Below are 72,089 nucleotides of genomic sequence, written 5' to 3'. Positions count from 1 at the left end.
TGAGTAAGTCTGACTAAAGAGTAAAGACTAAACAGTAAGTCTAACTCTCCTAAGAAAGTAAGAAGACTTCATTCTCACAAAAAGAAAAAAAAAGACCATTGTTGAACAAAATCAAGAACGCTAGAACTTGTATTGTATTAGCTATATCTTTGGTATTTTTTTTTTTTGCCTATTAGAACTTGTGCAATATATTAGAACCTGCTCCTAAGTTTGCTTCAGTTCAGGGCTCTCTTTTGTATAGAAATGATGTTGTTTGGTCTATTTTATTTCTGATTTTTACTATCAGTTAGGCCTTTGTGGGGTGTCAAGAATGCTAATTTTCCCCTGATTGTTTTATGTCCGCTTTTCTCTTTTTTTTTGTCCAAACAATGTTTTTCAAGGCTGACTATTGTGGCTGCAATTCTCGCTGATATGGAGAAAATGCTCAAGGGATGTTGTACGCTGCTATAGCCTTATGGTTCAGGACTGGTGAATGGGTTTTATTAGTTGCTTGTGACATGATTTGTTCATATATAAACTCTAATTTGATGTCAAGTTGCAATTTGCTAACATTATGTAATATACTAGTAACTAATAAGGGATGCTTTGAAATTCATACATGTAGTGCTGTCAAATTTCAAACCGAAACCGTTTAACTGCCCGAAACAAACCGACCCAAATGAGAACCGAACCGATTAAAAACCGTTTTTTTGAAACCGAAAACCGACCCAAACCGTGTGTGAATGAACCCGAAACCGAACCGATCCGAATAACGTTACACCGTATAAGAACCGAACCTGTTAATGAACCGAACCAGTTCTAAACCGAATTGAAATCAAACCGAACCGAAAAAGAACCGAACTGTTTCTAACCCAAAACCGTTTGAACTGGGATAAAAACCGTTTACACCGAACCGTTAACAACCCGTGACCCGTTTGCACCGAACTGTATATAAACCGAACCGCTTGCAAACTGAATCGTTTATGAACCGGACCGCTTATAAACGAATCGGCTACAAACTGCTTACTATAAAGAGAATATTAAAATCAAGTTAAAAGGTGTTTTAAATGAAATTTAATTATCATAGTACAAAAATTCTTCCTGCCAAATTAATATTTATTGAAAATTTATTATCATAGTATAAAATATCTTCCTGCCAAATTATTATCATAGTATAAAATATCTTCCTGCCACTAAAAATCCTCCTACCATAAAATAAACCAAAAAAGAACCGAACTAGTTAGAAACTGAACCGAAAAAGAACTGAACCAATTATAAACTGAACCGAAAAAGAACCGAACTAGTTATAAACTGAACCGAAAAAGAACCGAACTGTTTCTAACCCGAAACCGTTTCCAACCCGAAACTGTTTGAACCGGGATAAAAACCGTTTACACCGAACAGTTAACAAACTGCAACCTGTCTGCACCGAACCGTTTACTACCCGGACTGTTTACAACCCGAACCGAATTAAAACCGCTCAAGAATAAACCGAAACCGAATTGAACCGATAACTATTTAAACCGAACTGGAACCGACCCGCGAGACACTTAAACCGATTTCAAACCGACCCGATTTAATACCGAACCGATTTCAAACCGAACCGAAACCGAACTGTCAAACCGTTTTGACAGTGCTTTATACATGTGCTTTAGTAGTTTAGTAGTTGTATTGTTGCAGGTGCACTAATTTTTATTTTTTAAAGCTGAAAGTTGAAAATACATTAGTGCATTGAAGAACTATCGGTTTACTTTTGGGTTTTGTACTGATGTACTCTACCTTTCTACCAGTCTACTCCTTAGAAGATTTTATTGAGAATTTTAATCTTTTCCCCTAAGAAAATTATTCATTTTTGGAAAGCAGTGGTAATATAAATAATTATAATGTAATCCATTACACCATTTTAGAGAGAAATTAAAAAAAAAAAAAAAAACTAATCAGTCCTAAATTAATTAGATCATTTTAATTATCAATTATTTTTGGTTTGAGTCATTTCACGTATAATGGTAATTATATTTCGGGTCAATCACTTCGGGTTAATTCGAGTCGGGTCATTTCGGGTTTCGAGTCGATTTGGGTCAATAACTTCGAGTCGGGTTATTTCGGGTTTCGGGTCAACCAATTCGGGTTACCATCGAGTCGGGTCACTTCTGGTTTCGTCTCATTTCGGGCTGGGTCGACTTCGTGTTTCGGGTCAATTTTGGGTTGCGTCATTCGGGTCGGGTCACTTTGGGCATCGGGTCACGTTCGAGTCAACTCCACTTCGGGTCGGGTTCGTGTCGGGTCGGGTTCGTTCGGGTTTGGGTCATTTTCGGGTTAATGAGTTCGGGTCAATTTTCGGGTTGCGGGTCGGGTCATTCGAGTCGGGTCATTCGGGTCAGGTCAGGATTGCCAGGTCTAGCCCAGTTTAATATTTTGGCCATAACTTCCTCGTTATAACTCAGAATTGGGCTTATAATATATCGTTGGAAAGTTCTTTTCAAGCCCCATCCAACTATACCATTACTGGATCCATATTATGGACAAAATAACTGGATGATACATTTTCTATAAATAGGATATGAAATGAATGATTTTCGGAATAAAAAATAAATTATTTTATTAAAACTTTTTAGAAAACAGGGGAATTCACGAGACTATTCAACATTTCACTTTACTTGATAATCAATGACATGAAAACTACACATCACTGGGTTTGGTTTTTGGGGATACACAATCATGACATGAAAAAAATACTCATCACTGGTTTGGTTTTTAGAGATACACAATCAGGTGTTTACAACTGGTAAGAAGACGGAACATGTAAGACCTTGATCTCACCAAGAGCGACCTTATCTCGTATAAAATGAATTTCCATCTCAATGTGTTTGGTACGTTGGTGTTGTACCGGATTGCAGGATAAGTATATGGCAGGGATATTATCACAATAAACCAAGGATGCCCGTCGAATAGGGCAATGTAACTCGAGAAATAGATTCCGGAGCCAACATAATTCAGCAACAACATTAGCGACACCTTTGTATTATGCTTCGGCACTTGATTTGGACAAAGTATCCTGTCGATTTGCAGACCACGAGAAAAGATTATCACCACAATAAACACAATACCCGGAAGTGGAGCGCCGTGTGGGCGGGCAGCCGCCCCAATCGGCATCTATGTAAGAAATAAGTCTCGTAGGAGAAAAATGGTATAGATGTAATCCATGATCGGAGGTGCCTTTGATATATCTGATAGGAATGGTGTCCTTCGAACAAGTGTATTATTCTGATAGAGGGTTCATAATTATTATAAAGCTAATTATTCAGTGAGGTCAAGTGATCGGAATGCCTACCTGGAGGCCACTTCCGATCAGTAATATTAATGTACAATTAATATTACAGCTGTAATACCTCGTATTTTATATGTATTTTATTTTAATAAGTATTTTGTGGGGTATTTAAATAATTTGAAATGAATTATTTATGGCATTTTAAATATTTATTTTAAATAAGTTTGGAAATATTTTATAAAGGAAAGTTTTATTTAATTAATTAGTTTATTAAGTTGGGATTTAATTTAGGAAAGTTTTATTTTCGTAAAATTTTATTAGAAAAGGGTTTAGGAAAGATTAAAAAGGGAAAGTTTACGTAAGAAGAGTTTCTAGAGAACGGGGTATAAATATTCAACACTTGGGCAAATTAAACTTTGTCCAGAGTGGAGAATACCCAAGGTAACTTTCTCTTCCTTCTCCTTTATTATCTTTTCTTTTTCTTCCTTTTCCCCTTCCCCTTTTTGCACGGCCAGCCACCACCACACACACCACCGGCCGCCACCATAGCCACTGGCACAACGGCCAGCAGCCGCGGCGGCACTGGCAGGGCACGGCAGCAGCCCAGCCGTGCCGTGGTGGCTGCTGTTCCTGTTCGGCCTCCTTTAAAAAAAATTTGTTTTTTTTATTTTTCTTTGGTTTAATCCTAGATGTTATTATAAATTATGAGTTTTGTGATGGTTTTTTTTATGATGATTGATTTTAAGTATGATGTGAATTAATTTTCAGATTTTAAATTTAATTAAAAGGCCCCAATTTTTAAAATCCTAGATTTATAAATAATTGATTATTGAAGAAATATGATTTAGGGTGGTTTAAACCTTTAATTTAAGGGTTTAAAGTTTAATTACAGCAAGTTTTCATGAATTAATATTGCTGGAATTTTTGTTAATATGCTAAAAATTAAGTTTCTTGAAGTAATTTGACTATCCATTAATTGGGATTAAAGTATGAGGTTTTAAATTAATTTTCAGCTTGCTTTAATTAAATTATGAGTGGTTTAATAAGAGTATATATTGCTGGAATTTGTGTGGAGTAGATTTTAATGCCATACACTACCACAAAAAGTTGAAAAAGTAACACTTAATACAAAACTGTGAAGCTGGATAGGCGTTCTTAAGAATTATACAGAACGCCTAGGATAGATGAATGTTCTATATCTTAAATCATATAGAACGCATGTCCTACCTAACTGCTCTATTTAATTATTTTACTATTTTTATAAAAATATGACTTATTAATATAGAATGCCTTCTATAGTTAACTGTTCTATTTGAAGTTAACATAATAAAATAAAAAAATAAACAGCTAAACCCTACCCAGTACCCACCTCCGTTTCTTCCTCCTCTCTATGTCAGTTACACACCTCTTATTATTCAATTCCTTTATCTCTTCGTAAAAAAAAAAAAAAAACAAAATTCTCTATCTTTTTCACACTTTCACCAATTCATCTCCAAAATGAAAAATAAAATCTAATGCCCTCAACAATTCTATCAGATTTTCCATCACTGCCGCTTCTCCTTAATCGCACCCATAGTTCTTACCGCTCCTCGTTCATGAACCCAGGTACAAAATCATTAGCTTAAATTTTCAAGTCTTTAATCTCCCCCATAATTTTTCATTCTTATTTCTGCAATTTTTGACATTTTTGTTTTGATTCGGTCAATCAAAAAATTTTCATAGTGGGGGTAATTTCAATTATATAATTTGGTTTGTGTTTACCCATCACTTTAGTTTCAAATTTTTAATTTTTTGGGTGTGATGGTTAAAAAAATTTAGGTAGTTATCAAAAATTTCTAAATGACGAAATCGAGAAATTGGTTTTTCACATCTAACATCCATGGTTATCCCATTAACAATGTTACTCTCTTGTTTTTCCCCCTTTTGAATTACTTTCCCCCCTTTTGCATTACTGATGTATATATGCTTTATTCATAAAGGTTAAATTTTGATCTATTTTTTGACAAAATTTAATGGTTTAGATGAATATAATTTTCTTAAATTCCTGCTTTGTTGTACATGATGCGTAGGACCTCTCAGACTCGCAGCAAAACACCATTGATGATTGTACGATGGAGCTTTCTTCCTTAATTTAATTTAGTACTCGTAGTTTTTTTTTTTTGTTTTTTTTTTTATTTCTTGAAACAGATGTAAATTTTAAACTTTTAATCTAATTGTTCTTTCGTTGTTGGCTTGTTGCAGATTTCATAATTGATACTCCAATTATCAACGTGTTGGAGACTTGAAGTCAAAGGACCTCACCAATTTAATTGAAGAAATTGTAGTTATTTAAGATATTAGAGTTGGGTTTAGGATTATAAACTGTAGTAGCTATGAAGTTAGGTTGGTTTTTAATTTATCATTATGTAAATTGTAGTACTCTTATTAATTAAGTTAGTTTGAAATGATTTGTTATTCATCAATTTGTAACTTCCATTTCTAATGAATTATTTGGATTTAGGGTTTATTGGATTCCTTTTAGCAATTTATGGTAAATGTATTTGGGTTTCTTTAAAAAAAATTTTTTAATAAAAAAAGTTAAGACAAGAGGACTGTCAACAAATATAGGCGTCCTCTTTTTATATGAATATAGAACGCTTTTCTTTTGATAATCGTCCCCTTTCCCTTGCTTTTTATTGATTTAACACAATGAAAAGGAAACGTTCACCATAGATGGGTGATTTATATTAGAGAGAATACAAAACGCCTCCAAGAGGTGACTTGTATACCTTATAAGGCACCCTAGTTGAAGAACGCCTCTAAGGCGATCTATATTGTGTATTTTAGGCGTTCTATATCGTCTATTTTGTAGTAGTGATATTATGATTTTGGTTTGTAGGAGACTTTGAAGTAAGCGATTTCTATTCGTTGTGGCGATTTTAAGATCATATACGAGGTACGTTCTCGTACTTAGCATATTTTTGATGATGTAGTAACATGTTAGGCTTGATTATTTAATCCCAAGTAGTATCATGCTAGATTATGATTGGGAATTGTTAATTGGTTGATATTGGTGATTGAATTATGAAGCATGATTTATTTGTGATGGATTAATGATTGGAAAATAATCGTTTAGCATGTTGAATATGAACCACACTTTTATTTATAGCATGATAGAAAGCAAGTTTAATTAAGTTACATGTTTAATTTGGTTTGGAATATTAAAAAGGAATTTTATTATGGTTCATATAATTTTTATTGATGCTATAAGCATGAGAAAGGAGCTATGTAAGTGTCTACGTACACGAGGAATAAAATACATGTTGGTGCCTTAGTGCACTTAAGGGGTTCCTAACACTGAGGGATAGGAATTTTGGCGCATTACGCGTTTAAGGTGTCTTTGACACCGAGATAGATTTAAAAAAGGTTCAACATTAAATATTATGTGGTGACTAAATATTCAAGAATTAAATTGGAATGTTTAATTGTTTGGATAATTATGATGTTTTATTATGTTATGGTTTGAGAGTCGTCACCAAGTTTAATAATATGTAAATAACGTAACGTGAAAGAAATTACGCATCAAAACTCTTGGAACGTATACACCTTGAGTATGAACATATTGGGGGAGTTATGGGGTTTAATATTTAACTATAACTTCTACTGGGAGTACAGGACGCTGTATTTTCCTTTTATTATTATGCGCAGGAATTCCGCCACTTACAAGTGGTTATTTTATACTGGCACGGTTAGCTCCCATGTTAGTACCCCTTTATTGGGGCAGGTTAGGGGGGAAATCCGTTCGATGCGTAATCAATACTAAATAAATTATTTAGTTACTTAGTTGAGAAGTTTTGTTGTATGTTGTGTGCTTGAAAACAGGTGCAACGAGGTAAGTTGTGTGTTGATAGGTGAAAGCATGTTAAATTAGTGTGTTTAAATACGATTATGTACTCAGCTTGCTAATTGTGTGCTTGTGTGTTTGTTGGTGTAGGGAATATTTCAAGCATCCCACACTTGAGCCCACTGTGATCATACACTTAAGCATGGTGGCGTCCAAAGGGAAGGAAGCTAGAGTAAAAGAGTCGCCAACAAGTTTTAGGAACTTGTAAACCGTTCACAGGGTGAAGGTTACACCCCTTAACGATCCAGGAGATCGCTAACTCCAACAGGTCTGGAACCATGACTGGAAGTTCGGGGATGAAGGTACAAATCCAACCTAAAAGAGATTGAATCTGCCCTAAAAATAGGCCTCTACTTTATTCTTCTCGTATTCATGTGCGCTTTCTGACTAACATGCAGTCAGTAGGTTAACCCTAAACCTGCTTATCTATGTTGGTTAAATATTAATACACAAACAAGACTATTATTGGCGATCACTAGAATTATAATCATATTAGCCTAAACAAGATTATTAATTATCTTATTAAGCGTGATTACAAGTACAAATTCCCTTTAAACCTGCAAGAGAGGGCGTGATCAAGTAATAACAACAACAATAAATATAATATCAAGCAACATAATAACAATCATCATCATCATATTAATAAAGCATAATAATATTAGCAAGATCCTAGACATGTTACTAACAAGATTAATAACAAACCCTAGCATGTCACTAAACATTAAAGATCAAATCTTTATCCCTAGCATGATACTAACATGATTTAGGAAAGAAATAGGAAGCATCATAAACATTCATAATATCAGAAATATTAGTTAACCCTAAACATGATACTAGGAAGCAATAAAACATCCTAACATAATACTAGAAATTAACAAAATAATCTGAGCATGATTTCTATATCAAAAGATCAATAAAGCAATTAAATTACTTACTTCGATGCCTCGTACCTCTTTCTAATAACAAAATACACACGTTAGTAACTTCAAGGAAAATAATAAATAAAACAATTAAATCAAATAATTGAAATAGAGATTTGGGACCAAACCCTCAGAAATTATCAACCTTTCACGTCTAGGGTGAAGGCAACTTCTAACTTGGCTAGGTGTGTCTAGAACTTGTGTATGAGGAATTTTGTAAAAGGGAAAGTTTAGAAAAAGAATAGAGAGAAAGCTTCTAGCTTTTAGAGAGAAAGAATAGAATTAGATGATTGTTGATTGTGAATGAATAAAAATAGGGAGATACGACCCCTATTTATAGGAAAAATAGCACGGGATCAAAGCAATTCATATTCGGAATAAAATACCTCATGTCGCCAACGACAGGAGTCAGCGCCTAGCGACGACGCTATCGTCTCGCGCTGGTTTAAAAGTCAACGCGCTTTTACACGCATAATTACCTTTAAAACCGGTTACAAGTAATTCTGCGTCCAAGCAGATTTAAAATCAGATTTAATATATTTTATTCAAAATAAAACATCTTTTTCTAAAAAAATATAATTATCAATCCTAATCTTATTAAAATTAAAAAGAACCTTCTAGATATTCCTAGAAGACTAAAATCAATCCTAATTACTTTAGGAATAATAATTAATAGGCCCTCCTCTAGATCATTGGGCCACATTTAAAATCATTGAGCCTAATTTAATTTAATCCATAACTTCCTCATAATTCATCGGAATTGGGCTTATAATATATCATTGGAAAGCTATATTCAAGCCCAAACCAACTACACCATTATTGGACCCTTATCATGGACCAAACTAAATTGGACTGGCTATTTTTCATAAAATAGAGTAAGAAAAGAAATATTTTAGAAAACAGAAAGAGAAATATTTTAGAAAACAGAAAGAGAAATATTTTAATAAAAACATCCTCATCACTAGACTTTCCACACCTTCACCTCGTTCGATAAATGACGTGAAAGGTACTCGTCACTGGGTTTGGTTTTAGGGAGACACATTTGGGTGTCTACAGAAGCCCCCACTTTGACTGAGTTTGGAGAAACGCAAGTTTTGAAAACGAAAGTCAAAGTAGCGATAGGGACGGAGAATGATTCAGAACGTTCTGCGATCCTAAATCATTCTTGTAATGCCGATACCTGCAAACTAGTGTTAGTTAAACAGATAAAAGAGTTAAGAAACGCGTATTTTGCACCGTCGAGCACACGTCTCTGGAGTAACCAATCTTGTTTGACGATCTTCCTTAAGCTAGGGGATACTGCCTGATGACTACCACGCTTGCTGCTGCCTTCATTTTCCGTTATTTTATGACCATCTTCCACATCCTAGGGAATATGATTGAAGATAACTCCGCTTGAAGTCACCTCCTATTTCTGACAACCTTCCACATCCTAGGGAACGTCGTTGAAGATAACTTCACTTGAAGCCATCCTCAATTTTCTGACAACCTTCCACATCCTAGGGAACGCCGTCAAAGATAACTCCGCATGCAGCCATCTTCAGTTCTGCGATAATATTTCGAAGAAAATTACCGAAGACCAACGCTTGTCGATCCTTAAAGCTCACTTGAACTTTGTTGCTGTGTTATTTGCTGAAATTTCCGCGGTGCCAGTATGTCGGCACATTTTGCTGCTTTTGATGCCTTGGGGGTGATGACAATCCTCTCTTCTTTAGGAATAGTTGCCAACACAACTCTTTAATGATGTACGACAATCCGATTTAGGAAAAGTTGTCAATGCCACGTAACAATCCATCCTAGGAAATGTTGCCACGATGAAGCGACAATCCGTATCTCGGAAATTATGCCAAAGTCCAATTTTGGGAAGAGTTGCCAATGCTTCGTAAGAATCTTTCATAAGAACCTTGCTACGGTCGACAATCTACATCTTGGAACATAACTCTTGAAAGCAATCCACCTTGGAAATTTGCCAATGCTATGCGACAATCCTTTTGGGAAAATATTGCCACAATTGACAATCCGCGTCTTGGAATATTTGCTAAAAAGAGAGTCGACTCGACAATCCTTTTTGGAAAATTTACCACTACTGAAATGAATGACAATCCACGTTGGGGAACCTTTGCCGAAATGTTAAGATGAATAGAGATCTACAACAATCCTTTGGGAATTTTTGCCATAGGGAACTTGATGCATGACAATCCAATCTCAGAAATATTGCCAAGGATTTGATGAACGTATGACAACCCGAACTTGGAAAAACTTGCCACATAGAGAAGGAGCACGACAATCCATGCTTGGAGACATTGCCAGTTTGAGATGACAATCCAATCTTCCTCAAAATTGTCGAAGATTTGATGCTCGACAATTCACTCTTGGAAATATTGTCGTTTTGGTGATGTGCTTCTTTGTGAACCATTACTTCGGTGCTTGTGATGAGCCAATACTTAGGCACTTTAAGTTAAGTGAGACGATCATTTGTCAGGTCGATCACTTACTACGATTGTAATCGAGCCGACTACTAATCATGTCAATTTGCTTATAGGGGCTAACTGGCGTACCAAGGAACCCAATTAATCTATATGACCATTTGACTCTAGTTGATTTGCTAAGTTGTTTGCGTCCTTTTGCTTCAAATTTTTGTAAAGATCACCTGTCCGTTTGGGACCTAGTGTGCCTGCATTTATATTTTGGACTATAGGACCTTGCTCATGTTTTTAAGGTTGACTTTGTTCTACTTAATGCTATTGCCTGACTCGACGTGTAACTCGATATACTCAAGTCGATTCATGTGCGTAGACTTAACTTAATGTGATAACACGACATGACTCAATGTGTACATGACTCGTGTGTGCATTGTGTTATAATGTGTTTGACTCAAAATGCAGAAAAGCAAAAATTTTCCGTCATTTTTGTGGAGGGTACTGACTTTCTTCCGAAAAAGAAAGACGCGAAAAGAAGAAGTGAAGTTTTTGAAGGTGCATGTTGAATGGGCTTAGTTGAGTGTATGCATCAATGTTGTATCTCATAGTGCAAGGATTAATTCACCCTAGGCTATTTCGATTGTTGACTTAACGATGAAAGTATTTGGGCAACTTAGGCACGGAGGCTAAGTACTTCATACTTTGTAATGCAATAAGAATTATGATAATGAGTGATCTTGATATGACACGGCGTGCTTCAACATACATCATGTTAAGATTTCATGACAAAGGGTTCCTAAAAGTAGGATTATTTGTCTATGTATCTGTGATGTGTGTGAAAGTGACACTAAGTCTAAGCTGCAAAGGCTAAGTGTATGGAAAAATATTTTGAGAAGAGTCAAATAGTAGTGACTCTTAGGCTAAGTAAGCTAATAATGTAGGGATCAAGTCCCCAAATCTAGCTCTAAATGGATAGGGATGAGCATAGGAGATCCCTTAATATGATCATGCATGAATAGTTGCCTTAGTCGTATTCACGGTGGTGGTAATGTCTTAGATTTTCCTATTTTGAGTTTTAAATGGAGTAAAACAGGTATTTTTAAAGAAAGGAATTTCTAGGGTGTCACAAAGTGGTATTTGGGAGTTTTGGTTGAGATTTTATTACCACTAAAGCCAAAAATGTGTTTTAAAGTGTTTTATTTTGAAACTTGGCCAAGTACTTATTTAATTGTGGATTTCCAAAGAGAGTTATTTTATTTAATTTTGTTTTGAGAAGATCAATTGATGCGTATCCAAGACATCAATATCATCATTTTAGTATTTTTATTTATTTTTATTGAGTCGTCTATTAATCATGAGGTTGAATGGCGTCAATCCAAAAGTTACGCGTGATTAATCGAATTAGAGTTGGAGTAGAATTAGTAGATTGATAAGATATTATTTTCTAATATTATTAGAAGAACTATATTGCTATTTGGGATAGGTTATTTGATAATCTTATATATTTTATTTATCTTTTAGTTATCCTAACGACATGGGATGTTTGCCTATAAATATTCTTTATTTTCATCATTAAAGGTAGAGAAGTTTTGAGTTATGATCAATTCGTATGAATTATTTTAGCAAGAGAATTGCATATGATATTTTGCTGAGAAAGCTACCAATTTAGTTGTTATTTAGTCTTGGCTAGATTAAATAGCTTCATATCTCCAAAATTCTTGAAGAGTCCATAAAAATACGCATCAAATTGGTGTGGCTGCTGCTACTGCTGTTAGGCGAGGGTAACGGTGCACTTCTTGAAGTTCATGCAAAATTTTGTTGAAATCGGGCCTAATAAAAATCAGTTTTGTAGGTCAGATTGTTTGGGTTTGTTCTCCTCGTTTCTAAAGCTTTTGGGGTGATTCTTTTTTTCAAATTGGTTTACTTTTTGTCTATTTTTCACCTGCGAAATTTGAGAATTTTATGAGTAGCGTAGATATTAAACTGGGTTCGTTTTTGGAAACTGGTCAAAAATCGAATTAGTCAGACAGTGTTGAGAAGAAATTAAACTGCAACCATTTGGCTGGGTATTTTTGCTGAAATCCCGTCTTGTAGACATATAGGCCTATGCGTAGAATGACATTCTTAAGTACCCTTGGCTCATATAACGCTGTCCTATGCAGCCTCATTTCTACGTATTTACTTTGAGTAAGTTTTTCAATTTGCAATTAGCTGCCTAATATATCTCGCAAATGATTTTTTTTAATTTTTTTTAATAAAAAAAGGAGGAATAAAGAACTATTGGCATACCAAACCGTTCTCTTTGGTATAGCAAAACAAAACGGTTAAGTATTATGACCGTTGTTTAATCCTTCATTATTTTCTAATTTTAGGCAAGGAATAGAGGACGGTGATCACACACAACCGTTCTCTATAATTGAGTATACAAAACGCCTATTCGAACCGTTCTTTATGCTTTATACATCGCTTAGCAGAAGAACGGTCCTGAGACGTTCTATAAAGCCTATTTAAACCGTTCTCTAAACCATTTTTTGTAGTAGTGAGGGATAGCATCATACAAAATTTCAGAATTTTTCAAGGTGTTTTGATTGGGTTTTTGTCCTCGAACTTTCGATCAATTTTCGGGACTGGTTTTGTGTGTTTTCTTATTCACTTCAACATGGTGAATCAAGCTGAATTTGTGGCATTGTTGGATGAGCTCAAGAAAATTAATGCTCGATTGGATAAGATGGAAGAATTTAATGTGACACTCCAGCAAGAACTACATAACCATGACTCAACTCCGCACACACGCAATCACACAGTTGAAGAGATCAAACTTGCTGATTTGCCCACTTTTGAAGGTGATGGAGACCCGAAAACTTATCTTGATTGGGAATGAAGGTTAGACCATCTCTTTAGGTACAAGAACCTAGATGACACTAAGACGTTTCACTATGCTATCCTTAAACTGGCCAAATATGCATCTCTTTGGTTTGAATCCTTTCAAAACCAATGAGAACGAGATGGGAAAGCACAACTTGCTACTTGGACTGAATTAAAACAAAAGATGAAGAAGAAATTTGTGCCACGATCGCATAAACAAGACTTTTTTTTGAGGCTAAACTCTTTGCAACAAGGATACATGATAATAGATAACTATATCAAGGAATTTGAGAGGTTATATATAGCATGTGATTGTAAGGATGAGGAGGAACAAAAAATTGCTAAGTTTGTTCTTGGCCTCAACTCAAGCCTGCGTTTTAAGGTCGAATTGCAGCCCCTTACTTCCTTCGATGACGTTTGCTCGTTGGCTATGAAGCTGGAAAAACATAATAAGGGGAAGAGTTCCTTTTTGGGCAATTTTCGGCACCAAAAGCTGAGCATATTGCCGCCCACGAAACTGAACAACAAGCTGCCACCAAAGACGACACCATGGATTCCTTAAAAAGAAAACTTGAAAAGGCTCCACTCTCGCAGCAACCAACGAAGAAGACAGTATGTTTTCGGTGCCAAGGTTTGGGTCATGTTGCCAAACAATGCCCCAATCGTTCCATGGTTACACGGGAGGAATTTTATACGTTTATGTTGCATAATATGGATGATGTTACAATAGATGAGCAACAACAACCTTTGAACGATATTACGTCGTCGGATTTTTGGGAAGCTCAACCACGATGCACTCCGGAAGATGAGGGACATGCTTTGGTTTTCGGCGTTCTTTGATTTCCGCTTTGGAGGATATTTTGACACTCAAAGGTGTAATCTCTTCCACTCAAATTGTCTTGTTAAGGATAAAGTGTGCTCTTTTATCATTGATAGTGGAAGTTGCACTAATGTGTGTGCTCCAAAATTTAGCTGAATCATTGCAATTACCTATGCGTAAACACCCTCATGCTTACAAATTAAATTGGTTGAATGACGATGGAGGTGTTTGGGTTCGAAAGCAAGCATTTGTTAATTTTAAAGTGGGAAGTTATACGGATGAAATATGGTTCGACGCAATTCCTATGACTGCTTGTGCTCTGCTTTTAGGTCGTCCATGGCAAACCGATCGTCATGTCATCCACAATGGCAAGACAAATGAGTATTCTGTGCTTATGGGCGATAAACGGTTGCTCCTCCAACCTTTACCACCAAGAAGGCAGTCACCTACAACTAAACAAGAGAGTTCTAATAATCATGTATGCTTGAGTTCTTGCCGTGACGAGGTGCTTGATACTACCACTACTAAGAAAGATCGACGCAACCAAGTACTGCAATTGAGGAAGGGTACAACATTGGATGTTGGTGATCGAGTTTGGTTGTCACTCACAGCTCAAAGGCTTCATGTGAGTCACAAGGATGGTGAACCTATGGATGAGGGTCCATTCCAAATCATTGACAAGGTGGGGGTATGAAACCTTCAAGGTCCTATTGGGTAATGGAGTGTGTGCTACCTTGTCTTCGTGCGACCTAGTTCCTTGTTTTCCCGATGAAACTTGAGGACAAGTTTTTTTTCAAGAGGGGGAGTATGATGCGTATCCAAGACATCAATATCATCATTTTATTATTTTTATTTATTTTTATTGAGTCATCTATTAATCATGAGGTTGAGTGGCGTCAATCCAAAAGTTACGCGTGATTAATCGAATTAGAATTGGAGTAGAATTAGTAGATTGATAAGATATTATGTTCTAATATTATTAGAAGATATATATTGCTATTTAGGATAGGTTATTTGATATCATATCTTATATATTTTATTTATATTTTAGTTATCCTAACGCATGGGATGTTTGCCTATTAATATTCTTTATTTTCATTATTAAAGGTAGAGAATTTTTGAGTTATGATCAATTCGTATGAATTATTTTAGCAAGAGAATTGCATATGATATTTTGCTGAGAAAGCTACCAATTTAGTTGTTATTTAGTATTGGCTAGATTAAATAACTTCATATCCCTAAAATTCTTGAAGAGTCCATAAAAATACACATCATCAATTATTTTATTTGACTAAATTAAGAATCCGAATTATTTTTTTTAATGAGAGAGGTCCGAATTTTTTTTTAGGGGATATCCGAAATTTTTATTTTATTTCAGGGTGTCCGAATTTTTTTCAAAAGGGGGCCGAAATTTTTTTGGTCTTTTTTATTCTTATTTTCGAAATTTTTTTTAAAAAAAGGAATTGAAAATAATTTTTTTAGTTTGTTCATTTTGCAGGAAAGCAAGGATTGAGGTAAGTGTTATGTGTTAAAAGTTTTTTAAAGCATGTTGGTGAGATTGGGTAGGAAAGAATTTGGGCATATAAGTTAGAAATAATCATGTTCTTGTGTGCATTAATATTTAGGTTGTGATGTTTAATTATGTGAATGGATTACTTGTGAGCATGTAATTATGTGATTAGGAATAAGAAAATTGTTTGATTGAACATTGAACCTAATTCATGCAAGAACTGTATTATTTTGTTTTCTTTGGTTAAGGGAATTCTTTTCTAAGTCTTTTTCTTCACAGGATGTCGAACCTTCCTTCCAAAATCACCCAAATTGGTACTCTAGTCAAGAAAAACAATGAACACCCCTACGATTATGTGGAGAAAATTCGTTACTATTGTTACTATCTGAGTGACGTTCTTGGAAACAAACTTTATGACCCCCTGATCGTATATCTGCTATGATCGTTCATTTCCTTCCGGATGAACCTCCATATCCTGCTGTTAAGGCAAAGTTCTCTGATTACTACTTTCCAGGGAACATTCCAAACTATTCTAACATAAGGATTTCTTTGGTCAATGGTATCCGGATTATCGATTCTTCATCACTTATCTTATTAGGGTCGAGAAAACCCATTGTCAACGTATGCACATTCCTTATCCAGGCTACTACTATGTCAACCTAGTGGGGAATAATCCCCCTTCTTCTAGCCATCAGTCAGGTAATTCTTTTTCCTGGGGAAATCAATTAGGGGCAAATGGAGAGCAAGAATAGGGAGAAGCGATGGAAGAGAGTAATAACATTGTTGACAGTTCCCTTATGGAGATTTCTGATCCAAATCCACCTCCAACCCCAATAATAATTGATATTTCATCTGTTGGGGTTTGGTGAATCCGACTCACCGCGGAAACAAACCCAAAACTAAGACTGCACTTGCAATAAATAAAATCATAAACATAATTAACTTAATGACAAGATTAAGATAATAAATATACATTTAACGGGTGCTTCGCCCGACCTCGAGGGCTCTTACTTCGAAATCTAGCCTCGAAATTACAACGACCTCCAACGGAAGTCCACCCACAACTCGAACACCAACTAGTTCCAATGCCTTGGAGTTAGCAAGGCCCGACCGAAACCCGAGTAATTGAGTTCAAAGGTTTTCACAATGGTGACGACTTTTTCAACTCTTGAGTTCAAAGGTTTTCACTACTAGTGATGCCTTTTTCAACTCTTACTCAAGTGCTTTTCCCAATACCCCAAGTTGAGTATTTATAGGGAAATGCAAGAGTGTGAAAAGCTCTCCCATCAATGTGAGAGAATTTGATTTTCTCATTTTATTTTAAAGTTAAAATAAAATTAATAATCAAACTAGTAATAAATCAATAAGTGGCAAGATCATAAGGAACATTAGGTTAGGACCATTTGGAGGAGGGGGGGACCAAACTTGCCCCCCACTCTTACTCCCATAACCGGCCACCACTATTCCTAGCCCTCCCATTAGCTTCGGCCATATGGCAGCTCACTTGGGCACCAATGGCACCCTTGTGGGCTGCCACGGTACGGTTGTGAAGCTTCGGCCCACCTCACTTGCGCCCAAAATCGTGGGCTGCTAGCTGCCACGGCCTAGCAAGCCACGCACCAAGTGTGCGGGCTGCTAGCTGCCGTATGCTAGCACAGCCACGCACACTAGTGCGGGCTGCTAGCTGCGGTATGCTAGCCTAGCCCCGCATTTGGTACGGGCTGCTAGCATTTGCCGCGCCCCTAGCACTCTGTTTTCCGATGCTATGGGTATTTTGGTCATTGTTGATTTATTATTATTTTCACGTCTCGTCTTTTACTATTTTCGACTTGACTTTCGACGCTCTTAGCTCGAATTTCCGACGTCTAAATATTAATTATTCGGTCGACTTATTAATTAATTCGTCGCTTCGGCTCGTTAGTTGCTTGGGTGTGACTCGAAGGGTGCAGTCAAGATTAAGCTGTAATATTAATTATGCATTAATATTACTGATCGGAAGCAGCCTCCACCCAGGCATTCCGATCACTTAACCTCACTGAAAAATTAGCTTTCTAATAATTTCGAACCCCCTATTGGAATAATACACTTGTTCGAAGGACACTATTCCTTTCAATCTCCCACTTGTCCTTTTGGACAAGTGTGCTTTTAGTGTATAGCCCTTTTTCCTATGTCACTTAATGCCTATTCATGAACTATAAGGTACGATTTATTTGTCATCCTTATTACGTCCAAAAGTGTTTCTTGATTCCGAGTCCGAATGTCAATAAATAGATGATTTCTAAAATCCATTCGAGCACGGCCATGCATTTTACAGTCTCGCTCTACGAGAGGCCTTGTAAACAACAAAGACATCTTTCCTACTTTAGTAGGGGGACATTTCCAGTCTTGTAATGTAGCTTCTCTTACTGAGAGGACCTAGCCGCCTGAGTGATGCCGTTATAATCCCCTATTACGGCAGACGTTTTACAATCATCAAAGCGGACTAGTACTCAAACAAGAAAGCTCACAATACTCATGCTCGAGGAAAAAGGTTCCGATAGCAATAATGAGAAGTATACTTATGACGATTTTTAATCTCTTAAAGTATTCTCATAGGTCGATCCAGTATGGTTCTAAACCAATGCCTGTGTAAATGATTTATGACGATCATGTCCTTGTAGCACAAGAAACGGTGCTATAAATCAAACTACGCACTAATCTCAAATGGTCATTAATCGTCCATCGGTTAAATGACCTCGATTAGGGATAATTTTCGATTATAATATTCAATGTTCACTTAATAGGTGTTTCCTTTCCAAGACAGGTCTTGATACCCTATTTTGAATATTCCAAGAATCGAATGGACTCATTATTTAATTCTAAACCACAATTAAATAGCCAATAGAGTGATTTAAATCGCATGAAAAATTTAATTACTCCAAAACTGAATGGTTCATCATAGTGCTTTACATTAAAATTGTCCAAAATTAATTAAAACGCTAAAAATAAAGAAATCAAAGCCAATCTCCGATGTGCCTGATTCCCATTGCCTCAACATGCTTGTTGTGCTTCACTTGAGGCAAAGGTTTAGTCAGTGGATCGGCTACATTGTCATCCGTTCTAACTTTACAAATTCTGATTTCACCTTCTTATTTCCATTCTGGAATCATGTGAAACCGCCGCTTGACATGTTTGACCTTCTGATGTTCTCTTGGCTCTCTGGCCTGAGCAATAGCTCCATTGTTATCACAATAGAGATCTATTGGACCCTTGATGGAGGGTACAACACCAAGTTCACTAATGAACTTGCGAATCCAAACTGCCTCCTTAGCTGCCTCAGATGCTGCTAAGTATTCGGCTTTAGTTGTAGAATCTGCAATTGTGCTTTGCTTAGCACTCTTCTAACTAAACGCTCCTCCATTGAGACAGAATATGTACCCAGACTGTGACTTGAAGTCGTCTCTGTCTTCTAGAAGCTTGCGTCGGTATAACCCTCAACAACTAATTCATCTCTGCCACCATAGACCAGGAATTTATCCTTGTTCCTTTTCAGGTACTTTAGGATAATCTTGGCCGCAGTCCAATGCGCCTCTCTTGGGTCTGATTGGTATCGGCTCGTAGCGCTCAAGGCATACGATACATTTGGCCTAGTACATATCACGGCATACATGATCGATCCAATTAGCGAAGCATATGGAATATGATTCATCCTTTCTCGCTCATCAGGTGTCTTAGGACACTACTTCTTGCTTAGGGTTATGCCATGAGACATGGGTAGGTGACCTCTCTTGGCCCCTTCCATTTGGAAACGAGCTAGTACCTTATCAATATAAGTACTTTGACTCAATCCTATCATCCTTTTTGATCTATCCCTATAGATCTTGATGCCTAGTATGTACTGGGCCTCTCCCAAGTCTTTCATTGAAAAACATTTTCCGAGCCAAGCCTTTACAGACTCTAATAATGGAGTGATGTTTCCAATGAGTAATATGTCATCGACATATAAGACTAGGAAGGCGATGTCACTCCCACTGACCTTCTTGTAAACACAAGACTCATTTGGATTCTTGATGAAACCAAACTTACTAATGGCTTCATCGAATCGCAGATTCCAACATCTGCTTGCTTGCTTTAATCCATTAATGGACTTCTTAAGATTGCATACCTTTCCAACGTTGTTTTGGTCGACAAAACCTTCAGGCTGTGTCATATACACAGTTTCTTCCAAAATACCATTTAGGAAGGCGGTTTTGACATCCATCTGCCATATTTCATAATTGCAATATGCAGCAATCGCTAAGAGGATCCGAACGGATTTAAGCATTGCGACTGGAGAAAAGGTTTCATCGTAATCAATACCATGAACTTGTCTATAACCTTTTGCTACCAATCTAGCTTTGCAAATGAATACATTTCCATCTTTGTCGGTTTTCAACTTGAAAATCCACTTACATCCGATAGGTGTGTAAACTTCGGGTAGGTCAACCAAGTCCCAGACTTGATTTTCAAACATGGAATCCATTTCAGATCTCATGGCCTCTTGCCACGGTGCTTGCCATCGCTTGCTTGTAGGTTACCGGTTCATCTCCATCCATGATCAGGATGTCCTGATTCTCGGTTAATACTAAACCAAGATATCTATCAGTTTGAGATCTCGTCCTTTGAGACCTACGTAGGGTAATGGACTAAGCATTTGCATTGTCGGTTCGACTTTGTATATTTTGATCACTTTGACCTTCATCAATAGATGTTGTTTGAGCACGTTGACTATCATTCTGATTATGTTGCTCATCCTCACGAACTTCGTCGAGTTCGATTTTCCTCCCACTTGTCATTTTGGAAACTGCTCCTTCTCCAAAAAGACACCATCGCGAGTAACAAACACTTTGTTCTACGATTTATTGTAGAAGTAATACCCTTTGGTTTCTTTTAGGTAGCCCACAAAGTAAACCTTATCAGATTTGGGATGAAGTTTGTTAGAAACCAATTTCTTGACATATACTTCACATCCCCATATCTTTAGAAAAGACAACCTAGGAGGTTTCTTCGTCCATAACTCGTATGGAGTCTTTTCTACAGCTTTTGATGGAGCACGGTTCAGTGTTAGTGCCGCAGTTAAAATTGCGTGTCCCTAGAAAGAGATAGGAAGATCACTAAGACCCATGGTTGATCGTACCATGTCTAACAAGGTTTGATTTCTCCGTTCGGATACTCCATTCCATTGTGGAGTTCCCGGAGGTGTCAGTTCTGAAAGTATGACATGATCTTTCAGATGGTCATCGAATTCTTGGCTCAAGTATTCACCACCTCGATCCGATCGAAGGGCTTTGATTTTCTTGCCAAGATGATTTTCCACTTCACTCTGAAATTCTTTGAAATTGTCAAACGATTCAGATTTATGCGACATGAGGTAGACACAGCCATATCTACTACAGTCGTCTGTGAAGGTGATGAAATATCGATGTCTATTTCTTGTGGCGGAGCTCATTGGTCCACATACATCTGTATGTATTAGACTCAATAAGTCACCTGCTCTTTGGAGAATGGCTGCTTTATCATCTTGCCTAATAAACATCCTTCGCAATTCTCAAAATATTTTAAATCGAAAGAGTCAAGAACGCCTTCTTGTAGAAGCTTCTTGATGCGTTTGATGTTAATGTGGCCAAGACGACAATGCCACAAGTAAGTTTGATTTGACTCCATGGTCTTAGCTCTTTTGGTAGTATTATTCACATTATAAAATTGTTTGTTTAAAGAAAGCACATAAAGACCATTTTCAGAATGTGCAATACCATATAAAACATTATCGAGATAAAACGAACATTCATTGTCTTTTACTCGAAATTTAAAACCTTTGGCGTCCAACGCCGAAATTGAAATAATGTTTTTGGTAATGTTGGGAACATAGTAACAACTTTCAAGTTCCAAAACAAGCCCAGAGAGCAAAGACAAACTGAGAGTTCCTACGGATACGGCTACAATTCTGGCTCCATTGCTGACCCGGAGTTCAACCTCTCCCTTCGCTAGCTTCCTAACGTTCCTTAGACCCTGAGAATTAGAACAAAGGTGTGAGCCACATCCGGTATCTAATACCCATGATTTTTAGTTAGTGAAGTTTAAGTCTATAACAAATATACCTGATTCAGAAGCAACGGTTCCGTTCTTCTTATCTTCCTTGAATTTGAGGCAATCTCTCTTCCAATGTCCCTTCTTTTTACAATAGAAGCATTGGGAATCAGATTTAGAAGATGCTACCTTCTTTTCCTTGTTGTCCTTGGTAGCTTTCGGCTTAGGCGAAAAGTTCTTCTTACCTTTCCCCTTGAAGCCTTTCTTCTTTTTGCCCGTTCGTTTGAACGGCTTGCCCTTTTTTACCATGAGCATATCATGTTTTCCCTCATCCTTGAGCGTTTTCTCGTCTTGCTTCAACATACCATGAAGCTCAGTGAGGGCTTTCTCCATGCTGTGCATATTATAGTTCATCTTGAACTGATCATAGCCTTTGTGCAGCGAGTGGAGAATGATGTCAATTGCCATCTCGGTTGAATACCCTGCATCAAGCCTTCCCATGTTCTCAAATAATCCTATCATCTTGAGTACATGTGGGCTAACTGACTCTCCTTTCTTGAGCTTGCTCTCAAGGATCTGTCTGTGGTTTTCAAACCTCTCAGTTCGGGCCTGCTCTTGGAACATATTCTGCAGCTCAGAAATGATCTCAAAAGTCGTCTCCTTCTCAAAGAAAGTCTTTTGAAGCTCGGGAGACATTGTGGCCAACATGATGCATTTGACATCCCGATTGGAACTTTGCCATCGGTTTAGGGCAGCCTGAGTCACCTCCTCATTAGGAGCGTCGGGCATTTCCTCATCAAGGACATATTCCTTTTGCTCTTGCATGAGAACAATTCGCAAATTTCTTTGCCAATCAAGAAAATTTGGCCCACTCAACTTCTCCTTGTCGAGATATAAGCGTAATGAAAACTAGTTGTTTGAGTTACTTGAAGACATGATTCTACATTTAAAAGAATTTTAATGAAAAACCATTCATGATACTTAAATAAGATTGAATTTTAATTCATGCATATTTCAAACTTATTTAACGTCTTATTTACACATAAAATTGTCCCTATTTTGTGAAATAAGTCGATTCCAATATCCAAGAAAACAAAGAGTGGCTAAGCATGCTTTGGCTTGTCTTAGCACTCAATCTCCCAAGGTAAGCAACGGTTTGCTAATGGCTCCAAGCCACTCTTGGTTGAATAAATCGTCGCATCCAATGCTCTCTCAACAATTTATTCACTTTGCCACGACATGTTAGGACTCCATCACTCATATCGTTGAGTACAACCAAAACCAACTTGCATACCCGGTATGCCTTATGAGTCTAGGGAGTAATAGTGATGCCTCGCTTTGGCGTAGCCCATCACTACTCTCAATAGGTCGATAAGTGTTGTTTTGGAATGGCAATTTTACTCAATATTTTAGGGACCTAGGGTTTCTATGTTGGTTGATTTAAGTGAACTTAATTAATCATCACAACATTCGAAATCCTAAACATGCATCTAACATATAATTCATATATAAATTATCATAAATATGTAAAGCATAAGCATTTTGATGCATATGTGGCAACTAGCATGACCCCTTGAATTCTTCAAGTCTTCCAAAGGTCTTCTTTTGCAACTTCATGGCTTTGTCTTCCAAGAACCTCCGTCTTCAAGACTTGACCAAAATTATGCAACTACTAGTATCTATGATTAGGACTAATCTAAATATTAAGGTACAAAAATACTCAATGGTACGCATACCGTATTTAGATTTACAAAAATACATCACGGATCGCAGTCCGTATTTTCTATCCTAATCGGGCCCCACTAGTTGCAATTTTATAAAACCTGTGAAAGAATATACATTTCATTCATCCATTCACTACTTGTGAATGGCCCATGCATTTTACAACGATAAAACAAGTAACAATGCATAAACACGCGATAACTAGTAACTAATCTAGGTGGTTAATCCAATTAACACGCCTAATTAAAACTAGCCAAAGTTGTTTTAACCGATTATGTAAATAAGCGCAATTAACATTTGAAGCTCCCACTAAATTCCGCATCCAACTTAATTAATCCAATTAATTAAGCCGGTAAAACCCAATTATTTTCCAAAATAAAATTTTTTGCAAATGCCGCTCAAAACCGAGGCCTAGCCTCCAAAATTTATTAAAATAATTAAAACCAAATTAAATTAATAAAATAATTAAAACGATTAAACGACAAATCAAGCAAAAATTACGTAGCCCAAAATATCCAAGTGCCTAGCACTAAGACTTGGAGTGCTCAAAACTCGCACAATCGAATGATGCTCAAGGAACGTGGGAGTGGGACACGATATCGCTAGGCGTTACACCGCCCACATCAGCGAACTTTCACACATCAATTCGTGGCCCATTATGGCCATGTTGCACGAGCTCATCGCACCACATTGCTTCGCAAGCAATGTCTACGCATATTACCCTTAATTATGTACCAAGCTACGCACTAAAAACACGCTCAAAGCAAGCTCAATGCAAGCACCATACACGGCTTACGCATGGCAAGCCACGAGGCCGCACACATGGTGCGCGCACAGCAGCTAGCTGTTGCTGCACCTTGTGGCTGCCTTGGCTGCCATGATGCGCTAAGGTGCCGCACACAGCAGCTCCTCCCCACACAGCAGCACCAAGTCGAGGCACCCGAGTAGCCTCGGCAGCCCATGGCTGCATGAGCAGTCCGGCTGGCCGAGAGCTAGCTCGGGGCTTCTTCGGCCTTGATTTTGGTGTTCATGCCTCGGGAAAAATCCCGATTTTGTGTGACATATTTAATCAATTCTAAATTAATTTTAGAATCAATTAATTTTGAGGAAAAATGAAAATATAACAACTCCAACTTAAATAAATTCATCCAAGTGCATAAAACCAAAAATTATTCCAAGAACCATTCTTTAATAAAATTGGTTTAACTTGGTGCAACAAAATAAGAGGGCAATTACTCACTATTAATTTAATTAATATAAATTAATCTTGAGATTTTGACAAAATAAAAGGGAGTTGGAAAAATGAACATAAGTTCAATAAAGATTCCAACTTTAATACTTGTGAATCCTTGAAAAATTATATCTTCCAATATGAAGATAAACAATTTTCTATCACAAGTTTCAAACTTTATGATTCCAATCAACTTAGAAATGATTAAATCAACAAAGTTCAACAAAAATTCATGGAATTTATTAACTCAAAGTTTCAATCACTTAACATAATTAAAGATTGAATCTTTAGTACTTAGAAGCCTCAAAGAACAACAATTTCACACTTAACGCAATTAAAGTGAAAAATAAAACCAAGCTTTCAAACACAAATTACTACCAAGTAATCATGCCCAAGAGGTTTAAAATTTCATATAAAATAAGGATTGAACCAATTACATAACCACCATAAATATGCAATTAATTTTCAAGGTTAGAAAGACTTAAAAATTTTCATCAAAACGAAAAATCCCTCTAAAAGTGCATTTCTGGTCGTTTTTTTGGCTACAAACTGAGTCCTAAAAGGGTAAAACCATTTCCAGAACGCCTTTTCCACCCAAAATTCACTATTTTTGGGTCGCAATCTGGGTTTGGGAGCTGAAGTCAGCTCTAATATGGGATTAAAATTAATAAACCGAGCTACTAATCTAATTAGCAACTTAAAACCAGAAAAATTAAGCCATAAAAACACCTTGAAAAATAATATGATTTTAAAATAAACGAGCGAGGCTCTGATACCGTTGTTGGGGTTTGGTGAGTCCGACTCACCGCAGAAACAAACCCAAAACCAAGACCGCACTCGCAATAAATAAAATCATAAACATAATTAACTTAATGACAAGAATAAGATAATAAATATACCTTTGACGTGTGCTTCGCCCGACCTCGAGGGGCTCTTGCTTCGAAAGCTAGCCTCAAAATTACGACGACCTCCAACGGAAGTCCACCCACAACTCGAACATCGGCTAGGTCCAATGCCTTGGAGTTAGCAAGGCCCGACCGAAACCCGAGTAATTGAGTTCAAAGGTTTTCACAATGGTGATGCCTTTTTCAACTCTTACTCAAGCACATTTCCCTATACCCCAAGTTGAGTATTTATAGGGAAATGCAAGAGTGTGAAAAGCTCTCCCATCAATGTGGGAGAATTTGATTTTCCCATTTTATTTTAAAGTTAAAATAAAATTAATAAACAAACTAGTAATAAATAAACAAGTGGCAAGATCATAAGGAAGGGTAGGTGAGGACTATTTGGAGGAGGAGGGGACCAAACTTGCCCCCCACTCTTACTCCCATAACCGGCCACCTCTATTCCTAGCCCTCCCATTAGCTTCGGCCATGTGGCAGCTCACTTGGGCACCCATGGCACCCTTGTGGGCTGCCACGGTGCGGTTGTGAGGCTTCGGCGTACCTCACTTGCGCCCAAAATCGTGGGCTGCTAGCTGCCATGACCTAGCAAGCCACACACCAAGTGTGCGAGCTGCTAGCTATCGTATGCTAGCACAGCCACGCACACTAATGCGAGCTGCTAGCTACGGTATGCTAGCCTAGCCCCGCATTTGGTGCGGGCTACTAGCTTTCGCTGCGCCCCTAGCACTCGGTTTTCCGATGCTAAGGGTATTTTGGTCATTGTTGATTTATTATTATTTTCACGTCTCGTTTTTTACTATTTTTGACTTGACTTTCGACGCTCGGTTTCGACGCTCCAATCTCGAATTTCAGACGTCTAAATATTAATTACTCGGTCGACTTATTAATTAATTCCTAATTAATTTGTCGGTTCGGCTCGTTAGTTGCTTGGGTGTGACCCGAAGGGTTCAGTCAAGATTAAGCTGTAATATTAATTATGCATTAATATTACTGATCGGAAATGGCCTCCACCCAGGTATTCCGATCACTTGACCTCATTAAAAAATTAGCTTTCTAATAATTCCGAACCCCCTATCGAAATAATACACTTGTTCGAAGGACACTATTCCTTTCATCATCTGATGAGGAGGAAGAGGGAGAGTTCGTTGAAGTACATCCTAAACCAGAGTCACTTGAACCCATGGAGGAGACAGATGATCCTGAGTTCGATCCTAGAAGCTACAAATAGTCCACTGATAAGAGGGACAACGTTCGAAAAGATTAGACTTTTATGGTTTCTTTTCATTAAGGATTCTTAGTTTCATTTTCGTTTAACATTTCTTTCAGTTCTAGTAAAGTAATAAGTGGCATGACCACAGTGAGTCAGTGAGCTTATGTAATGCATAAGTTTTAGAACTCAATTTTATTTCAGTAATTCTATTCATCTCCTTATTTATTAATAAAATTCTATTTATTTCCTTGTCAATTAATTTATTTTATTGACAATTAATTAATTTCACTTCCCAAAATTGTTCATTTCATATCACTATTCCAATGAGCCAATCATCAACTAAAAGCACTCCAATAAAATTATTTCTAAGCAATGGGAATTTATGGGAATTATTTTTATTTATCTATGTGATGCTTTATTAAATGTATGGTTGGTTTATGATTGACAAAGCTATAAATTTAGGTAATTTTTATCTTTTGCTATCCCAATTTGTTAGCTTTAAATTTATTGCGAAAGTTTCAAGGGTGTTAATTAATAGATGAGTGTATACCTTAGGAGCTAACCAAGACCATATCTAATATAGATCCTTGTTCTTAATTCAGGAGAAAAAAGATGGCAGGGGGGAGTGGTAACAATAATGATGGAGGTGATTTGAGTGATGTTGTGAGGAAATTGGCAGCTGTTGCCCAACAGTTGGCGAGGAATTTAACTAGTAATGGGGATGCTCAAGGAGAGCTTTTCAAGAAGGTGGCCCAATGCAAACCACCAACCTATCAGGAGAGCTTGACCCTACCATACTAGAAAATTGGTTAAAGGAGTTTGAGAAATTGTTTGGGGTAGTTGGATGCCTAGAAAATTCTAAGGTGGGATGTGCTACTTATTATCTGAGGGGTGAAGCTGACCTTTGGTGGCAGCAAAACTAAGCTACCATTAGGGCATTACCTGGATTCAATTGGACTAAGTTCCAGGAGAAAGTGAGAGATAAGTTTTACCCTAGCTTCTTACAGAAGCAGAAAGCTGAGGAATTCTCAAACCTCAAGATGGAGGAGATGTCAGTCACTGAATACTACACAAAGTTTATTGAGCTGTCTCGTTTTGCTGAAGAATTTGTTGCTATAGAGAAGGCAAAGGCTAGAAAGTTTGAGAGTGGTTTGACTACTGATTTGCAGCTGAAGTTGTGTGGGCAAGTGTTTGAAACCTTGGATGAAGTATATGGGAGAGCCACACACCTTTATGCACTAGAGGTGAAGAAGAAGAAAGAACTAGCTGAGATAGAAAGGAAAGAGAAAACGAAAGAGGTGGGACAAAGTTCTGGAAACTAACAAGGTAACCAGAACAACTTTAAGAAGCAGAAGTACCACCATAACAACAATAACTTCCACAAAACAATAATAATTCCCAAGGTAACAATCGTCATGGAGGACGAAACTTCAATGGAGGGGCTAGAAACTATAACCAAGGGAATAACAAGAATGAAAGGCATTATATTTGCAAGAGGTGTAAGAATAACCACCTTGGGAAGGATTGTGAAGGCAATCTGGTTACTTGTCGTGCTTGTAATAAGCTGGGGCATAGGGAGTACGAGTGCTTCTCCAAAAATTCTAATGGGAACAAGTAAAATAATAATTCATAAGGGACCTAAAGGAACTTTCAAGGGAAGAACAACAACTTTTCTGGGAATAAGGGAGTACAGCAGAATGGAGCGAAGAGCAACAACAATAGCAGTGGGAATAATCAACAGAAAGGTGGAGCTACAGGGAAACTGAACGTGTTGAGTAGGCATGAGGCTGATTCTACGAAAGATGTCATCACTGGTACTTTTTCTATTAACTCTATTCCTTTTAATGCTTTGTTTGATCCTGGTGCAACCTTTTCTTCCATTTCAAAGGGTATTGTTTCGAAACTTAAAGAGTGTTTGAAAACAGTAGAAATAGTAGACCTACCTATAACCATTCCTACGGGTAGGGTAGTGAAATGTACCAAAACCTTTAGAGACGTGCCTTTAGAAATTGAAGGGAAGTGTCTCTGTCTAACCTCATCGAGTTTGGGTTGAGTGATTTTAATCTCATTTTGGGAATGGATTAGTTTAACAAGTACAGTGCAGAAATCAGTTGTCGATCGCAGAAAGTGAAAATGAACACAAGTGAGAATGAGTCAGTGACTTATTGGATGCATGGTGAGACCAAGTGCCCAAGGTTGATATCTGTGCTAAAGTTGGCAAAGGACGTTAAGAAGGGACATCTAGTGTACTTCTGCAGTGTGAGAAACATGGATCACGAGGAGGCAACTGAACCAGAGGATATATAAGTGGTGAATGAGTTCCTGGATGTGTTTCAAGAGGAAATCCCTGGAATGCCACCAAAGACGGCAATTGATTTCACAATAGATTTAGTTCCAAGGACAGCACCATATCGTATGACACCTGTAGAAATGAGTGAGTTAAAGGAGCAACTACAGGATTTATTGGAAAAGGGATACGTAAGGAGGGTGTTCCCATCGTAGGGGATCCTTCTCCTTAGATGCCCATGGCCCTTTAAAAGCCTAGGACTTTACACTTGTTAGGGTGTATAAGGATTTGAATTCCTGACTTTTTAGGGGACCTTGAATTAGAAATGATCCTTTCATCACGCTTTTTTGTAAGAAACAAGTAGGAGTCGCCAATGACTTTTAGGAAAACTCATAAACCTCATTCATGCCTTTTTCCCAAATAGAGTTCAAGGGATAAGTAGCACGAATCGTAAGTTTACCCATGCCCAAATTGGTCTACGTGTACCAGAAATAAGTTCGAGAGCGAGAGTACTAAAATAACGTTCCTTTTAAGGAGGAATCGCTATTCTAGCCCTAGTTACGGCCTCTACTAGCTCTTCCTTTTTCACAATTTCATCACCAAACAATATATGCAACGTGATACCTAAAACTAAGTTAGTTGATTTTATTTACACGCCTTAATCTGTAATACCTCGTATTTTTATACGTATTTTATTTAAAATAAGTATTTTGAGAAGTATTTAATTAAATTAAAATGTTTTATTTAAAGTATTTTAATTATTTATTTTAAATAAGTTTGGAAATATTTATAAAAGGAAAGTTTATTTAATTAATTATTTTAATTAAGTTGGAATTTAATTTAAGGAAAGTTTATTTTAGTAAAGTTTTATTAAGGAGGGGATTACGAAAATTAAAAGAGGAAAGTTTAAAGAGAAGGGTTTCTAGAGAAGGGGTATAAATATTCAATACTTGAGGCAAATCAAACTTTGCCTAAAGTGGAGAAAACTCAAGGTAAACTTCTCTCTCCTTTCTCTTTATTTTTCTTTCTTTTTCTTTCTCCTTTTTCCCCTTTCCCTTTTTTTCGGCTCCCCCTTAACGACGGCCACCACCACCACCGGTGGGCCGCAGGCGCCAGCCACCAACAAAACCAGCCGGTGACTGGCGGGAACCGGCAGTGGTGGCCAGCCAGTAACCCTTCTACAAACAAAAAAAAATTAAATCTTTGTTAAAAAAAAAAAAAAAAAAAAAAAAAAAAAAAAAAAAACTAGTTTAATCCTAGATCTAATTATTAATTATGAGTTTAGTGATTTGATTTTTGATGCTTGATTATGTGTATTATGTTAATTAATTTTCAGATTATATTTTTAATTTAAAAGCCCCAATTTTTGAAACCCTAGGTTCTTAATTTATAAATTATTGAAGGATTATGATATATAATGGTGTAAACCTTTGATTAAAGTGTTTTAAGGCTAAATTACAGCAAGTTTTCATTAAAATATAGTGCTGGAATTTTTGGTAGAGCATTAAAAATCAAGTTTCTTTAAGGAATTTTAATTACCCATTAATTGGGATTAAAGTATGATGTTTAAATATAATTTCATCTTATTTTAATTAAATTATGAGGGGTTTTATAATAGTATATATTGCTGGAAATTTGTGTAGAGAGGATTTTAATACTCTTCTATGATTTTAAATTGTAGGAGATTTCGAAGTGAGTGATTTTTATTAATTGTGGCGATATTAAGATCGTATTCAAGGTACGTTTGCGTACTTAGCGTAATTTTTATTGATGTAGTAGCATGCTAAATGTGTTTAATTGATTACAAGTAGTACCATGCTAGATTTGGAATGGAAATTATGAATTGGATGTTATTGGTGATTGGATTATGAAGCATGATTTAATTGTGATGGATTATTGGATGGAAAATTATAGTTTGGAATATTGTTTATGAACCACATATTTATTTGTGGCATGTTAGAGAGCATGTTTAATTAAACTAAATGTTTAATTTGGTTTAAGATATTGAAAAGGAATTTTATTATGGTTCATATAATTTTTATTGATGCTTTAAGCATGAGGAATGAGCTATATAAGTGTCTATGTACACGAGGAATAAATTGTATGTTGGTGCCTTAGTGCACTTAAGGTGTTTTTAACACCGAGGGATAGGATTTATGGCGCTTTATGCGTTTAAGGTGTCATTGGCACCAAGGTAGAATTAAAAAGGGTTCAACATTAAATACTATGTGGCCACTAATTATTCAAGAGTTAAATTGGTATATTTGATTGTCTGAATAGTTATTGTTGATTGAATGATTATGGTTTGAGAGTCATCACCAAGTTTAATAATCTGTAAATAACGTAAAGTGAAAGAGATTACGCACCAAAACTTTTGGAACGTATATACCTTGAGTATGAACATATGGGGGGAGTTATGGGGTTTTATATTTAACAATAACTTCTACTGGAGTACAGGACGTTGTACATTCCTTTTACTATTATTATGCGCAGGAATTCCGCCACTTACAAGTGGTTTTTGATGCTGGCACAGTTAGCTCTCGTGTCAGTAACCTCAATTTATTGGGGGAGGTTAGTGGGAAACCCGTTCGATGCGTAATCAACGCTAAATAAATTATTTAGTGTCTAGTGAGAATTTTTATTGATCGGGGTATGCTTGAAAACAGGTGCAACGAGGTAAGTTGTGTATTGATAGGGAATTGTATGCTGGTGTGTTAATTACGCTTATGTACTCAGCTTTGCTGATTGTGTGTTTTATGTGTTTATTGGCCTTGTCTTTATCTTGGCCCTATGATGACCCATTTTTAATGGAGAGTAGTGGAAATAGGTAGAGATAAGCTTTTCAGGTGATGAAGCATATTCATGAATGGGCATGAGTGAAGAGCGAATCATGATAGTTTCTATAAGTATATGATGTGTTTATTGCTTTAATTATTTATGACATTATTATTATGCATGACTAACGCAAAGGTTTTGAGTTCGGTTTGGTTTTAATAAGGGCCTATAATGGTTCCAAGTTGTAGGTTGATTTTATTTTACTTCGTTTGACTTTGGTTTGACTTTACTTTCGTTGATTGACTTTTCAAGTTGACTTGTTTTGAATGGTTTTGAAATTAGTCTTCCGCTGTGTGTCTTTGATAGTTGCCTTAGCCGTTTTCACGGTGGCGGTAATGTCTTCGATATTCCTATTTAAAGCTTTAAGCAAGGCAAAATAGGTATTTTAAAAGAAAGGAATTTCTAGGGTGTTACATAATCACGTAGGAATTACATTGCAAATTAAAGTCGTTATTCTTATTTAATCAATATTCGTAAATCAAACAAAATAAACAAGATTCGTCTTGGCTTAGGTGATCAATCAACTATTAATTATTCAATTCTATTCTTATTTAACGCAAGATACTATGTGAAATTAATTAATTAAAAGTCCGTTTAAAGTGATCAAACAACACTAATTAATTAATTAAAGTTGTTTTAAACTATAAAACAAAGGTGATTGATCTAAGTGCTCGGGAATTTACCACTTCTCTTTGCTAGATCTTCGTTTAGAACACTTATGGACTCTTTCTTGTTCGGGAACTTCCACCATAGTAATAAGTATTAAAAGGGGTGAGTGTTTAGGACAAGAGGGTTTGGTAGCACACAAGTTCACAAAGTTTCCGCCAGTGTTTTAGGTTAATTTTTTATCTCTTTAAGCCTCGTATTAATCCCCCTATTTATAGGGAATGGGTACGAATAGGGTTTTGAACATTCTGCCACAACAGGTGTCGCGCGCATCTAAATGAGTTGCGCGCGACATCCTAGCGCAAGTAATTAGGTTGCGCTGCTATAGGCAGCGCAACTGATTTTCTTGTGCGCGGTATTATGGTAAGATTCTATTTCATATTTTTATGAAATTCTGAATCTTCTGCAAGCGCATCACTAGCAGTTGCGCTGGATGTTGCGCGCAATCTTGTGAGTTGCGCGCGCCAGACCAGCGCGACTCAGTGAGATGCGTGCGGATTTCTCTGCGGCAGCATTGATTTTTGACCTAGGCGCCTCTAAATCCGTCATTTTTAGGTTTTATGCTCGGGCTTAAGCCTAATTATGATCGGGCTTAGTTGTTTGGTCCTTAATGCATTTGTTTTTAGGTTAGGCTAGTTTATTTTTATGTTCTTGTGATTCAATCAGTTATCAATAAGTGTTTTTCACGTTAATCCAACATGAAGATGGTTTTATTTATCGTCATTACACTTCCTGTCGGGACAGGAGGCCAAAAGTAGATGTCCATATTTAGCCCCCACTTTGGTCGAGTCTAGAATAGACGAGGATCAAAGTAGTCAAGGAAATAGATCCGAGACTTATTTTGCGAAGTTCTCAAAGAATAGAGAATCTTTCAGAAATGTTTAAGGATGTCGAAACGGTCCTTGATTCGCTAAGTGCTTGAGGCAAATAGCTATTAAGGTTAGAAAAAAGTATTTTCTAGTCTTAACGCGCTAAAGAATCTTGATTGATCATTTGCAATTGTAGAACGCTTTTATAAGTAAAGGTGTTCTGGGTGATGTCACGTCATGAGAAGAAATCGGTTTAAAAAGGAATAAAGGGGATGATGTCCTCTCAATTATGTCATCATTGGTCTAAAGTCCCTCGATACGTCATTGAAACTTTAGCCTGATTTTAACAAGTTGTAAAGATGATAAAAAGGGTGTTTTGGCTTTCGCAGCCTAACATGTGAATAAAGTTCTTTACAATTCGCTTGTCAAAACACAATAATTGGTGTCCACAAGATAGAAATACATGTCTCACACTACTAAAAATTAAGGTTTTCTCGACCGCCACAAACGGTCTTAAAAATAGCAAAAACAGTCGCAAAAACTAATTGTGACTGTCAACGGTCGTAAAACGGTAGTCGTTATTCCCTTAGTCGCGAAAAAACAATATTACGACTGGGTGAAATTGCGACCGTTTCCTTTATTTTCAACGACCGGTACCAAAACAGTCGCAAATAAAATTAATTGCGACAGGTATTTAAGCGGTCGCCAAAATTGCCATTTGCGACGGCTTTAGGCGGTCGCTAAAAGTTTTTAGGAAAATAAAAAAATTAAAAAATAAAATAAAAAAAACCCAGAAACCCAGCAGCACCCACCGAAACCCAGCAGCACCCTAAACCCCTATACCCACTGAAACCCATCATGCATACATTTACACCCTCCACCACCACAACCGACCTACCCTAAACCACCTTTACCCACCACCACCGCCAACCTCCCACCCTAAACCACTTCTATCCACCGCCAACCTCAACCCAAAAAATTCAAAAAATAAAACCCACAAAATTAACAAATCAAAACCCACAAAAAATAAAACCCACAAAAGTGAATTCAAAAAATTACCCACTAAAAACAAACCACAAAAATCAAACCCAAAATAACAAAAAAAAAAAACAAACCCAAAATGAACAAAAATCAAGCAAAAAAAAAATCATTCAAACAGAAAATCAAACCAAATTCGAAGAAAAATTAAACAAAAATTTAAACACAATAACATACCTTAAAGGCTTAAACCCCTAATTGACTTCAAATTCAACCTCAAAGTTGGTTTAATAAGGCCAACTTCGACCATGGAAAGTCTAGATCTATCTTTTCCATGGTCGAATATGACCTTAAAAACCTTTAACTTGTTTAGTCATGAGCTTTTGACGGCGGAGATCGCGGCGGTGGGCTCGTGCTTGTGACGGTGACGGAATTTCCAAAGCTTCTTCGTGCGAACACCCAAAACCGTTTGGTTACAAAAAATCAAAGAAAAAGAAATTGAATGAAGAAGAAAAAGAGAACGAAAATGGAGGAAATGGTGCTGCAATAACGGAAAGAGAAGAAGGAGAAAGAAAGGAAAAGGAAAGAAAAGGAGATGGAGGGGGCATGTCAGAAAGGAAAGGAAGAAAGGGGAGATGGAGGGGAAAGAGGAGAGAGAATGGAAAGAGAAGGGGATGGAGAGGAAAGAGAAAGAGATAAGCGGCTGCGTGTAAAGAAGATAGGGTTTGGGAACATGAGGCATTTTATTTATACCCTATTTTTTGTTTTTTTTTTTTTTAAAAAAAAAAAAAAAAAAAAAAAAAAAAAAAAAAAAAAACCCTTTTGCGACTGCTTTTAGAGGTCGCAAAATTGCGACTGTCAGATAAACGGTCGCAATAGGATTATTTTTACGACCATTTTGGCGGTCGCAAAAGGGTTATTTTATTTTAGAATTATTTTTAATTGTTCAAACATCTTTGCGACCGTTTAAAAAGCCAAAAACGGTCGCAAAACAATCGCAAATTTGCGACCGCCTTTAAAACGGTCGTAATATTGCGACCGTTTCAAAAACGGTCGTAGATTTCATATTTTGCGATCGTTTTCTTGACAGTAGTAGAAAAACGGTCGCAATTTAGTCGAATTTTAGTAGTGTCAGGAATGGAGGCATATATCCAAATCCAGTGAGAGAGAGAAAATCGGCAACTCTCTCAGCAGTTTTGTCCACAAGATGAGAACACGTGTCTCAGGACTGGGGCACGTGCCTACATAGATGCGACATCGCACATCGCTCTTTATACAGGGGGTGGATGACACCCTAGCTGTCTGGCAAGTTAGTAAGCTTACTAACTGTCGTATATGCTTTCTTTATACAGGGGTGGACGACACCCTAACTGTCCGGTAAGCCAGTAAGCTCACTAACTACCGTATTTGCTTCCAATTGAGAAGTGTCTGTTCTCGAATGGTTCGGCGCACTTGTCGACTCGTTAGCTAACGCCTAAAGTAAAGTAAAGAAATTCTACCTTTTAGTTACGAGAAGTAGATCACGTTAAGCTGCGAAGAGGTGAAATTTATACAACACCTACGCCATACATTTTTACGCCGCATGAACGTCGTCCTTTTGCTGTGGACGCCAAAAAGAAAGAAAAGAACATGACATTTCTGAAGTCAGTACAGTAAAATGACAAACCTGTCTATGGGAGCTTTTACGTAAAGCACCACTACGGAACGTCTTAAGACACGCTTACAAAAAACTTCCAAAACGCATACTTAGGGAAGGCACAAAACACGGTGTGCATGCAGGATGATGCAAAAAACTATCAAAGAAGAAAAGAAACTACTGGATGTAAAGCAATTAAAAAGATTTTGATAACTTGCGCGCCATTACGTCTAATGACGAACAAAAACTGTTAAAAATTTATCAAACGAATGAAAATCTGAATACCGGTCATCTAAGTGACCAGTATCTGCGCGCAACTTAGTAGGTCACGTTGGCTAGGCGCGCGTAAGAAACTAGGTTGCGATTGGATGCCACGCACAACTTGATGAGTTGCGCGCAACATTTGAATTAGTAAAAGAGTTGGAGAAGCGCGATCTGCAGCTCACTTTCTTCTTTTCCCCTTTCTCCAATTTTGATCTCTTTCCATTTTATGGTTGTCGTTTGAAGTTAAGGAAAGCAAATCTTGCTCCTTTTATTTTACCAAACTTTGATCTTGGTCAATAAAATGGAGAATCGAATGAAGAATCCTAACTTGAAGTTGGCGTTTTTGATTCGACTTGTTTTCATGAATTTGTTTGTTTGTTGTTGTGACATGTTTAAGAAATATATTGCAACAAATTTCATGTGAAGTGGTAAAGTATTGATCCTGTATGAGCATGTACAAGCATATATGTGTTTTTTTAATTTTTGAATTTGTGCTTGAACTTTATTTCTCATTTTTTGCTCACATAGACTATGCTTGTTAATTTTAATGTAAATTGAAGTGTTTAGAACAACAATTATGCATTAAAATTATAAATGAAATTTTGAACTTTGATAATAGCATGAAATTGTTCTTGCGACTCATATTTTTTTTCACGCATAAGTTGCAAAATTGGTTTTATTAATGATAAAAATAACCGAAGGTTATTATTATTCACTTATAAAACTGTGATTTCAAGATTTGCACAAAACTAGTTAGTTTAGGAAATTCTTGAAGACATCATCGAACTAGAGTAGTTTGGCTATACTTCGAGCTTTTGAGCTCCCACTTTATGTTTTCAAATATTGTAGCCCCCATTTTATGTTTTTCGAATATTGTAATCCCCAATGTTGGGTGACTTCGATGACTTGTTTGTTTTTAATAATTAGACCCTTTCATGTTGCTTGAAATGGGTCTAGAAATCCTGTGTTTCGTCTTATTATGATAACAACTAGGATCTTAGAAACGATTAAACTAGTGTGTTTAAATCGTTTTTGACCATTAGTAGTATTGGTCATTCATTAGAACAAGTAAGAGGGAAAATGAAATGTTGTTCAAATTCTTCCTCTATTCTTGCTACTTTCGAATTCTTTCTTTTGAGTTCAAATTTTGTTACTGTTTTGAAGTTCAAGAAATTAGATGTTATCCTCCTTGCAAAATTCCAATGTGTGCAACAATGGAGGAATAATTTAAAACGAAGACTCCTTAATTTAGAATTTAGGAGTTTTTGTTTACATTCTTACTTGTGAAATTGTTTGTCTTATGTTAATAAAGTGTCTTGATACAATTTTCATGATGAATGATTGAGTACTAAACTTTCGTATGAGCAAGTATGTTTTATGCATCATGATTTTGTTTCTTTTGCTCTATACTAGTCATACTCTCTAATCTCTAGAGTAAATTTGAAGTATTGAAACAACAATTATGCACTAAGATTAGTTTTTGAAGTTGAACTTGAAAATAGCTCGAGTATTTAACCTGTTTAATGGCCAAATTCAGTTGCAAACTTAGTTTTCAAAGGAACAGCATGATTATTAAATCATTGTGATACATTTGAAAATTGTAAAGCTCGAGATCTACGTAAACCATTTGTAGTTTAGGTGATTCTCGAAAGTAGCTCGAATGGCATGAATATCTCATTTTGTTTTTTGTGGATATTGGAGCTCTCATGTGTCAGGTTATGCGCATTCTTGCTATTTCACAAGTCTTGGAGCCCTCAATTTGGGGTAATTCTAATGACTTGCTATTGTTTAGGCCATTCATATAATCATGATATTGAGATGGACCTATGTATATATCGTATTTTTGTTTTGAGATATTTAGGACAATGACATGGCTTTCGCATTTTAGTTAAAGTCATGTTCAAGAAAGCAAGTTAGTTCTTTCCTTGTTTATAAACCAAAACAATTGTGTTTAAGGTTTAGTAATCTTACCTAATGTCTAAACGTTTGTAAAGATCATTGCGGTGATTTTATTCTCAAAGTTGATTTAGAACATCAAATATTTTCTTTGTTCTTATCAATCTTTGATTTTGGTCTTGTAGGTGGTTCGTTTACCATCCCTAAGCCAATATTCGCAGGATGACTAGGCGAGAACAAGTTCGAGTCAAGAAGAAGTCGAATCCTAGTTCATTCCTTTTGGAAATAGTTATGTATATACATGTATTACCCAAACGGTTATTGAGAATCTGAAATTTTATTTATTTGAGAAAATGAAACAAAAATTCATAAAAGAAATTTTGAAGACTATTTTTTATTAGAAACATGTTATTTCGAACTAGAATTCAAAATTTGAAAAGGGTCCAATAATTTAAATGAAAGTTTTGTTTTGAAAATCAACTTTTTCTAGAAGGCAAAATACATAATCATATTATTTTCAAAACTAGACCAAAAATGGAAAAAAAAGTCTAGCTAGTAATTGAGTGTGACTTTTTTGTCCAAGATTGATGAAGGTAAGTTGTAATTTGCAACTTATTTCAACTATGATATGAAAATGTGAGCAAAATTTCATATACCTAATTTTGTTTATGTTTTACTTTTTAGTGTTTGTCATCATTGTCATATTTTGCTAATTGAAAGTGAAGTTCTTTCAATTAAATAAGCACCGTAGTTTGTAAATGAATGTTTATCAAACTTAGGTTTGGTGGAGTGTTAGAATAATTTATAAAATCGTTCTAATCACTTTCCAAAATATGGTCTTATTTCAAAACGAAAGTTGAGGTAAGACTTACATTTTTGTAGCCCCCAAGTGTAACCTTAGGTGACTTTTGCAATTAATGTATACACATGCTAGGGGATATTTCTCATGTTTATTTGAAGCCCCAAGATTTGTATTTTTAATTTGTGGAATATTGCATCATGAATTGTATGATCAAGTAACATAATTAATTATCTTGGTCAAAAAATAGGAAGTGGTATTCTTCCCTTTGTCATTTAAAGGTATTAAGATGGTTCGTAATAATCTTTGCATGACATTGATTTCGCAGCATAAATAGTGTGTTCAAATCTGTAAATAGAGAGAAGTGGGGATGCCCAAGCTTTTTTTAGCCCCAGTTTGAGGCAAAGAGCGGAAAAAATTATACTATTTATTTCAAGTATTTTAGTTGCCAAATGGGAGGGATTATCCCGACTTACCCCCTAAAAAAGAAATGAACAAAAAAGACGGATTTGTATAAAAAGGAAGGGGAACCGAACTTTCCCATAGAAGAATAAAAAAAGAGAATTAGACATGTTTTCGAAAAGCAAAGATTATTGACTTAATATTTGAATCATCGTGATGACTTGGCAGTGAGGTATACGTGTGATAGCGATAACGATCATTTTTTCATGTAGCGATCATGTTTAATCAATGTTCCTCGCTTAGAGAAGATGGAGATATTCCATGTAGGCGGACATTTTAGTTGCTCATGACAAGTGAAAAGACCAATTCTCAAGAGTTGCAAAAGATATCTAAAGTTGACGTCGAGGCTGTCGATATATCAAATCAATTTATTGTATTAACTCTTTTTCTTTCTAGGCAATGTATGTAGAACTTGAATTACCTTGTTAATAAATATCCCTTTATTAAAAGAAAATAAGATGAGTGTTTTTTTTAAAAAAGTGATTAGTCATCTCATTTTTCTTGGCAAAAAATATAGAAAACATCGAATTTAGTTTGATTCGATTGCTTTAGTAAAATGGTGTCATGAAGCCAATGGCTATCAAATCATCCAAATCATTTGATTTTTTATATAATTTTGTAATCATAACTCAACACTTCATGCATTTTATATATGGACATGACTACTCAATAGTAGGTCCATATGTGCAAAGGCCTAAGATTGGCCATATTTTCATGGAATGATGATTTTGGTACATGGTTATGATCTACCTCAAGGAGGGCCTTTCCAAGGTTGTAACGTGGCTAGGCTTGGGGTTATGAAGAATGGACAGGCTCAAGTATATACTCACATAATCCCTTACTTTTGGTGCTTATCAAATTAAAACCTTTCTGCTTTGTGTGGCAACTTCCTACATTTGGTGCCTTTTCCTTGTCCTCTCTCTTTTTTTTTTTTTTTTTTTGACAAGTTTTGTTTTGTGTTTAGAACGATTTTTTCTTTCTTTTACATTGGGTCTTTAGGTTTAGACTAAATTTGTGTCCCCCTCTTATGTTTCGTTCCCCCAATTTCCTATTTGTATCTCTTTGCACCATTCCCATCCCAAGGTATGGAATAATGTAGGTTAAATAACTAAGGCTCAACTGATGAGGCTCAAAAGGGCTGCCAAAAAGATAAATTTTCTCTGCGGTTAAGAACATGGGATTATCTTTGTGGAGTTTCAAGTTGCCTCCTGTGTTGAAGAAATCATCATATCTTTTCTTTATGGGCCAAAGATGGGCCTCTTTTCATTCAATATATCTTGTAAGCCAAAAGGGGGATAGAATACAGGCAAACTACTTAACACACTTATCATCCATCTCTACTTCAAAGTTTTATGTCTCTCTAGTTCTCTGTCAGGTATAAAACTTATTTCCTCTTATTTCCTTCAAGTATTTTTTCAGTTTTATTTTCTTTATAGTAGTCTAAGTGTCTTTTGATTTTTTTTTGCTCTAAAAAGGTTTGCCTTGTTTGTCATCATCAAAAAGGGGGAATATTGTTGACCTTGATGTTTTGATGATAACACAAGTCAAATAAATGGACTAATGCCTTGATAAGTTGTGTAGTTTGTTTTAACAAAGTTACAGGATCAAGTCAAGGTAAAGGAACAGGAGCTTAAGGAATCAGAAGATTTGTTGCAGTATTCCCTTGAAGGAACATAAGCTTCGGAGTAGAAGCTGGAGAATGAAGGCTCGCAGTAGAGACTTCTTAAGAGAATTATAAAGTCTAAAATATTTTGTGTTATAGGTTTTATGTAAGTGAGAATAATTAAGAGTTGATAATTAGTAGAATGCGATTTCAAATTTGGTCTAAAGATAGAATTTTAATGATTGCTAAAATATAGGGAAGTTGGTTTTGAAAATATCTTTCTGATTTGAGTGCAAAATATTATCTTTTATTTTCAGAAAATCTTTCAGAAATATTGTGCAATTGATTTCCTAAACTTGCGCTACTGGGTTTGATTTAGTCTTCGCCATTAAACAAGGAAACTGCTTCATGATGGTTCAACGTGTCCTGAGTTTTAGGACATGTTTGAAGTGCTACGTGTAGTGGAGATTGGTGGCGTTGATGAGCAACAGTAGTGGCATAAGTGGAGGGAGTTATGGCTTTTTCTTCAAGCCATGTTTTCCCTATAAATATTGAAGATGTTTTTCTGGAAAATCTTCACCTTGCTCAATCATATTTTCTATCTTTTCTGTTTTCTAAAAAGAGTCAAGTGTCGCATTCTACTTAAGTTGTTAACTTTCTTAATTACTTTCATTAGAGTATTTTCTTTTATGAGTTCTAATTGGGGATTGGGAGTTTGAGTGAACTCTACGAGAAGTCAAAAGAGAAAGAGAGGGAAGAGAAAGAGAAGAGAAGAGTAGCAAGTAGAGAGACTTGTTGTTGGGAACTTCAAGTCCATTGAGGAACTTGAAGATAGACTCTTTAGCTTGTAATAGGTTGTTTGCCCTATTATAGTGAAGAATCTTTCCTAAAATCCTAAGTGGTCGTGGTTTTTCTTCTTGTTAGCGCCAAGAAATTTTCCATGTAAAATCTCTCTGTGTGACTTTAAAGTTCCTTCAGCTTAGTTTTGTCAATTCCGCAAAAAATTAGTTAAATTCCCTTTAACTACAATTCACCCCCCTCTTGTAGTATTCTTCTAAAGTAACAATTTGTTTGTCAATTAATATTCTATCAATGATGGTCATGCATTGTAATAAACTTGTTTGATCATACTTAATCATATGTGCATATTGCAATGGTGTTTTAACATCTTTGTACAAACAAAGTCTTGTTAACATCATCCTTAATTATGTTTTGATAAAAGAAATTTAAAAGAAGCTACTAAATAAATTTACTACGAGCTGTATTACATTGTATTCCCTCCGTCTCATTATATAGTTCCTGATTTCCTATTTTGGAGACCTAACATATTGTTTCTGTTTCTAATTTTGGATAGTAAGTAATGATCATTATACCCTCATTTTTTTTATTTTACTTTATATCATTGTGTTTTTACATTACCCTTGAATTTTGCACATGTCTTGTACTTTTTCCACTCTCTCTCTAACTTTTGTTTATAATTGTACTTTTCACTTTTATTAATGTACTTCATCTACTTTTTCCTATTTATTAAATACTGTGACAAAACACAAATAGAAATTATATTATGGGATGAAAGGAGTACGCTATTACGGTATAAGTTTAATGTATCAAGGTTTTGTTTTAGTGTTTTGATTTTTTTTTTTTAATAGCAAGTGTATTAAGTTTTCAAAGGTTACATATTGTTCTTGTAAAAAACGGTTACATAATTTTCTTGTAAAAAAAAAGTTACATATTGTTATAACACAAACGTTTTACGCAAATTCTTATGTGGTTGGTCACATTGTGTGGTCAGTCATAATAGGGGTTACTACAAGTGTTATAGTGGTTACTCAATCAGAGTTACAAAAAGTATTTCATCAGTATTATAGGGGATTACTTTATTCTTACAACCAGCCACATGGTATGGCCTGCCACACATAAGACAGGCTGAACTTTTTAATGTGATGAGTAGAATTTTCTCTATACATAAATGATTAGAAGTACCCTAATATAACATGAATTCACGTTTTTTTTTTAATTTATTTTAATTTGACAAAGTGGAAAAAGGAGACTAGCTTCAACCGACACAACACTTCAATTAATACAATAAGAAAGTTTAGCTCTCTTAACTATACTAATATATAAGACCTAAACTGGGGATGGAGGTAAAACGTTCATGGCTTGCTTGGCGATACAAATAAGGGTGCTGACAACTATCATCACAGAATATAACGGATTGAAGGGTGTATTAGGGGTGATCATGAGCCAAACCTGTCGTGAACAATTTGAGCTCGATTCAGTCAAAGTTTTGTCAAAGCTTGACTCATGGTGGTTCGGCTCGGGTTTGAGTTTGCTCGATACCTTAACGAGTCGAGCTGAGTTATGCCAAGTTTGGCTTGAAAAGTTCGTGAACAAGCTTGATTATTTAAATCATGTATATAAACATAAATATATTTATAATATAGTACACAGTAATAAGTAAGTATTTTCATTATTAAAAATAAAAAAAAAAAAAAAAAAAAAAAAAAAAAAAAAAAAAAACACTAAGGATAATAATAACTCAAGCTTGTTCATGAATATTTCGAGTTCGACTCGGTCAAAGCTCAGCTCGAAAAAAGCTCGATTCATAAAGATTTGAGCTTGGTTCGAGTTCAAACAAACTTAAACATATACGAACCGAGCTGACTATAGCTCAGGCTCACTCACCCGATTGCTCCCTAAGGTCGTGTGTAAGCTGAAAAGTGTATTATACTACAAAAATACAAAGTACAAACGCAACAATTTCTTGCAATCAATTTAAGGAAAACGAGTTTGTTTACCTACAGAGTATTTTTACATTAGAAATTTCCCTCGTAAAGAGAGTTTTCTAATATTTACTTCTTTCAACCTTAAAAAAAAATTAAAAAAATAAAAAAAATAAAAATAAAAAAATTCAAGGCAAACGAGCACCAATTATAAGATACAAACTCGAGTAGTGAGTAGTTGAGTGTGCTTTCAAAGTATTTACGATAGAATGGACACTTTAGGAGGTTCATGGTGGAGCACCCACCCTTTCAACCAATTTCGTCACAGAGGAAGAAAACCAAGAAGAAGAGAGAGAAACCACAAGCATAACGCCTCTTCATCGGAGTCCTCTGCTCAGCCCAACTCCGCCCACCATTTCCCGCTTAAGCAGGCGCTGACTGCTGGATCTCTCGCCTTGGCCGGCGACACCATTGCTCAGCTCCGACAACGCTGGACTTCTATCACCCATAAATCCGATACTGAGGACTCTGATAAGGTCTTTTTTTTCCCCATTTTTATCTTTCTATCTCTTATATGCTGTTAACGGTATGTGGGTTTTTGTGAATTTGTGAGTTTCTGAAGCTAATTGGGTAAAATTTCTTGAATTGTGGTTTCTTTGTTATTGAATTGTTGTGTGTTGGGAAGAAATTTATTGGGTAATTAAAGATATTTTGTGCCTTTTATGGGATTTTGTTGAATTTATGCATTCGTGCTACTGATGGCTGTATTGAGTTTTGGGTATCTAGTAGTATTCAGAGTCTGAAAACAATATTTTAACATGGGCATACTATAGGGCAGTGATAGGTTTGTTGGAGTGACCGAGTAACAGGTTCATTTAGCATGGGGGCACTATAGAGCACTGACTGGTTCGTTTGAGTGATCGAGTAATATGCTCGTTTAGCACGGGGCAAACTATTGAGAAGTGACAGGTTCGCTTTGCGTGGCCGAGTAATTGGTTCGTTTAGCATAGGGCATACCATAGGGCCATGACAGGTTGGTTTAGTATGTGGGGATACTATACGGCATTGATAGATGCGTTTGAGTCATCTATTAATAGGTTCATTAAGCATGGGCATACTATATAGAAAATATCCAGATGTAGGCAATTTATCTCTTACCAATCATGAAGGTAGTGTTTAGTGATTGATTAGGGTTACTTCACTTGGCTAGATGTATGTCCCTTCGCTTGGCTAGATAATAAGCATGGGCATTGATAGATGTATGTCCCTTCGCTTGGCTAGATGTGATTTTATCTATTATTCATGTACTAAATGTGGAGTATATTCAAGCCAAGCACAACCAAATAACAGAGAAAAGCAATAGAACAGTAAAATAGAGAAGAAAGATTGAGGCTTTGCTTATTAGAACAACGGTTTACACAATCAATAGATACAGCCTATCAAGCTCCAGAGTGACTTTAGCTCACAACTCTCCAAATAGTGACTTGAGGTCACAACTCTCTCAAGGAGTCACTCCTAATATCTACCTGCCCTCTCCTTCTCTTCCCTCTGTTTATGATAAAGCTAAGACTATTAACCTAATAATACTAGACTACCCATATAGCCCCTTCTTAGCTTAGTTTATTATAGAATGTTGCACTATAGATAGAATACTCCTTTATTGAATGGGGTAGGGTGAGGTCCGAAACTAAAATTCCTGAGATTAAACCCTCTCCCTCCTAAAGTACCTGGGGACCTGAGGGAGTGAGGGGTTGGCCTCAATATCTCTGTTTGAGTCTTCAACCTTTGGGAAGGTAATCTTGAGTACCTAGCTCACTAAGGAGTGAGGACTATATTTAAGCTATGCATTATGACATATTAGTGTAAAACTTTAACCTAGGTTTTGGTTGCAGGATATTATCCAGAGTCTTCTTTCAAGTCATGACTGGCTACGAGCCCTTCGAATGACTTCCTACGGGTTTTTGCTTTATGGCCCTGGATCTTATGTGTGGTATCAAACCCTAGATCGATATTTTCCTCAGCCAACAGTTCAGAACCTACTGACAAAGGTATTGTTTTGTAAGTGTTGTCATTGTTTCTTATTAATTTATCATTAATGTTACCTTTGTTTCTTCTGCTGTTACCATGCTCGCATTTCTCATTGTTGAATGATTCCTGGTTTTTGCAAACTCTGTTTGATGGTTTGCTCTAGACATGCTATTTTGTATTTGTGATCTCTGAAGTTGATGATTCACCAACTCTCAGGTTTTGTTAAACCAAATAATTCTCGGTCCATCAGTTATTGCTGTTGTCTTTGCATGGAATAATTTATGGCAAGGGAAGCTATGTGAGCTACCAAGAAAATATCAAAAGGATGCCCTTCCTACCCTGCTTGTTGGTAAGTATGTAAATTCAAATGATTATAAGTTGCCTTTTTTTTAAAGGACAAGATATCCTGTCCTGCTCACCGTGGATGCTGATGTTTGATATCTGTATTTGTTTTGCAGGATTTAGATTCTGGGTTCCATATAGTGTACTGAACTTTTGGTATTGCTTCTACCTTTGTCCTTGTTTCGGTGACTTAAAAAGATGTGGAAAAATGTATAATTTGGGATAAATTAGGCATTTATTCAAATTTTAAGTACTTGCTAGTTGATGAAATATGCCTGTTAAGTATGTAATGTATGTATTCTAACTTAAGTGATAGATTTTTGCCTTTATTCTTTGGTAAATTTGAAAATGAGAAACAAAAAAAAGAATAAAAATCGCTGCAAAATTTTGACCTGTGAAAGTGTTAATACTTGTAGGGTTCAGATGAGAAATCAACTACTTGATCCTATAAATTTTGAAAGAATGCAAACAATTTGGCAACATCTAAGAAAATAATTAATAATAGGCACACTCTTTCAATGGAGTACCTAATATCTCTGTTGTTCCAAACTGACAGAATTTTAGACCTGTTAACCAATTAATTTTAGCATATGGATTTTTGGATGTGGCTGACCTTTCTTTTGTTTCCTAAATTAATTATCTCCTGTGATTATTTGTAGGGTTGTTCCTCTTCAGACGCGGGTGGCTTTCATGTCATTTGGTTCCATCTTTTGGAATTTTATCCTCTCTTCTACAATGACCAAGTAAAGCTGCATTCAAGGTATCTTGCCATGAGATTATGAGAAGAATTCCCAAACCATGTGCAATTCGGTATCCTTCCAAGTTTCCTGCCTTTCTGAAGTTCAGTAATTAGGTACTCGTCTAATAGCTTCAGATTAAACAGGCCAAGAAGTATTGATCTTCACTAGTTTTTGGATTGGTAAATTCAGAACCAATTGTTGTAATACTTTAGGTTCAGATAAAAGTTTCAATTTTTTGGCCAGACTTTTGGTTTTTGGCTGGCCAGGTAGCGTGCTGCCCTGCTTTCATTTTACTGAATTGACATATTATCAGAAAATTGTGATGAAAATGAAAGAAAAAAAAATTGCTGGCTGCTTTATTGCCACCAACTTCAAACTGGAGTTGGAAATTTTTCCAATGAGTTATATTAAAACTATATTTATCAAACATTATTTTTGTGTACATTACTGTGTCTTGTATCTGGGCATCTGGCAATCATGGATATGGATTCACGAGTCATGGTATAAATTCCGAATAAAAGTTGTTTAATACTCCGTAATTTTCTAATATGACATACGTAGACACATACACTTGTCAATTCTGACCCAAACCCGATGACCGACCCATAACCCGAAATAGTGACCCGAATTGACCCAAGACCCGAACCAACCCGACCCGAAATGGAGTTGACCTGACCTTAACCCGAAACCCGAAATGACCCGACCCGACTCGAAGTTGACCCGAGACCCGAAATGACCTGACCTGAAGTGACCCAATACCCAAAGTGACCCGACCTTTAACTTGAATTAATTGACCCAAATAGACTCGAAACCCAAAGTGACTCGAACCAAAATTATCTTATACCTTAAATGACCAGAATCTATTTAAGCTAAAGACTTGACCTGAGCAAACCGAAATAGAATAAAACCGCAATCAAAATGACTTAATTTTTTTTATTAATTTGTAATGTGTAACAGTGCAAGTAATTTACATATTTTGAGCATTACTTTTCTCGATTTTTTCGGTCTTTTATCTCTATAAGTTATTAAAAAATCATAAAAAGATTGAAATTTAACGACTATTCTACAGAGTTTGTCCATAAGATTAAAAAAATTAACTAAAGCTCGAAATAAAAGTCACAATTCTCACAAGTTTAGAAAAAAAAATAGTACAATAATAATGCGTACATAACATAATGTTCAATACCAAATGAAATTACAAAATAATCTAAGTCAAACAATTACTATATTCCATGAAAAAGGTAGCCTTAATAAATAAAGTGAGCTTCTTGTCAAAAAAATATATAAATATATACTACCCCCGTTTCATATTATTTGCAACGATTAGACATTTTTCCTCTCTACTTTATGTCAAATCGTTGCAAATAATATGAAACGAAGGTAGTATATAGAGTTGAATTTAACCCAATGCATCGACCCGAAGTTGACCCAAAAATTAGACCCGAAGATTGACCTGACCCGAAGATTGACCCGACCCGAATTGACCCGACCCAAACTTGACCCGACCCGAACTCGACCTAAAATGTTGACTCGAAACCCGACCCGACCCGATTATCAGTTGACCCGAAATCAACCTGAAACTCGAAATGATCCGACTCGACCCGAACTTGACCTGATAACTTTTTGACCCGAACTTGATCCGACTCGAAATGACCCATTTCCCAGGTCTATAGACACATACTCATATAGTGGCCAAGTTTGTACCAATAATCTCTTTGTAGAAGTTATACGAGTATACATTACATTGTTCTCCAGTTCATGACAAAGGACAATGTGACAATTAAGTCTAAGTAAAAAGATAAGTTTTAGTGTTTCCGCATTATGGTGACAGTAGTCAATCCTTAAAGTTAAATTTGTACATGACCACAGTAAGACATACTTAGTATTTTATTCTGGATTTGATGATTTGACAAAAACAACTTTGCTGGTTTTATAATGGTGATTTATCAATCTGAACACAACCGAAAAATGATGCAATTAAAACCGCTGAAGCCTTTGTCATGAACCCCACAAAAGAACTAGATTCTTTCTTTGATATCCATCAAAGTCATTTTCTCTGACACCTATAACACATTGCAGAGTATCTTCAACAGGCACAGAATAAGCTTTTAATCAGGATATTAGTAGCAGAACAGTATAAAAGACAAGGCTTAGGAGGCCAAAAACTTCAAGAAAAATCCAGAGTTGTGAAGCTATAAGAATCCTCTGCACTTAGCAGCAACCATACACTTAAGTTTCGTTGCTCGAACCTAGAAGAGTTGAACGAACGAAAAGGCAAAATGATCAGGGGATATAGAGACTCTCCATTGCATGACGATCAACAACTCAGATGGGATCATCATTCGATTTCTCAAGATGTAAGGCTAGGAATTGATTTTTTAACTTTATTTGAAGTGTTGAAACATTTTTTTCCCTCATATGTTTGTTGTATTTTTCATTGCAGAAAAGTTATGGTGCACCAGCGGCATACAGGCCATTTACGGAAAGACCTGCCATAAGACCGGCATATGGCCGAACAAGGTAGATCTAGAGTACCCAGTTTATGTTTGTAAAGTAGAGTTTGTTCAGCATGGTATTGCATATTATCTTATTGTGTATGGAAAATACATGATCCTAGATATTTGTAAATATATAATCCATGAAACGAACTGAAAGACTAATGTCTCATTGAATCAAAATTGTACGTGAGTGGCTGATAAGATCTGTTAGTAAGCTTAAAACATTATATAATTAGCTGATTATTGATGCTATATATGTAGCTTCTGATTTCTTGAACAGAAGCCTAATTATGTAGTAAACTTTGCAGTATTCCTTCTGATTCTTATCCTGCAACACGAATCATAGTCTTCAGCAACAGCACGAGTCACAGAATTAGCCCTAGGCTTCCACAAGCTTCACACAGGCTAATGCCCAGATTCAGTGGCAACGAAACCATTCACGCACCTACAGAAAATGATGATTCAAAGCTAACAAAAGAACAGCAAGAAATCGTCCTAAAGAAACTCAAGAAAGAAATCTACAATCCTACGCCTAGAACCTTGGCAAGAAGAGTGAATCTATATTATAGGGATCTTAACAAAGATCCTAGTACCAAGGCAATGGAAAAGGATAAAGACGAAGGTGGGAAAAGCTGTGCTGTTTGTTTAGAGGATTTCGAGCCTAGAGAAGAAGTGATGCTGACTCCTTGCAGTCATATGTTTCATGAAGAATGCATTGTACCTTGGGTGAAAAATCATGGACATTGTCCTGTTTGTAGGGCCAATTTTTGTGAGCAGAGAGAAAATGCCTCAGCACTGAACAATAGTAGACCGCCAATGGTTCAGCCTGCTGATCAGCGTGTTCTGTTTTCTGACGAACTTCTTTCTCTTATTCAAGCTGTAGATGAAGCTTTTCCTTGGAGATTTTAGATTTTGTTTTCCTGTTGTAAGTATGTCATGTCATAGAAGATTACGGTTTAGTACTAATGTGTTGTTTTACTCAAAAAGGTTTTTGTTGCGTAACAAAGAAGTACAATCTTTACAGTGTAGATACCAAACTTGTAGTTGGGATTTTACAGTATGGCATGATCATCTCAGATTTTCTGTTTCTGCATATTACATGGATGCAGGTAAAGACAAGAAACAGATAAGTTCAACTTTGAATTTGTTCGATGTATTGAACTTATTTAGTCAGCAAACATGTGAAATCCTAAGAATCCATTGAATAGTCCATAATCTATTGATGGCTTAAAGTTGACAACTAATTTTAATCAAATAAGAGAAGTTTGAGGGCACTCCACCCCTTGAGGTTAAGTTGTTGAGGTAAACATGCTTCTTACGGAATAATCAAGTGACAAAACAAACCACAATCAAGTTCCCGCCACTAGTTTGTTCAATGTCACACCAACATATAAGCAATATGATATTTTATTCAAGATCAGCAATATCAACACATAAACATATAGCAATGAACGAGCACAAACAACCAAGGAAAGAACACACGATTTTTACATGAAAAGCCTTTTCAAAGAGAATAGTAAAAATACGAGACGATTAGGGAGTCCATCCAAAATAAAGAAATGATACACAATTTCAAGTTTCAAAAGTGGGTACAAAAAAAAATTTACCCAACAACAACAATCATAAGAGCTGATCAACAGAGGAAGAAATTGAAAAAATGTCATCAAAAAACAGAGTTATGTCTAGAAGTTGTAACTCAAAAACCGTAAGATAAAACGAGAATCACACCGTTAAAGATGAAGACCTTGTCGTCCCAGACAAGTTGTCGTCCCGGACAAGTTGTCAAAATTTGAGCTAAATTGGACCATGGATGAGCTTCGATCAGAGGTGAATTCTGAGAATGTTCAATGAAAAACGTGAATGAGTTGCTCTCTGAAACCCTCTGTATCTTTCTCTCACTAAATTTGTTTTCTCTGAATCTCACTCTATTGTCCACAATTGAGCCAACCAAAGGACTGTTGTTGCCCATCTAATTTTACAGCAAAGGCACCCCAAAGTCAAAGTAAAGAAGCTTTTTGAGGAAATCTTTACATTTAGGCATAAGCTGAGTTTCGCAATGGTTCACAATGATTGGTGGCCAAAATTCATCCAATCGTCCAATCTCATACACTATAAATAGAGTTGTCCAATCCTCTTAATATTATCTCTCAAAATTTTTCTGGGTATTGTTCAAAGGTTTTTACGATCAAGCTCTTTGTCATACATTAAACGATTAAGAGTCGTGTATCCATGGAGATCGGTTGCTACATGTGGGATAAACTTGTTTTTAACATAGTGATGACTTATTGTCACACCACATATTTTCTAGATAACCGTTCTAATTTTGTTTGCTATTAATGCTCATTGCTTAAGATGAATCATGTGGAGAGGCAAAATATTAAGAAAAACTAAAGTTTAAACCTATTAGAATCAACAACACACAAAAAAAAATCCAGGGGTAGACTTTAGTACGTAGAAAGACGAGAAATGCACACTGATCAAGTCGAGATGATGATGGGATAAATTATATTTTCATCTATAGTCTAGTGGCTTAGCTTTGATGGCAAGTAAGAGCACTTTAAAAGTACATTTTATAATTGAAATTTAATTCTTAAAATTTGGATTGGATATTCTGGAATTTAATTCGAAACTTTGAAATTCCAAAAATTAGAAATTAAATTTTTTTTTTCAGATCAGATTTTGTCGATTCAAAATTTTGAATAACCATAAATTTCGGATCGGATAGCCAATTTGCTCAGCCCTATGCGCGACTCTAACTTTGATGCTCAACATATGCACATGATTATGAATGTCACACTTGGCATCCACCCGTGACTCTCAATAATTTTGCATCTGGAAACAAAAATGTGTATACTCATACAATCCAACACAATCCAAAATGCCGTGTACATGATCCATGTGATTCTTAGATTTAAAGTATAAAATTGAATTCGAAGTAGGATGATGAAATCTGTGTTCATTTTGAGGTAAGAAATTGTTTGGGTGAAGGTGAGGGTCGTGTCACCAATAGTTTGGCGAAGCCTCACCCAATACTTTGTGTAGTTAATTGGTGAGTGACAAATCTAGAAGAAAGAGCATATTTTTGTGAATTTAAAGGAATAAGGTTGCCTATATGGCAAACCAGGTTCTTTCACCAATGCATCTGCTTAAATTATAAACACCCAATTAAAATGGCGAAATTTCCATGTGATGAATTTCTAAATCACGCACGAAATACCACCTCTATAATATGTTTATTAGACCAATTAACCGCATTGGTATAAAAATTAGCTTGTGACATATTGGTATAAAAATTATAATCGGCGACATATTAGTATAAAAGCTAGCAAAATGTGACAAATTGGTATAAAAGTTCGCGTGAGGTGACAAATTTGGTATATAAAACAACAACAATTAGCCCTTTTTCATGTCAAAGAAAGTGCGTATCATATTATTTTTTAAATTTATTGCTTTTTAATTTTTTTTTTCTTAGTGTTAACTATTGTTATAGAACTCTTAAAAACCAAAGAGCACCCAGAGAATAAAAAAAAAAGGAAAAAATAAAATCAAATAATATAGAGTAAAATTCAAGACAATGCAATAGAGTTATTCAAGAAAAATTACAAGATCGAGATTTAACTACACATTTTTTGCTTTACATTGAGCTTTCATTATTGAATATAAAAGAGTATACAAATAAATTTGTTCTTAATTTCTATAATTTTATAACCTTAAAGCTAATTTCAACTAGTTTTAAGTTTTAAGACATGATTTCCTAAAAAAAAATTAAAAAAAAAAAAGAAAAAAGAAAAAAAAAAGTTTGAAGAGATGTAATCTTAGTCCTTCTTTAGAATAATTTTCACTTCTATAACTCCAAATTATGTAATTAGCTAGAGTATATGAAAAAAAAAATATCTAAAACTCCAAATTAAATAATTTAGGGCTTGTTTGGCATCATTTTTGGTTTTCAGTTTCCTGTTTTTTTGAAAACTAAAAACCAAAAACAGGAAACAAGAAAAAGGTGTTTTCACTTTTTTGTTGTCAGTTTTCAAAATTATCATGATTTTAATAAGTCTAAATATTTTTTGATCCATTATGTGACATATGTAATATACTTTTAAAAAACAAAAAACCAAAAAACAGAAAACCACAGCGATGCCAAACGAACCCTTAGCTACTTGTTATGTCTACAAATATGCTAATATGAACAATATGTTTGATCAGTAATTATTCTCCCACACATTTTTTGTTTGATCAGTAATTATCCCACACATTTTTTCTTCTTTTTCATTCTTTAGATTAACCACTTTCTCTCTCTTTTTCAATTAGTCTTTTTGAGAATTCTATTTGCTCTTACAAATTTTGTTGTTATTATTTGTCTACAACAACAACAACAACTATTACTATTAATACTATTATCTGACTTTGCTCTTGGACGAGTTGTGGCTGATGCGGCTCATCGGAAGAGGGTTAAGTACGAATCCAGTTGTTGGGCAATTGGATATGACTTCCTTCCTTCCTTTCTCTTTCTCTTCACTTGGGGAAATAGAAAAGGAAGCGATTGCCTTGCTGAAGCGGATTCAGGAGTTCTCGAAAACTCAAGGCATTGGGGCACGTGCTGCTACTCATATCTTTATTAGGATAGGATTTACTATACCTCGAGGAGTGAGGCCCGATTGTATCTCGGCTTCTTACGATTTTTTTGTAAGTTGTAGTCTGTTTGTAAAATACAATAATAATAATAATAATAATAATAATAATAATAATAATAATAATAATAATAATAATAATAATAATAATAACAATAATAATCATTTGAGAGTGGGAATAACAATAATAATGATAATAATAACAATAATAATAATAATAATAATAATTTGGGAATAAGGCCCAGATTGTATCTCAACCTTTGCGTGGTGTTAAGTTGCTTGGTGGTCCCACTAGTTCCGATTCTAGTTTTAGTGGTGAGGTGGTGATGTAGAGGGTGACCAAGACCATTGCGCTTATGGATAAGATTGCTATGCTGGATGATCCTCAGTGTGACTGTTGTTACTTAGGGCATGTACTGGAGTTTCTAAACTCTACTTTGCATTGCGTACTTGTCCTCCTACTTTTGAGGCGGCTTAGCATACATTTGACGAGGCTCTTCGATCTTCCTTGGAGTGTATTGTTACTGCTTTGGGGCCTGGGTTTAGCAATTGGTAGTGGCGGTTTTCCATCTTACCATTTGCGTTTGGAGGGCTTGGTGTTTATGTCGTAGGTGATGTTCGTCATTATGTTTTTGTTGCTTCTCGGTTACAATTGTTAGATTGTAGACACAGCTTCTACGGCATGCTGGCATTGTTGGTCTTGGACAATCCTTTGAGGATGCGTTGAGTCTGTTTAATGGAATGGTGGAGTCTGATATCTTGAGTAATCCTAGTGAGGTCGTTGCCCCTAAACTCATGAAGAAATTGGCAGATATATATTTTACAAAGGTTATCGATTCTGCAGAATCCGCCTATTTTTTAACTCCTCGACAATCAGCATTGTGGAAATCATTGTAGGGAGATCACACCTCTGCTTGGCTTCGAACGGTCCCTATTTAGGGGTTGGGTCAGATGATGAACACCAAGACTTACTGATTGATGTGTGATGTACTACCGGTTGGGTGCTCCATTGTTGTTCTCTATCACGACGCCGTGCTCTGCTTGTTCAAGGGTTTTTACTAGGGATATCTTCGGTGATCATGCGATGTCTTGTGCTGGTATTGTGGGCATTAAATATCGGCATAATGTTTTTCGGGATACCCTTGTTGATGTTTGATATCGGTCAAGGATTTCAGCTAGAAAGGAGGTGGACATTGGGTTATCTGGAGGGAACGACGGGGCCCTCAGACCTGCAGATGTGTTACTTTATTCCTGAAATCGTGGTCGCGATATTTTTGTTGACTTGACAGGGTCTTCTGCTTTGACACAGTCTGGACTATCTGACTTTGTTCCCGGACGAATTGTGGCTGATGCGGCACATCGGAAGCGGGTCAAGTACGAATCCAGTTGTCGAGTAATTAGATATAGCTTCCGTCCGTTCTCCTTCTCTTCTCTTGGGGAATTAGAAAAGGAGGTTGTTGCATTGCTGAAGCGGATCCAGAAGTTCTCGAAGACTCAAGACATTGGGGCACGTGCTGCTGCTCATATGTTCACTAAGATAGGTTTTACTATAGTTAGAGGAGTGAGTGTCCATATTGTATCTTGGCTTCCCGCTAAATTTTTTTTGTAGGTTGTATGACTTTGTGTATTTTTGAGATACAATAATAATAATAATATGATACGTGCTTCCTCTGGCAACAAAAAAAGGGTCAAATATCGCTATTTGCTAACTTTTACACTGATATGTCGCAAGAATGCTAACTTATATGCCAATTTGTCGATTGTGTTAAATTTTATACCAATTTGTTACAATAAGGTGTTAATTTTTTACCAATTTGATTAATTTGAGAGTAGAAGTTCTACAATTACGTGTACTAAATGACATAAATATCCAAATTCTTTTGTCGACAAATCCAAACCTATTCGTTCTTTTTAGGGATTCAATCGTAAATTTGAAACCATGAATGCATCCAAAAGAATTTGTAGACAAGAGCAAAACAACACTAACAAAAAAAATCTCAAAGTTAGAAGTTAACTAAAGGATCATCACTTATACCACTATAAGTATGCCACGTAACCAATTCCGAACCACATCCACTTCCTCTAATATACTCAACGAACCCCTCTTCTCTTGTATCCTTCTTCACCCTTTTCCCTCCTCAAATCCCCACTCTCTCTCCTCTGAAATCTACCCAGGTACTTTTCCTGCATTTTTTAGCTTATTTTATTTCTGGGTATGTCTTATTTATGCTTAAAATTTATTATTGTTGTTATAATTGTTCATGAATTCCGCTTAGTTTCATATACTGTCGTGAAATTTACTTACTGTTTACAAAATTATACATACCCACTTGTGGTATTATGTTAATTGAATGGATATTATATTCTTTGAATTGAATGAATTTTTTTGAGGGGTTTGGAATTTGTTGCCTATTTAGTTTGCTTCATTAGAAATGAGATATTGGAAGTGTTTTTAAGGCTCATAATTTCCTGGAATATAGTAAAAGTTGAGTTGACCATGATTATTATAAAGTTTTCATCATTAATGCAATCATGGGTGAGGAAAATTGCTTTCAGTTTGTAGCAGTTTTTGAGTATTGGTTTAATTTGAGCCTTTTGTGTGTTACTTTAAGAAGCTTTACAAGTGAAGAATTGATTGAAGTGTGCTTGATTTATAGTAATGGACTTTAAACCCTCTAAAATAATCTTGAATGTATAATGAGAAATTGGGTTTTCTTATTCATGATAGGGGTGAATTTTCCATCTGCGGTAGTGCCTTGTCCAACTGCTTATTCAAACCAAGTAGTGAATCTTCTATAGTCCTGCCTTTCTGAGAAGTAGGAAGAAATTAGTTCTCTGGTCCTTAGACTTTGTATGCTTCTCATTGCTCTTGATCCACCATATAGATGAAATTCATGTGATATCTTAGCTGCAGATCTCAGTTCTCCAGGGATATCCCACGTTAATTATTTAAGCGTATCTCCTTTCAAATCCTTTTAGAGCATGTTTGGCATGGTGTTTTAAAGGGATGGAAATGGATTTTGCTAGTGATTTGTGTTCCAAGTTCAATGCAGCTGGGTATTTTTCACCGAGAAGAGAAAATTCTGGAATGCAATGCTGGAGAAATGTTAGTGTCCTCTAAAATATTCACCCCCATATGGCCACATAACCCAAGTTCTATCTTTACCTTTTAGGATGGCATTTTCTTTGGTGCTCTTATTTACTCATTAATCAAGATAGCCTTTTGGGCTTAGGTTTCATGTAGGTGTCATGAGAGCATTGCAATTAATAGTAACTCTCTCAGTGGTGCTGCTGGTGCATCAAAGGAATTACATTGAAGTTTGCTTCATCCCTGTATGATAACCTCAAACTTTGCAAACATTAACCATTAGGCTCTAATATATACCTTACCAAAATCTGACATTATGATTTTATAGAATTGTTTATATCAAGGTTCAAATTTGAAAGCTTGCAAAGCTTGAGAATATTACAGAAGCACCAAGTCATATTGTTAAAATGAAATAAGGCATAGGTTTGTATTCTGATAAAGATAAAGAAGTACCTTCCCATCTCATATCAGTAAATGAAGGTCAATACCGGCTTTTATGTTAAAACTGCATCAGTAAGCTTCAGATTTGACGTTTAAGAGTGTTATCAGGTTGCGAATTGTATTGTAGTGTAGAGGTACTGTGTTCACAAACGAAAGAATAGTGTTTTCATTACAGAATACCAAGAACTAAAGATAGTTGGTTCTCCAAATAAATATATAATTTAAGCAAAATATAGGTTTGCAACATCATAGAAAGGGGTAATGGCTGCTTTAAAATGCTTTATTATATGGGGTTTATAGCTGTGTAAAATACTTTATAAGCAAGATGTGGGGCTTTTCCTCTTAAATGTTGTTGAGCAATTGTTATTTTTAATATTCATATTATTTTTCTTTTGAGCTGATTTTTGTCCTTCATTTTAATAGGGCAATCACTTGCAGATAGTGTGAAATGGCTGCCTCATCAGCCTGCCTTTTGGGACATGGTTCATCAACCTCAAGCAGTAAAACTATTTTGAAAGAAAGGCTTTTTCATGGGCACCTACTTGCAGGACGTTCAGTATTGCTAAGATCACAAAAAGCTTTCATTGTTAAAGCATCTTCAGACAAGGCACAAAGTAATGGAAGAAGAGGCTTCTTAAAATTATTGCTTGGGAATGCTGGAGTTGCTTCTACTTTAGTCGGTACTGGAAATGCTTATGCTGATGAGCAAGGAGTTTCTTCTTCAAGGATGTCATACTCGAGGTTTTTGGAGTACCTTGACAAAGACAGGGTGAAGAAGGTAGATTTGTTTGAAAATGGTACCATAGCTATTGTTGAGGCCATATCTCCTGAGCTAGGTAACCGTGTGCAACGAGTTCGGGTGCAACTTCCAGGTCTTAGCCAGGAGCTGCTACAGAAGCTTAGGGAGAAAAACATTGACTTTTCGGCACATAATGCACAAGAGGACTCTGGTTCCCTGCTATTTAATCTGATAGGAAATCTTGCTTTCCCACTTATCTTAATTGGGGGTCTTTTCCTTCTCTCTAGACGTTCTTCTGGAGGAATGGGAGGTCCGGGTGGTCCAGGCTTCCCTATGGCCTTTGGCCAGTCGAAAGCCAAGTTTCAGATGGAGCCTAATACTGGGGTAACTTTTGATGATGTTGCTGGAGTTGATGAAGCAAAGCAGGATTTTATGGAGGTAGTGGAATTCCTGAAAAAACCTGAAAGGTTTACTGCTGTTGGAGCCCGCATCCCTAAGGGTGTTCTGCTTGTTGGCCCGCCAGGGACGGGAAAGACTCTACTGGCTAAGGCTATTGCTGGAGAAGCTGGTGTTCCTTTTTTCTCCATTTCTGGGTCAGAGTTCGTTGAAATGTTTGTTGGTGTCGGAGCATCTCGAGTGCGTGATCTTTTCAAGAAGGCAAAAGAAAATGCTCCTTGCATTGTGTTTGTTGATGAAATTGATGCAGTAGGAAGGCAAAGAGGTACTGGAATCGGGGGAGGAAATGATGAAAGAGAACAGACATTGAATCAGCTTCTAACTGAGATGGATGGCTTTGAGGGTAACACTGGTATCATTGTTGTTGCTGCAACTAACAGGGCAGACATTCTTGACTCTGCCTTGTTGAGGCCAGGACGCTTTGACAGACAGGTAAATCTATGCTTACAAAGCAGACCCATCTCTGTGATTTTTTAGTACGTCTTTCAGGTTACTTACAGGTATAGGGTATTAACTAATCTTTGTTCTTATACAGGTATCAGTAGATGTTCCTGATGTACGTGGACGAACAGAGATCTTGAAGGTTCATGCTGGCAATAAGAAATTTGACACTGATGTCTCCCTTGATGTGATAGCTATGCGGACACCTGGTTTCAGCGGAGCTGATCTGGCAAACCTGTTAAATGAGGCAGCTATATTGGCTGGACGCCGTGGGAAGACAGCCATTTCTTCCAAAGAGATAGATGATTCAATTGACAGGATTGTAGCTGGAATGGAAGGAACAGTCATGACAGATGGCAAAAGCAAAAGTCTTGTGGCATATCATGAAGTGGGACATGCCATCTGTGGGTAAGTGGAAATGACATACTACTCAATTTATGATATGTGGGTATCATTTTTGAATGATTGGAGTACATTTAAAAAAGCAACTTGATATATTCTTGCTAGTTGTTTCTAACAAGCCCAACATGTTTGATGAATTTAGCTAAATGTGATTGAGTTTAAACAATATGAGTGATTGACTTTCCAGCAATCATTACTTTGTTAGTCATACTTTGTTTTCGTTATTTTTCATGTCTTCCTAATTTTCCTTTCAATAAGAATCAATGGGTATCAAGGTCGCTGAATTTGATTTTTTGTTCCTGTTTTAAAATAAGACTTCCTGGCCCTGATAAAATTTGTTCTGCTGTTATTTAACAATATCATTTCTCCCTTTTACTATGTTCCTATTCAGCTAGGTATCCAAAGGACCTAAACCCCAATTATAATAATATCTTCTTCCAAAATAAAACCAGAGTACTTGGTCATAATTGTAAAATCTTTTGCCAATTCTGAAGTGTGTTAGGTCCTATGTCGCACAGACTTGAGTTTGGATGTCTTATCCAAGATAGCTGATACGAGGATACGGTCAAAAGAGTGTCTTGACTGATTTTTTAGACACATAAAAAGTGTCTTGACTAATTTAGGTCCTTTCTGTAGCAAAGACTTTAGAAAGATATTAATGGAAAGAGTACTGTTGCTATTTTGAAAGTTATTTTTTTGGATGCCCTCTATTGCTAAATTTGGATGTTTACTTAGATATGGAGGTAAACTTTAATATCAAGAATGAAAGATGTAATATTTGCTTGTCATAAAAAACAGATAATATAAAGAATTTAACAATGATGGATTTTGTTGGCCTTCTGCCAGATCATTATGGCTTGTGGAATAAACTGTCTGGCTTTGGTATCTGGTTGTTACTAATCTATGTGATTAAACTTGGACTCCTTCAGTTAACCATTTCTAGTTGCTATATGTTCTCCCTGGTTTGATTGTGTGAACTTCGACATATTATATGTATTTCATTGTATGAACTGCTTTATCACCACAACATTGCTAAATATTTATGTGGATTCTATTTAATTTCTTGCCATTCTTATTGCTGTCAAATGTAGCTCACAAGTATCTGTGAATCACAGTGAAGCAGGTCACTGACTTTTATCATGTTGCTTGTTGTTTTAAGTGTAATATTATTGTCGAAGATGTATGTCCATTCGTCATCAATAAATGTTCAGAAAAAATTGAGCTTATTGGTTTTCACAAAGCTAATAGTAATAATTGTGTCAATTTTTCATGTGGCTGCAGAACTTTGACTCCTGGACATGATGCTGTCCAAAAAGTCACCCTTATACCACGTGGTCAAGCACGAGGACTTACCTGGTTCATTCCCTCAGATGACCCAACCCTCATTTCAAAGCAGCAACTCTTTGCGAGAATTGTTGGTGGTCTAGGTGGCCGAGCCGCGGAGGAAATTATTTTTGGTGAACCTGAAGTCACCACTGGAGCAGCTGGTGATTTACAACAAATCACTGGTTTGGCTAAGCAGGTAACTTTGCAACTACCTCCTCTTCTGTTGGTGAAAATAGATGGCGGTAATGCTATCTATGTTATTCTTAGTTGCACCAAGTCCCCAGCCCCCCCATTCCCAACCCCAACCCCAAATAAATAAAAACAAGTAAAAAGAATCCTGCCAGTTTCAAACTCTGGTTAGGTCCAGATTGTCCCCTAATGAGTCAAGTTCTTGATACTCTTCCCCCCCTCCCCCCCCCCCCCCCCCCCTCTCTCTCTCTCTCTCTCTCTCTCTCTCATTTATTTTTGTCTTCCCTGTTGTCAGTAGTAGTTTATGGATTGCCCTTCAAAATGTGAAGCAGGTAGCCTGAGAATTACCTCCATTCTAGTCAAAAAAAAAAAAGGTGCTTGATTATATCATTATTTCCTGTGCCGTTGGTCAACAGAAACCAATATGAATATCGCTATTTAGATATGGTTTATTGATCGTCTTTTAGAACTAGTAGCAATTAACTTAAAGTAGATCGTGATTACTCTTAGTTTGTAGCTCGAAGTCGTTTAATAACTTGTAAACGTCTTTGAGGTTGTTGAAGCCAATTCATTGTATTCTCTTGCCAGATCTTTTGATGGTTTTGACTAGGAAACTGATGCATTAATGTGTATAATCTTACAGATGGTGACTACTTTTGGAATGTCTGAGATTGGTCCATGGTCTCTTATGGATTCATCCGCACAAAGTGGAGATGTCATCATGAGAATGATGGCAAGAAATTCCATGTCGGAAAAGCTAGCTGAGGACATTGATGCTGCTGTGAAGAAACTCACAGATGATGCTTATCAGATTGCCTTGACCCACATAAGAAATAACCGAGAAGCCATGGACAAAATTGTTGATGTTCTTCTAGAAAAGGAAACTATGAGTGGGGATGAGTTCCGTGCACTTCTGGCTGAGTTTACTGAGATTCCTCCTGAAAACCGTGTACCTGCAGCAACAGCTTCTGCTGTTACAGTATAAGCTTATATACATATACAACCAGGTGTACTTGTTCCTCTATACCAAGATATAGCATCTCCTATAAAGATTTTGACCAAATTGTTCTCTTGTAATTTAGATACTGTATAATTGTAATTAATTAATTAATACTTGGAAACTAATTCCTGTGTGATCTCCATCCTTCCCTCCATATGTGTACATTTTTGCTGGCAAGACTGTCAACTGGAGTTCTATATTGGCCCAGACATCAAATACTTAGCCATTGCTAAAACACAAAAGTCAGAATCATCGAGAGCTGCAGAGTAATGCAAGCCGTGCATTTAGTGAGGACGTCCAGGAACCTCCCCCTGATCAAACTTCACCCTCCTTTTGAAGACCCAAACATAGAAAAACAACGGTTGTTATTCTCAAGATTAGACATTTCCCTCCTTTTAAAGATCCAAATTAAGAACATAAGCATTATGGTTAACTGGTTATTATATAAGTTCTCTATCAGTCTTTTATCAAACACTTTCAAGTTACTATTTTGGCTGCCCAGCTCACTGGTAATCCTAAACTACATTGAGAGAGTTATCATGTGACCTAATTTGCCATATTATTTGTTTCACAACATCACGTGGATACATTGAAGGCTCAAAGTTCCACAACGTCAAGTGGATAAATTGGAGGCTCAACGTTTCACATTGATCCGATTGCTTTGAGTCTTTATTGGTTTACTTCCTTTTCACGTTTACCGAATGTTAATAAGTAACCCTTAATTTACACGCCACAAGAGAGAAGTTATAAAGATTGTAACTTGTATGGAGTACAATTGCATTACTTCTTACTTAGTTATTAATTTATAATTAAACAAATAAAGTATTTTTTAACTTTTTTTTTAATCAAAATTATTGCTTCTCTAGACAATTTTGTAATCTTTTACCTATATTCTATGAATTCCGTTTAATTCACTTTTTGATAAACAAATATTTTTCCTAAGTTTTAGGGGTAGCATGTGTTATCCAGACTACAACATGAATCCACTTCGTAAATCACATGCTTATGGGTCCAAATGAGTGAAAAATAGAATACTCCATACTTGGACTAAATACTTACTCCGTTTCGAAATAATGATAATTCATGAGAATCGCAATTGACGAAGGACAAAAGTAGAAAGCATAAGTGCATAACCAACTCAGTAGAGGGAGTATATTCGAGGATTTCTCATCCTCTACTAGGTTGAGTCCACAAGGACCAAACTTAGGGGTAAAAAAGAAATTTGTGTCATTTAATTAAAAAGGACACAAGAAATTTTGAAAGGCTTGGAACGCACTTGGTCAAGTAACATTTGCAAATTCAAAATGAAAAAAGGAGTTGAGAGTCGGTTTTAGACTTTTAGGGGTTGTTTAGTTCGCAAAGGGGAAAGGGAATGACTAAAAGAAAGGGGAAAAGGGAGAATGGAAAGCAACTCCCTCATTTATTCTTGGTTATTTGTTTTACTTCAAAAGGATAGAATCGTGTCAACTACACAACCAACAACCAACTCCAGTACCCCTCCCTTCCAGCGGCACCGAGCTCCCCTACTCCCCTTCATCAGCCTTCGCTTTACCCCTCCCTGCCGGTGACCTACTCCCCTTCACCTGCAACAATGTCGCCCCTCCCTCGTCTACCGCTGCACCGACTCCATTGCTATATGTCAATGTCCTCCTTCTTCTCTCTCTTTTTTAAGTAAAATCTTTTGATAGATCTGGTAGGTTGTTTGTTAATAGAGTGTTATGTGTTGTTTTTGGGTGTTTGGGGTTGTTTATAGGGTGGTTATGGGGTTTTTTTTTATTGAGATGGTTACGGTTTTTTGGGTGATTTTCGTGGTGGTTGTGGTGATTTCATGGGTAATGGGTGGTGAATGTGGTGGGTGAGGATTATTTTGAGTGGAATTGGGTAGTTTGGGGGAACAAGGTTTGTTTTTTGGTGCATTTTGGTGGTTTCGGTGGTGGCTGGGTGGTTTTAGGTAGTTTCGATGGTGGTTGGGTGGTGGCGTCAGTGTGTCGGTGGTTTTGGTGGTAGTTAGGCGGTGGTGTCGGTAGTTCTGGTGGTGGCTGGGCAGTGGGTCAGTGATTGCGCGATGGTGTCGGTGGGCAGTTGGTGTTTCAAGGGTGGTCAAGGTAGTTAAAAAGTTGGTCAAGGTAGTTGGGTGAAGAAGAGTTTTGGGGTTAGGGTGTTTCGTGTTTCAACTGAAGTAACATATTTTTTAGACTAAATTTTGTTCCATAAGTTTTAGACTAAATTTTGTTCCATAAGTTTTTAGTATCAGTGAATGTCGATAATATTGCAATTTATTTGTTGAATTTCATTCAAGGTCTCCAAATTTTGTGTTTTTCGGGTTTTAATTGTTTATTTCTTTAGGGAAATTAAATATTCGTTTAATTGGGTAATTAGGGCTATTTGTCAAATTTCGATGGCTATTTGCCAAATTTCGATGTAAGTTTGTTTATTTAGGTTTGAGTAGAATTTGTAATGTTGTTATGGGCAAATTATGTGTTCTTGGAATTGTAAGGCTATAATTCTTCTTAGTAATTGCCATGTGAATTGGGGATTTATGGGGGTGAATTGGGGGTTTATGGGATTGTCCTAATTATCTAATAATTTGTATGGTGTAGAATTGTGAGGAAAGTTATTGGTGTTATATTAATGTTGTATTTTTTAATAATTTGTTGGTGTAGAATTAGTGGAATGTTATTGATGCTGTGTTATGAAATTGTGTGGATTGGTGGTGAAATGGAATTTTGATATGACGTAGTTAAGAAATTGGTATTTAGCTGATACCATTTTATGGTTTGTTGGTATTGTTATGATACCATCTTATGTATGTCTATTTATTGTTCTATGCCTGAGCTTTTGACATTTGTATAAATCTAAACATGTTAGAACTTAATATTAACTTGTTTGTGGTGGTGTATTATGTCCAATAAATTTGGAAATCATGTGGTTGGATTTGTGAGTAAACTGCTCTGGAGTGTGTGTAAAATTAAGGGTTTGTTTTTTTTGTTTTTTTTTGTGGTTGTAATAGTCATGGTGTCCAAGCAATTCAATGACTCCTCAGTAGGCTGTTGCAGAAGTAATTGGAGGGTATTTTACAGAATGTTTGAGAGTAAGTTTTTTTTTAAGATTATACATTTCATGAGTTTTGTTCTCTGATCATATAAGTTATATATGGTTCTGTAAATGATTGTATATACTAATCATTTTGCGTTGTACCATTTGCAGTCTAGCCTAAAAAATAATGAGGAATGTTCCGGCTGCTTCATCTTGCAAACAAACCAACAATAAAAAGAACATGAAAGTTGTGGTTGCTGAGGAAGGAGAAGATTAAAATGTTGACGGCATGATTAGTGGGTCAGATTCTGATGATATTGACTATGTGGTGGAAAAAGAAGAAGACTGTGCTGAAGCAAATTTAAATGTCGGTAACTATGAGGAGGAGTTAGAGTATATAGTTACTCATACTGATAAGAAGCGTAAAGTTGTTCCGCCGTCAAAACACCCAAGTAGACCTTGATTATGAGAAGGGTAAAGCGGTCAATAGTAGTTGAACAAGAAGAGGTACAGAAAAAGTGAATTTCAAAGAGGATGTTAAATGAGTTTGTTTGATGAGTTTGTGGATTTGGAATGGTAGATGATATTAAATATTTGTTTGATTGTAGGTCGTTAAACAACTGGGCCAAACGTTGGCTGAGGAAGGAAAAAAATGGTGTGGTATTGCGAATCAGTTGACGAAATGCAGTTGGAAGGCAAATATTTAACGGTATTTCAAAATGTCCCATTTAAATTATTCATGTATTTTTGGTGATTAAAGGTTCTTTGCATTTTTTTTTATTCATCAGCCAGCGAATTTCAACTGTTGTGTTGGTGCTTTTGTTGATGTTGTTAAGGGGTTGACTGTAGATTACGATAAAATTAAATTGTTGGAGGAAAGTGGTAATGGAGGGTTATGTGAACGTGGACTGATTGAAGCTATGTTCAAACTAAATCTCTTAGAAAATACCTCACCCTGGTGAGTAGGGAGTTTTGAAATGAAAAATTACTAACATGACTTCAATATAACATCACTAGAACATTTTTAACCTTTCACAAGAATGGGTTTAATTACGAAACATATTTGAAGGATACTAAACTCAAAATAATTAAGGGAAAAAACAATATTTTCTAATTAATTAAACTGACTTCTTATTACTTATATTAATTTGAAAGATTAAGATTAGTCTTCAAATTGAAAAGACAAGACTTAAATCTGCAAAGCCTCCATGAACACAAAAATCCTAGTTAGGCCTAGGATAGAGACGTAGTAGGGACAGCTGTGTTATAAGTGTGTAACAGCAGCTGTAAATAAATAGCTTTACTCGGCCAATGTGGTTAGGATACTGTAAGGAATATTTCAAGCATCCCACACTTGAGCCCCACTGTGATCATACACTTAACCATGGTGGCGTCCAAAGGGATGGAAGCTAGAACAAAAGAGTCACCAACAAGTTTTAGAAACTTGTAAACCGTTCACAGGGTGAAGGTCACACCCCTTCACGATTCATGAGATCGCTAACTCCATAGTGGTCCTGAACCATGACTGGATATTCGAGAATGAAGATACAAATCCATTCTAAAAGAGATTGAACCTGTCCTAAAAATAGGCCTCTACTTTATTCTTCTCATATTCATGTGCGCTTTCTGACTAACATACAATCAATATATTAATCCTAAACCTGTTTAATCTATGTTGGTTGAATATTAATGCACAAATAAATCTATTATTGGCGATCATTTGAATTAAAATCATATTAGCCTAAATAAAATTATTAATTATCTTATTAAGCGTGATTACAAGTACAAATTCCCTTTAAACCTGCAAGAAAGGGCGTGATCAAGCAATAACAATAATATCGAGCAACATAATAATATTGACACAACAAATAATCATCATCATAATCATATCGCAATCTCATCAAAGCATAATATTATTAGCAAGACCCTAGGCATGATACTAATAAGATTAATAACAAATCCTAGAATGTCACTAAACAATAAAGATCAAAGCTTTAACCCTAACATGATACTAACATGATAGAAGAAATAGGAAGCAACCTAAACATGATACTAGAAACATACATGATATTAGAAATATTAGTTAATACCCTAAACATGATACTAGGAATCATAAAGACATCCTAACATGATACTAGGAATTAATATAATTTAACCATGTATTCTATAAAAATATAGCAATAAAACAATTTACTTTGTTGCCTCATATTTCTTTCTATCAAAACAATACACACGTTAGTAACTTCAAGGAAAATATTAAATCAAACAATTAATTTAAATAATTAAAATAAGGATTTGGGACCAAACCCTTCACGTCTAGGGCGAAGGCAACTTCGAGCTTGGCTAGGTGTGTCTAGAGCTTGTAAATGAGGAATATTATATTTAGAAAAGAGAAGGCTTAGAAAGAGGGAGAAAGAATAAGCTTCTAGCTTTGAGAGAGAGAATAGAAAGATGATTGTTGATGATTGTTGGTGAATAAAAATGGGAAATACGACCCTATTTATAAGGAAAAAAGTCCCGAAACGATCAGAAAAAAGATCGATTTCGATTCGGAGTAAAACTACTCCCATCGCGGCGCGACAGTGTCCATCGCGGCGCGATGGAGCTGTCGTTTCGCGATGGTCAATGCGTTAACTCAAGGCCATACGGAGTCCTTAATCTAATTAAATTAGACTAATTAATGCCCGTACTTATCTTTTAATATCAGATTTAATCTTTCAAAACACTTGTTTTATTCCAAATAAAATTCTTTATTTTTCTAAAAGATATAATTATCCGTCCTAATTCCACTAGAATTTAAAATAACCTTCTAGATTATTCTAGAAAATTAAAGTCAATTCTAATGATTTCAGGAATAATAATTAATGGGCTCTCCACTTGATCATTGGGTCATCTATAAAGCTCATTTTAGGCCCAATTTAGTATTTTGGCCATAACTTCCTCATTATTCATCGGAATTGGGCTTATAATATATCGTTGAAAAGCACTTTTTGAGCCCAATCCAACTAAACTATTATTGGACCCTCATCATGGACCAAACTAAACTGGACTGGATATTTTCCATAAATAGAGTACGAAAAGAAATATTTTCGAACAGAAAGAAGTATTTTCTATTAAAACAACCGCATCACAAGACTTTTCACATTTCACCTTGTTCGATAATCAATAATGTGAAAAATATTCATCACTGGGTTTGGTTTTTGGGGAGACCAATGAGGTGTCTACAGATACTATCAAGACCCTTTGAGTTACAATGGTACCTTGTACATACCATCAAAGGTCTTTTTAGTTAGAATGGTGCCTTGACCATACCATCAAAGGTATGAGATATACCAACACATATCCATTTCGTTGTCAATGTAAAGACAATGTATATTCCCAAAAAGGATCAATAACTCCACATAAAGACCATTTTCATAAACATCCCAGCCATTCAAGTTCATCAACAATGTTCAGAAGAGCGTTTGGCAACGGTTCTAAAACCAAAGTCATTATCTCACAAGCCTCCGGGAATGAAATTGTGGGTGGTTAAAAAATTACCTAACATCCACGAGCTGTGATATATTTCAAACCCCAAACATCCATCACAAAATTAGAACTTGACTACAATGACATTTGTTACTGACAAGCTAAAGTTCTATTACCCAATCAAAAGTAATTCCTAAAACCACTAACTAAAATAGGTAGGGAAGTAGGGTCGAATCCACAGGGAAACAATGTTCTTTTATTTCTAATAAATTATTATAATTTAAATTATCAAGAAACAAGGAAGAATTGTGAGAATTATATTACGATAATAATTAAACTAAGGGAATAAGCAATAATAAAAAGATGTAGGGTCATAGGTTCACCAATAATTAATACTCCGGGATAAAACATAAAAATCAATTATCAATGCATAAATTAATCAGATTATGTATTATAATCACATAAATTAATCAGATTATGTATTAATACTCCGGGTTTTCGCTACGTATTATAATCACATAATTAACTTATCGGTATTAAATCGCATCTCTCGAATCTTGATTTAACCATTTATAAATTAACATGCCTATTGAAACTAAGCCTAAACATCAATTATCATCTCTCGAATCTCGAATCAATATTGCATAACTCATACAATTAAACCAGCGCTAATCTAATTGCATAGCATTAAATCAATCAATAGAAAATTAACCAAAAATATTGACAATCAACAATAATAGATTAACCCTTCATATTAATCATGGATCCCCAAGAATCCTAAAATTAAACTACTCGTGCATAATTAAAACTAAACTAATCAAAGCAATTAAATTAAACATACTCAAAATAAAACAATAATAATAGAGCTAAAGTAGAAACGAAAATAATATTAAAGGCTGATAATAACGAGAACGAGAACAAACTAATGGAAGTTATCACTAAAAACAAAACTTAGAGAAAACAAAAATAATCAAAAGCTGCAAAAGTGCACAAGTAATTTAATAAAACAAAGCTGCTAGAATGAAAACTAAAATAATACGGAGTACTCGTCGCTAATAATGAAAAGCAAAACTAAAACTAATGAAAACTAATTAAAAGCTAACCTCCTCAATACGTACTACTACTACTCCTATTTATAAAAAGAAATCCTAAGCTAAACAAGTCCACCGACTTAGCAAAGGTCTAATGGGCTTTACAACGAAGCCCACTAATGAAGCAAATAACATGCAGGCTTAAGCTCGCCCAGCTGACTACATTGTGAAATTGGACCTTTCCATTTGGGCCTATAACTGAAGTTGTGTTTTGATCCGTGGCCTTATTACTTGGTCCATAATTTCCTTCTTCTTGATATCCAAGTATTGAACTCGAAATAAAATTAGTACTCCAAACAAATCGAGCCCTTAATCACCGAACTAAATTTATCTAGCTCGGTCTTGGACTTCACATATACGGTCATAAAATAAGATCCGACTCCAATATCTATGTAGTGGCTCAATAAGTTAGGGAATTATCATAATTCTGCAAATTCTTACAAAATAATATCAACTCTACAAAAACACTATAAAACCTATATTAGTAATAAAAATAGCTCCGCAGAGCTCAAATAAGCACAAATATGACCACGGGATGGGGAATAAAAATATATATATAATAGACTCATCAAACTCCCCCAAGATAAACCTTTGCTTGTCCCTAAGCAAAGCAACGAATAAATAAATTAATACTTCACCCAAAATAAATTATTTAAATCAATAAATACGATTCAAGGTAAATTTGACAAATAAGTATCAAAGTCAACCAATCAAATTCATCCAACTACCAATCTCCCCTAACAATTGTCAAATAGAGCAAACCACAAGAACATATAGAATTCAAGACTAGTGCTCACACACTCAACTCCCATTTATGCGGCGAGTAAACGATGTATTTGATCGCTCTCCAACCAACTCTACAAAAACACTATAAAACGTATATTAGTAATAAAAATTGCTCCGTAGAGGTAAAATAAGCACAAATATGACCACGGAACGGGAAATAAAAATATATATAAAATAAACTCATCAGTTACAACAATGATAATATCCATTAGCAAGAAGGAAATCTTATCCCTACTAATTGTGTGAAAAAGGCAATATACTCGCAAGAGTATGATAGAGGTGGTTTTAAGCCAAAGTTGATGGCCAAACGAAGCGGTGGCGGCCTTGTCGAGGCACATCTCCCTTATGCCGAAGATCACCCAAATATGCCTCTTGCGTTTTGGGATTTCCAAAACTGGTGTATGGACAAATTGAAGGAAACTGACTATCTAAAAATGTTCCCCAACAAACTTCTTGTTGTTATAGATTCAATTCCCGATATCAATGTCAACTACCTGGTCATTTACAGCTATCTGGACTTCCTTGCCCCATTGGTCGTTGCCTCATACGCTGACTCTCTCCATGTCATGCGTGTAGATTCATTTATACACTACTTATACTTTCAACTGACGTGAAAATGATTTTGGCTCCGAAGAGGAAAATACCATGAGGTAGACATACACTCTAAGCGCCTTATGTATGAATTCAACGACTACGACTACATTCCCAGGGGCACTGTTGCGGTTTATTGGAATGCCTTAGGTGTAGATCGTCCTTCTTTCATACTGCATTTTAAAAGATTGTACGCCAACCTCGATCATTGGGTTTCGGTTATCACTGAATCTCGCGTAAGTAGGAACACGTTGGTCAGAATTTCGGGTCAGTTGGCTGATAGCTATCGAGTTTCTTGTTTTGCACCGCGGGAATGCACTTTAAGTGTTGTTCTTATATGGGATAAAATATTAATCCCCCGTTTCTCTGGCCGTGCACAACTTAACAATTTCGAGATTTTGGAGTCAGAAAATTAATTGGATATCACTAATGTAGAATAAACCTATTGTCTAGTTAAAAGTTTAATGCATTCAATGACCCCCCCCCCCCCAATTAGAACTTACTACTTCCATACAATGCCCCAACATAAAAATTGTACTTGCATTAAATAATATCTTTACAACAAAAGTTGTATAAGTAAATCTACCATATAAGTTTAACTTCTACAAAGTTACACAATTCCCAAAAGATCAAACCAAGAATCATGTTTATAAACCGCAATAGTAATATGAAAAATAAGAAAAACTATGATGGCGCTTCTTTCCTAAGAAGAACCACAAGATCCATCATTCGACGTTACACATACGCTGAGAAAGGAAAAGCAAAGGTGGAAGACTTTGATATTTGCAAAGAACTAAATGAACCCGGTGAAAGAGATGTAAAGGATTCTATTGGCGACATAAATCTCGAAAAGAGATCAAAGAGTCTCACCCTCCCATTTCAGCTAGTCGTTAAGAGTGGTAAGGGTTCGGGAGCTATATAAGGGTTACAGTTTCATCTCAACTACCCTTACTTGACGCTACTTGAACTTGCCAACCAAGGGAGTTTTAAAAAGGATGGCTACCACTTATTGTTTTACCGTTTGGATGTGTACAACATGGCTTTTATTTTTGACGTGGTGAAG

The 72,089-nt window shown here is 36.0% G+C and overlaps 3 protein-coding genes and 2 long non-coding RNA genes across 7 annotated transcripts; all 5 read left to right on the top strand.

Moving 5' to 3' along the window:
* The first annotated feature begins 4,578 nt into the window (after positions 1-4,578).
* LOC145587810 (uncharacterized) lies at positions 4,579-5,767 on the top strand. The gene is made up of 3 exons (XR_014101440.1): positions 4,579-4,852; positions 5,317-5,353; positions 5,489-5,767. It is a non-coding gene; the product is annotated as an uncharacterized LOC145587810 (long non-coding RNA).
* Positions 5,768-43,999: 38,232 nt separating this feature from the next.
* Positions 44,000-47,215, top strand: LOC145587809 (protein SYM1-like). The gene is made up of 5 exons (XM_081644489.1): positions 44,000-44,272; positions 45,629-45,784; positions 45,981-46,113; positions 46,223-46,262; positions 46,766-47,215. Exons 1-5 carry the CDS (start codon positions 44,006-44,008, stop codon positions 46,851-46,853), a joined length of 684 nt encoding a protein of 227 aa, XP_081500615.1. The 5' UTR covers positions 44,000-44,005; the 3' UTR covers positions 46,854-47,215.
* Positions 47,216-49,001: 1,786 nt separating this feature from the next.
* LOC145587808 (uncharacterized) lies at positions 49,002-50,381 on the top strand. The gene is made up of 3 exons (XM_081644487.1): positions 49,002-49,203; positions 49,290-49,366; positions 49,653-50,381. The coding sequence occupies exons 1-3, from the start codon at positions 49,126-49,128 to the stop codon at positions 50,251-50,253; spliced, it is 756 nt and encodes a 251-aa protein (XP_081500613.1). The 5' UTR covers positions 49,002-49,125; the 3' UTR covers positions 50,254-50,381.
* Positions 50,382-55,991: 5,610 nt separating this feature from the next.
* LOC145589594 (ATP-dependent zinc metalloprotease FTSH 2, chloroplastic) lies at positions 55,992-62,179 on the top strand. The gene is made up of 5 exons (XM_081646235.1): positions 55,992-56,147; positions 57,925-59,128; positions 59,232-59,545; positions 60,821-61,061; positions 61,698-62,179. The coding sequence occupies exons 2-5, from the start codon at positions 57,950-57,952 to the stop codon at positions 62,037-62,039; spliced, it is 2,076 nt and encodes a 691-aa protein (XP_081502361.1). The 5' UTR covers positions 55,992-56,147; positions 57,925-57,949; the 3' UTR covers positions 62,040-62,179.
* A 1,274-nt stretch (positions 62,180-63,453) lies between these two features.
* Positions 63,454-65,896, top strand: LOC145589593 (uncharacterized). Of its 3 annotated transcripts, none has more exons than XR_014101761.1 (4): positions 63,454-63,747; positions 65,065-65,145; positions 65,262-65,597; positions 65,699-65,896. It is a non-coding gene; the product is annotated as an uncharacterized LOC145589593 (long non-coding RNA). The 3 variants fall into 3 exon arrangements; XR_014101760.1 differs by having other exon boundaries at positions 63,455-63,698; XR_014101759.1 differs by having other exon boundaries at positions 63,458-65,145.
* Positions 65,897-72,089: the final 6,193 nt, after the last annotated feature.

Source organism: Chenopodium album, chromosome 17 (assembly GCF_948465745.1).
Source record: "Chenopodium album chromosome 17, dcCheAlbu1.1, whole genome shotgun sequence".
NCBI lineage: Eukaryota > Viridiplantae > Streptophyta > Magnoliopsida > Caryophyllales > Amaranthaceae > Chenopodium > Chenopodium album.
This window is presented reverse-complemented; position numbering and strand designations above follow the sequence as displayed.

Coding starts and splice junctions, on each gene's coding strand:
- LOC145587809 (XM_081644489.1), top strand. CDS start 44,006: ATGGACACTTTAGGAGGTTCATGGTGGAGCACCCACCCTTTCAACCAA. Junction 44,273..45,628: donor ATACTGAGGACTCTGATAAG/GTCTTTTTTTTC, acceptor TTTTGGTTGCAG/GATATTATCCAGAGTCTTCT. Junction 46,114..46,222: donor CCTTCCTACCCTGCTTGTTG/GTAAGTATGTAA, acceptor TTTGTTTTGCAG/GATTTAGATTCTGGGTTCCA.
- LOC145587808 (XM_081644487.1), top strand. CDS start 49,126: ATGATCAGGGGATATAGAGACTCTCCATTGCATGACGATCAACAACTC. Junction 49,204..49,289: donor ATCATTCGATTTCTCAAGAT/GTAAGGCTAGGA, acceptor TTTTCATTGCAG/AAAAGTTATGGTGCACCAGC. Junction 49,367..49,652: donor CCGGCATATGGCCGAACAAG/GTAGATCTAGAG, acceptor TAAACTTTGCAG/TATTCCTTCTGATTCTTATC.
- LOC145589594 (XM_081646235.1), top strand. CDS start 57,950: ATGGCTGCCTCATCAGCCTGCCTTTTGGGACATGGTTCATCAACCTCA. Junction 59,129..59,231: donor CAGGACGCTTTGACAGACAG/GTAAATCTATGC, acceptor GTTCTTATACAG/GTATCAGTAGATGTTCCTGA. Junction 59,546..60,820: donor GTGGGACATGCCATCTGTGG/GTAAGTGGAAAT, acceptor ATGTGGCTGCAG/AACTTTGACTCCTGGACATG.